At 37.5% G+C, this 72,089-nt stretch overlaps 1 protein-coding gene across 7 annotated transcripts; it reads right to left on the reverse strand.

The window, feature by feature from the left end:
- Nucleotides 1–30,259: 30,259 nt before the first annotated feature.
- LOC133287626 (transcription factor GTE6-like) lies at nt 30,260–51,225 on the reverse strand. Of its 7 annotated transcripts, none has more exons than XM_061485265.1 (9): nt 51,133–51,225; nt 50,615–50,814; nt 48,367–48,582; nt 43,969–44,046; nt 43,386–43,610; nt 43,124–43,222; nt 42,892–42,950; nt 30,874–31,024; nt 30,260–30,700 (listed from the first exon to the last, which is right to left on the reverse strand). In XM_061485265.1, the coding sequence occupies exons 2-9, from the start codon at nt 50,738–50,740 to the stop codon at nt 30,557–30,559; spliced, it is 1,098 nt and encodes a 365-aa protein (XP_061341249.1). In that variant the 5' UTR covers nt 50,741–50,814; nt 51,133–51,225; the 3' UTR covers nt 30,260–30,556. The 7 variants fall into 7 exon arrangements, with proteins under 7 accessions (XP_061341249.1, XP_061341252.1, XP_061341253.1 ...); XM_061485268.1 differs by having other exon boundaries at nt 50,615–50,740; nt 51,133–51,219; XM_061485269.1 differs by having other exon boundaries at nt 50,615–50,712; nt 51,133–51,212.
- Nucleotides 51,226–72,089: the final 20,864 nt, after the last annotated feature.

Here is a 72,089-nt window from a genome sequence, read left to right on the forward strand (position 1 = left end):
AATTGGGATTGCTGAGATTTTCGAAATGCTGGGGAAGAGAATAGAAAAGCTGCTGCCAGCAAAGCAATCTGTTCTTCAAATTGACATGACAAGCACTACTGAGGAGTTAAAAGCTCTAAGGGATGGATTGGACCAACTCTCTTCCTCCTTCAACAACTTCCAGGAACAACAGAAGGAAGAAAGAGAACAGCACCTCAGCACCATCAGAGCAGCCATCAAAGAAGCAAATGCTGCATCTTCTGCCTCAACATTACAGGCTGTCAAGGGTGAGATCAGAAGAGCATCTGACTCCCTGATACTTTCCAACTCCCTGCATAACCTCAGAGCTAAAAAATTGTTGAATAAACTCCTCCTCAAGCATGCTGAAGAACGAAAAGAGACCAAAGAAGCCCTCAAGGCCTTTGGAACGTACTTGGAGGGGAGAATTTATCAGTTGGAGATGAGGATGCTGGATGTAGAAGGGCAGATTGTCCACATTTGCCATGGCAGGACAATGATGAGATCCACCATCAACTACCTCGTTGCCATAATCAGTGATAAACTGAAGGATGCTAAGAAATGGCTCCCTGCAGCTGAAGTAATAAGACTGAGAGATCAGCTCAGGAGAAGACCACTTACGCAAGAGGAAGTTGATGAAGCTAAGGAAGCTGAGAAAGACCCCACTTTGGGCAAGAGACGTCCCCAATGAAAAGGAGAAAACCCTCCTATCTGTTTTAAGTTTTAGTTTATTTTTATGTTTTAGTATTTCCCTTTCTGTTCCCTTGTAAATATTAACTTTTTGCAATGAAAAAAAAAATATTTTTTTTTCAAACTGCTTGGTGCATACATTTCAGTTATAGTATTGTGGCTGTGAAATTTTGAATAGCCAATACCATGAAACACAAAGTCAGTAATTAATCATTCTTATTCTTTCTCTGAATGCTTGAAATAGGAAGAGTGCAAAGAATTTAATCCTCATATTTTTGAGGGATGCTGATCTGTGTGAATTAAAGCTGGTAAGGAACAGTTAAAAGCCAAACACTTACTTATGAGAGCGTTCCTGAGGTGTAACCACAATGAAACTTCTAAACTTGCCTTGATGCTGTGAGTACTGCTGAAGAACAGATGGATTTCACTAACAAGGATCAAACAACTAAACACTTCCATTCCATCTATAGTCACCAACACATCACCAAGTCAACCAGAAGGACAAGGAACAGACCTAAAAATGAACAAAAAGGATAGGAAAAGGAAAACAAAGAAAAAAGGAACAACCATTCAAAAGAATTCAGAAGAAAATACCAGAAAACCTTCCTGCACGGGAAGAAAATGTACAAAAAGAAAAGGTGTTCCCTCAAACAAAAAGTCCAGCTCAAAGGCATCAAAAGTAAACGTTCCTTGTCCCCATACTTATGACCACCAATCTTCCACACCTCCATAAAAACTCCTCTCAAAAGATTCTTGGAAGGGAAGACATCTGCACTTCATAGGAAAACAGCAGAAAAATAAGTTCTAAAGAATCACATCCAAGAATGGACAGAGAAACACCAAGCCCAGAGTGATAGAGAGACAGAAGGTCAGCAACCTTCACTTACCTTGGAACAAATTCTATCTACTTGTCACCTATGCAAAGTAGTTCTTTTTTTGAAAAGATTATGATTGCTCACTGGCTCAAGTTTTTAATGTTAAGCTATTCTTTGAAATTGAGCAGCCTAAAACATTATTTCTGAGTTGTTTGAGGACAACCAACAGTTTAGTTTTGGGGTGTTTGATGGGACGTAAATTCGTTCCCATCTAAGCCCATTTTGAAGGCAAAATACCATCTGTTCCCTCATCTGATGAGCAACTTCAGCATGAAAATCACTTGTTTTGCACATTTGTGACAAAAACACAGTGGGGGAACGAATGACGACGTAATCATTTGAAAACATATTAAAAGGGGAACGGATTAAGAGCATTTATTACACCTACTCCCTTCATTTAATGCTTCTGTTCATTTTGCAGGAAACGTGGAAACAACGTCTTCTAAAAGCAAAGGCGGTGCACCACTTAAGCACCAAGAAACATGAACAGTAGAGAATCGAGAGTTCTCATTGGCTAAGAAGAAAGCAAGGTATGGAGGACTGCAAGAAAACAGCTAATCATCAACAATAACTGACCCATCAAGCAAGTTGCAAACTTCCAAGCACTGTTGCCACCGCCTCATCCCTTCAGTCAAGAAACCAACTCCAAAGGATTTTACGAGACTGTCACTCCCTCTTCTGCCTATAAAAAGGACGTCCCAAACACGAAGACATCATCGAATTCCTTAGGAATAAAATTCCTGAAGAAGAGATCACCTAAATATTAGCTAGTAGTTTAATTTTGTATAGTTGTAGCTGTAGTTAAGTGACAACTCTTCTACCTTGTTCTGTAACATTCACTTGAGACTCCTCATGAGCATCAACCATCTTCTCCATTTTATATTTTGTTGTAATCTTTCTTGTTTCATTTCAATATAAGTGTTTCTTCTTTTCTTTCTACTCGCTATCTCTGAACTGAATCTCGGGTCTATGGGACTTCAGTTTAGAATAATTATGTTTAAAGTATCAACCATGGGCTGAAATATCTGTGGGATGGATAAGCTGTCATACTCTTAAATAATTATTTCCAAAACTCTTGACTGAAGCTTTTTGTATTTCTTTGGCTAAGTAAGCTATATTCATTGTGTATCAATGGAAATTGAACACATACTGAGAAAGGAACTTCCTTAAGGAAGGGATTTCAGACAGCTTAGCCATTGGGGAAAGGTAGTGTTATGGCAAAAACACTATTGGTCACCTTAGGAATAAGGGACCACTTCGTCCAATTTAAGATTTTGTACTAAGTACCTGTTGGAGTCAAGGGAGCCATAGGAATATGGAAACTTGTGAGCCATCTAGTCAATGAGCTGAGGAATCAGAGTTGGAAGATAAGAAACTGGGACAAAGCCAAAAAGTAAGTCTTGAGCAGAGGGAATAACTATTTAAGAATGGAGCAGTGAATCTGTTCCTTCTGTTAAACTATTTTTAAAACCATCCACCTTGTTGTCTCTTGATTATAGTTATTACTGTTTTATTTTTACTTTGTTTAATCTTGTATCTATCAAACTCCAATGATTATTATCACACCTTCTTTTAAACAGGAAGGATCACATATATAACGCAACGAGCAATTGTTTGCCATCAGACTGAACTTACTGTTCTTGAGGAACGTTGTCAAGACAGTAGGGAATTTTTGTACCAGACAGTTCAATCACTAACTTTTCTTTTCATTTCCATTCTTTATAAAATAGTTTAAGACAATATTTAGAGTTCTATCTCCGTGGGAACGATAATCTGGGCATTAATACACCCATTATTACTTGATGCGTGCACTTGCGCACTTGGGTTGGAAGTAAGGGAACAACTCTGTTTTCTGTTGCTAATTTAGAACAGAGGAACGTCCCCTAACAAAATATATATTTTTCCACCATCAGCAAACCACCCAACACTATTCATCAAGAATGGAAAGTTTGAGATGTTTGGAGTTTTGTTAGTGGAAAATATAGCCTAGCTTTCAAGGAAGCCTAATAAGGTATCATCTCTTAATTTTGATGGTTGAAAGTTATTGTGTGAAGTGTTTTATGGTTGGTTAGTGTTTGATAATATCATGATTAAATGATGTTGTTTCATATGTTTTTAATTGGTTTTGAGGTTGTTTATTAAATCTATGTAAAACTATGCATAGAAAAGATTTAATACAAGCATATAGGATTAGTGATTCTTGAAGGAATCAATCGGCCATATAGTGTTAAATAGGGTGCACCATGTGTTTGTAATAATGTCAAAGTGAAATTTAAATCATAGTATGATTGGATTTAAGATTCAAGTGGTAAAAAAATCAATGGAAGATGTTGAGATGCATGAACTTTGTTATGAACCAATTTGGAATTCTATTTTAAAAAATCATATATAAAGCTATACGAATCCAAATGGCGTGTGGTTTGCGCCATATTAAATCCTTATGTGTCTATTATAACATATCAAAATTTTAGGATAATCGGAGTTGAAATGAATTTTTCGTGAATACAATGGCACAGGATGTCAATGGTGTAAAGAATAGTGCATTTCGGCCATGTAAGAAATAATTGTGCAAATTAAGTGTTTAATTCATTGCCTATGTAAAACAATGATCCTTGGGACATTTAATGATGATTGGTTAGTATTAGAACCAAAGAAAATGTATGAAATTCTATTTGGGTCTTGTATATATGTTTTGGTTATATTAGAGTTTTGTATTTAAAATAGTGAGTAATAAGTAATAAATCTTGAAAATAGTGGGAAATTGTCTATGACTTGCTTGGTGGCATAAATTGGTATTAATTATAATTTGATGGTACAAAGGTTGAGGAGCAAGTTTTAGAAGCATTGGATTAAATTTGTGAGATTCAAGTAAGGATTGGATTTGAGCTTCTACAGGTAAGCTATTGGTTTAGGAATTTTCTCTTCATTGTTGTTCGACCATATTCCAGTATGGATGATGGTTCATATGCGTGTATGATTGATAGTGGGATATTTGGTATATGTGCATACACGTGTATTCATGAGCATTCATATAGACAAGTACATTGATGTTGTGGTGTGATGTGCTATAATTCAAGCAGATAAGTATACAAGATGTTCTGTTGTGTTAAGTTATTAAATAGGAAGTACAAATGCTTCCGTAATAATAACAAGGGGGAAGTACAAATTATTTCGTAACATTGTCATGAGGGAGGTACAAATGCTTCCGCATTATTATCAGTGGAAAGTACAAATGCTTCCCTATTGTTAGTGGGAAAGTATAAATGCTTATGTATTAATTCAATGGGATAATTTGATAGGATTGCATGTTGTTTTATATGCTTTATATCTGACCTTTTATGCAGAAAGTGAATTCATGAGTGGAGACTACTCCATAAACCTAGAGTCTTATTGGGTTTCATTTCTCACCTGTCATGGGGCTGTAATTTAAATTACAGGTACATCCGCAGCAGGAGATCCCTCAAAGGGCAAAGGACTAGTGCAGTGAGGATAGAAGACTCAACAGAATGGATACTTAGTTATTTTGAATGTCTCTTTAGATATGTTTTGCTAGTGCATGAAGTATATAATCATGCATATATACAGTTGATAATCATTTTGATAGGATGTGTTTGCCTATGTGTATTTGTATATTATAGAGACATGATCTCTGTATTTATGTTTTTTACATGATAGACGTAATCTGAATGGAACTGAGCCATATTTCAATTTATGTATATAGAATATGGAGTTATCTGTTATCAGGTACAAGGTTAAATAGTGGGATATAAATATATAATCCCTAGTTGTCTAGTTTACAGTCGTTATGTTGTCCGATAGACTATACATGGATTGGTATAAACTATCATATCTATATTGTCATTGGTCATTGAGTATGATCATATGGAATTTAATTTGAAATTCTGTACAGGTATATGATTGTACAGTTCATCGAAACAAGGCATATAATATAGATATAGCAAATTGTATGAGTAAATTAAAAGGAAAAGTTGCATTGTGAAATTACATTGATAAATTACGATAATTTTATTAAGTTTTTCGCTACGATAATCAAGTTCGATGCATACATAGGTTATAACAAACCAAGCAAAACAATCATCTTTAACCAAGAATTAAACCTAATTGTAAAATTAAAGCTTACTTTTAACCGAGTTGACTTTTTAATTAATCAATCTTTGACCTAATTCTTTAAATTATTCTACCCATCATTTAATTAAATTAGACACACTTATATCCCGTAAAATTCATCAAAGAATTAACTAGATTGTCATAACTCAGTTCAGACCTAGTTTGTAAAATTACCAAAATACCCTTGTTACCACAAATTTGGCATTTATGTCTCTAAACACAACTTATGCTCTTTTTGGGTCCTAATTGACCTGTTAGGCATGAATTGCATCCTCACATTCATTATCGTAATAATTTAATGATTCAACTTTTAGAATTCTCTTAATAGTCTTAAAATTCACACACTGTCTCACTTAACTCTCAATTTCACCTGACTTGAGAATTAGGGTTGTTATAGAAATCAATGATTAGGATTTGGTGTCAAATTTTAAAGTTTGACATCGGTGTCAAAGGATCCTTCCCCGATATATATATATATATATATATATCATCTTTTGTTTAAAACATTTTTTGTAGGTTTCAAAGAGGAGTCGTTCTGAGACACTACTTGAACAAACTCTTAAAGGACAAGAGACATTGATGTTACAAGAAAGACAACTGACAGAGCTAATGGGTCACCAAAAGTGACGGTTCCGTAATCCACCTTTCTCTCTATGTTAAAAGCGGAGTAACTTTTCTGTATATGACATGAAAAATGGAAATGACATATCTTGATTGGTGCTTGAGTTGATTATGATTAATTATTAAGTCATGGCTATCTTTACTGTGTTTTAGATTAGGATTACTAACTCTTACTAACTGTTTGTGTTTGTGAGCTGCAATGATCATTTGGAGGAATAGAAACTAAAAAAAGTAGGTTTCGAAGGTTAGAGCTAGGAGTGGGTAGTGAGGATAACGTCTCAGACATTTCAAGTTAGGCCTAAACATTATAAATTTTATGCTTGGAATTTAATAATTATATAAGACATATTTAAGTTAAAACTTAGACTTTGGTTTTACGTTTTAAAGTTTTAATATGTACATTAAATATATTATTGGTACATATAGTATGATAAATTTAACTTGACATTTGTCCTTGTTACTAGTACAGCAGTAATATTTCTCCAAATTGACTTTAGCTTAGTTTTTGTAATAGTTATGTAGTCTTAATAAATAATTAAATGTGATTTTTGTCAATTATGTTATCATAAGAATTTTTAAAATTATTAAAAAATTTGGTGTTACATGAGTTGATTACTAAAAAGGAGCAATTTCTAAAACCCTGTCTTATGTTATGTGTTATGGTACTAGCTCTTTATATTTTATTCATAAGTCGCTCTTGGAATAGACGACAACACATACTCATCAATCGGTTTTGATCATAAAACCGCTCCAACAATTTCATTTTACGAGAGGAATTCGTGCTAACACATAGGCAAATCTGGACAAGGGTAGAATAACAATTTGTGCATGACCTAGACATAGGCTTACATAGATTGCAGACTTTTAATTCATTTGCTTATTGCTTAATTCAAGAGGAATTATTAGGACACTAGGATTCTAATTGGATTAAAGGGTTGAAATCACTAAGACATTAGGGCTCAACTATTTAATAGGGACATAATGAATTGTCTGAGCTAATAAATTAGTTAATTATAAAATACAATTTAGGAATATAAAGGAGGATCGGAGGTGAAGTGCATCCTGGCTGCAGCTTTCTTTTACAAATTTTAATCATTCATATTTTCTTAACATTCTTGATTAATTCTTGCATACTTTTGAATATTATTGTTTTTAAATATCTATTTTTTAAATTACAATCACAAAATATTTTCACAATCAAACTGATTTCTTTTCTTCCAATTCAAAGGGAATAGTTAATTTAATATTTGGTGCATTAATCATCGTGGAAACGATATCTTACTTATCACCTTATTACTTGAAACAATTGCCGATTTCATAACAAGTTTTTGGCACCGTTGCCGGGGATTAATTATGCCAGTATTAATTTTAACTTTCGATCTTTAAGATTTGACTTTTATTTATTCATTTTTTAAAATTTAAATTTATTTTTTAATTTAATTTAATTTTTTTATCACATTTTTTTTATTTAAGTTTTTTTATTTTTTTATAAAAAAAATTATTGTTTTTCTTACTAATTTGATTTCTCTTATTTTTTGCAAGGTAAAGTAGATCGTGATTCTCTACAGTTTGATCCAGAAATAGAGAAAACTGCAAAGAAGAACAAAAAACTCACCAAGCAAAGGAAGCAAGAGGAATCCTCGAGTTCAAAGCCAAAAGCAAAACCCGAGATGGCAGCTCATAATCCACCACCACTATAGGATGAATTAATGGAGTCAATCCTTTCTCCTTTTTTCACGAGGCCAAATTCAAGCATCGTTAGACCACAAATCGATGCCAACAATTATGACATCCATCTGTCACTGATAGGATTGGTGGAGAAAACTCCATTTGGTGGGGAAGATTATGAAAACCCCCATGATTTCATGGACAGATTTCTAAGAATCTGTGACACTACCAAGCACCTCGGGGTATCAGATGATGCAATTAGACTGTGGTTGTTCCCTTTTGCTGTAACAGGGAAAACTCTCAGATGGTTGCATAGACAAGCTCCCAACAGTATCAGAACATGGGACGATCTGAAAGCCAAGTTCTTTACAGAGCACTTTTCCATGAAATACAACAAGTTGGTTAATGAAATTACCAACTTCACTCAACAGCCAAGAGAGACTTTGTGTGCAGCTTGGACCAGATTCCAAGAACTGATCAGAAAGTGTCCCCAGTATGATTTGCCAGATGGAAAGAAAGTCAGGATCTTTTACAATGGGATGACACCAGATTCCAGAATGATTGTGTTGTAAATAGTAATTATATAGTCATTTATTAGGAATTATGTAGTCATTTATTAGTAATTGTGTAGTCATTTATTTGTATTTATTTAGTCCGTTACTTGTATATTGGGCCAAGCCCATTAGGTCAAAATTAGGTCAAGAAGTCTCTATAAATAGAGACCCATATGTACAGATTCAAATACGATTCAATAATATTTCAAATACCCTTTTATTTCAAGTTGGTATCAGAGCTCTCGATCCTGAGGGCTCTGCTTCCGCGCCTATTGTCTTTAGAACAAGAACCTTTTCTTCTTTTTGTCTCTCGCTGCCATCAGCCGCCACCAGATTTTTTTTTTCCGGGGACCTCTTGGACCGAGAAGATCTCTGTTATACTGGATCTCTGTTACTGTTCATCGTCTCCATTATTCTTCATCACAAGACAGCATCTGTTCATCACAATTGGACCCTTTCCCGGTGGTTTTTCAACTCCGAACAGACCCAGAAAGAACCGCGCTCACCGGACGACGTTGCTCCAGAAATTTCAGACCGGACGGCCACCGCACGCGCCTACACGCGCCGACCCTTCAACCGCGAGTGAAGCCCACGCGCAGCCAATCTCACCGGCGCGTGGCGGCACGTGAGATCATTTTTCCGGATCGGACCATCGCGATCTTGATCTTCCCTTCATCCTCTTTCTGGATCTGTGCTCCTCTCTTTGATCGGACATCATTTGGTATTTATTTGTGATTTTTTTGGCTTCTTGGAGCTTTTCTTTGACCATTTTCTGTGCAGCATGGCCTCTTCTCAAAGGATTTCTTTTTCAAAATTTTATGATGGTACCTCTTCTAGACCTAAGAGAGATGATCGATGGTGTTCTTATTGTAAAAGAACAGGTCATATCAAGGATTTATGCTTTCGCCTTTATGGAAAGCAATCTGTCTTAGAAAAGATGGCAAAGTTGCGTGGTCAAGCGCATTTTACTTCCTCTGAAATAACTCCTACTCCTAATAAGACCCAACCTGCATTTCGTCCAGATGAGTTTGAACGGCTCCGAACCATTCTTGATTCTATGAGTAAGCCATCTGATACTAGTGCTTTGACTATGACTGGTATGAGCTCCAAAACTTATTCTTTCCTTTCTTCATGTAATGATTTTAAACATTCTTGGGTTGTTGATTCTGGTGCTACTGATCATATGGCTTGTTGTGCTGACTCCTTTACCTCTTATCATCCTACCATTGGAACTCATACAATAGCCGTAGCTGATGACTCTCATACATCAGTTGCGGGATCTGGTGACATAAACTCACAGCAGTCCTTACATCTTAAGGATGTTCTTCATGTTCCTAAACTCTCCACGAATCTTCTTTCTATTCATAAAATTACAAAAGATTTGAATTGTACTGTAACCTTCTATCCTACCCATTGTGTTTTTCAGGATCTCGCCACGGGGAAGACGATTGGTAATGCTAAAGAGCAAGGTGGGCTGTACTATCTAGTGTCACAATCTCCTGCAAATAAAGTAACAAATCACATCTTGATGTCTCATGGTCAATCAACTGCTGATTCTTTGATTTGGCTTCATCATAAGCGCTTAGGTCATCCTCCATTTAGTTTACTAAAATCTTTATTTCCGTCATTGTTTTTGTCTAAATCTGTTGAGTCTTTTCATTGTGATGTTTGTGAATTTGCTAAGCATCATCGTGTGTCTTTTCCTTCTAGTATTACTAAGAGTGTTGAACCTTTTGATCTTATTCATTCTGATGTTTGGGGTCCCTCTAAAGTCCCTCATGGTTCTGGAAATAGATGGTTTATTTCTTTTATTGATGATTGCACTCGTGTAACTTGGGTGTACTTAATGCGTGAAAAGTCTGAGGTACCACAACTGTTCTTTCAATTTTATAAAATGATTGAGACCCAGTTTGGTAAAAAACTCAAGAGACTAAGAACAGATAATGGTACTGAATATGTTAATCATAGCTTTTCCCAATTTATAAGAAATAACGGTATGATTCATGAACTTACTTGTGTTGACACCCCCCAACAGAATGGGGTTACTGAAAGAAAAAATCGTCACCTTCTTGAAGTGGCTCGTGCATTAATGTTTCAGACACATGTACCCAAATACTACTGGGGAGATGCTATTCTTACTGCAGCATTCTTGATCAACCATTTACCCACTCGGGTACTTGACCATGTAAGTCCTATTCACTCTATGACTTCTTTTTTCCCTTCTATTCCAACTATGATGAGTCTTCCTCCACGAGTGTTTGGGTGTGTTGCTTTTGTTCATGTTCATAAACATCATCGCATTAAGTTGGACCCTAGGGCTATTAAATGTGTTTTTCTTGGTTATGTTCCTGATAAGAAGGGCTACAAGTGCTATCACCCTAGTAGTAGGAAATTTGTTGTTTCTATGGACGTTACATTTCAGGAATCTGAGTCCTTTTTCCAAGGTCCTCATCTTCAGGGGGAGAATCCTTCACCAGAAATCTCATCACCTCCCTTCTTTGAGTTTGAATCATCAGTGTCTACTCCTTTACCTATGTCAGTGTATCCTCCACCTGGTCCTGTTCCTCCTGTGTCTGTTTCTCCTTTGTCTGTTCCTCCTGTGTCTGATCCTCTTGTGAGTAATCCTCCTGTGACTGATTCTCCTGTGATTGATACATCAAGTACACCAGAGATACGAAAGATTATGACACCTGAAAGAAGGAAACAGCCCACATTGTCTCAGCAGCAACCTCAATCGCCTGAACCACTGGTAAGTCCTGAATCTCATATTTCTGATCATGATGTTAATACTTCTGATGACTTACCCATTACTACTGATTCTGATGATTTACCCATTGCTCTTTGAAAAGGAAAAAGAGCTTGTCCCAAGAAATCTTGTCCCTCCTGTCCCTCTTGTACTCAATACCCTATCTCCCAGTTTGTTTCCTCTGCTAATCTTTCTGTGCAGCACAAAAGCTTTGTTTCAGCACTAGACTCTATTGCAATCCCAAAATCAGTACATGAAGCCTTGAAAGATAGGAATTGGGCTCAAGCCATGCAAGAGGAGATGAATGCATTGGAGAAAAATAAAACATGGGAGGTTATTGATAGACCTACTGGAAAGAAAGCAGTAGGGTGCAGATGGGTTTATGCCCTGAAATATAATTCTGATGGAACTCTTGAGAGATACAAAGCTCGATTAGTTGCCAAAGGTTACTCTCAAACCTATGGCATTGATTATGAAGAAACATTTGCTCCAGTTGCAAAGATGAATACGGTGAGAGTTTTATTATCCCTTGCTGCCCATTACAATTGGGATATAAACCAATTTGATGTGAAGAATGCTTTCCTCAATGGTGAGTTAGAAGAAGAATTCTACATGGAAATTCCGCCTGGTTTTGATTTTGTGAAGGGAGAAAATAAAGTTTGTAAATTAAAAAAGGCCTTGTATGGATTGAAGCAGTCACCTCGTGCCTGGTTTGGAAAGTTTACTAAAGTTATGATGACCTTAGGATATAAACAAAGTCAAGGAGATCACACTCTTTTTTCAAGCACTCCCAAAATGGGAAGCTTACTGTGCTCCTTGTATATGTTGATGATATTATTATCACAGGTGATGATTTTGTGGAGAGACAGATTCTGCAAACACGGTTTGCCTCTGAGTTTGAAGTCAAAGACCTTGGGAAACTAAGATATTTCTTAGGGATAGAAGTAGCTCATTCGAGCAAAGGAATCTTTATCAGCCAGAGGAAATATGTTCTTGATCTTCTCAAAGAAGCAGGAAAGCTCGGGTGTAAACCCTCTAATACTCCTATTGAGCAGAATCACAAGATGGGCTATGAAGAGGAGAGTCCTCCAGTTGATAAAGGACAATATCAACGGCTAGTTGGGAAATTGATATATTTGGCCCATACTAGACCAGACTTAGCTTATGCTGTTAGTGTTGTCAGTCAGTTTATGCACGATCCAAAGGAGAAACATATGCAGGCAGTAGAGAGAATTCTTCAGTATCTGAAAGGTACTCCTGGTAAAGGGTAGTTATTCCGACTTGATGGCAATCTATCTTTAGAAGTCTACACAGATGCTGATTATGCTGGATCCGTGACTGACCGTCGTTCTACCACTGGTTATTGCATGTTTCTTTGTGGTAACTTGGTGACATGGAGAAGTAAGAAACAAGATGTGGTCGCCAAATCAAGTGCAGAAGCTGAATTTCGAGCTATGGCTCAAGGCATTTGTGAGTTACTGTGGCTGAAAATTGTACTTGACGATCTAAAAATAAAATGTGAGGGACCTATGAAGCTGCTATGTGATAATAAGTCCGCTATTTGTATAGCTCATAATCCAGTTCAATATGATCGGACTAAACATATTGAGGTCGACCGCCATTTCATCAAAGAGAAACTTGATAGCGGGTTGATTACCACTCCATACATTCCCACTGGGCGCCAATTAGCTGATCTATTGACAAAGGGGCTTCCTTCAAATAGATTTCAAGAACTTGCTAGCAAGCTGGGAATGATAAATATCTATTCCTCAGCTTGAGGGGGAGTGTTGTAAATAGTAATTATATAGTCATTTATTAGGAATTATGTAGTCATTTATTAGTAATTGTGTAGTCATTTATTTGTATTTATTTAGTCTGTTACTTGTATATTGGGCCAAGCCCTTAGGTCAAAATTAGGTCAAGAAGTCTCTATAAATAGAGACCCATATGTACAGATTCAAATACGATTCAATAATATTTCAAATACCCTTTTATTTCAAGTGATTGTAAATGGTGCAGCTGGTGGAACCATAGGGAAGAAGACAACAACTCAAACTTTAGAGCTGATTGACTATATGGCAAAGAACGAGAATGCATCTATGGCAGTTCAACCAAGGAAGGGACTTCTTCAATTGGGGAATAATGATGCTATGTTAGCCGAACATAAGGTTATATCTCAACAACTCGCCAATATGAATGCTAAGTTGGACAAGATGCAAGTTTCTATAGCTCAAGTTAATTCAGTTAATTGTGAGTATTACAAAGGAGAGCATGAGACCAATGAGTTCCCAACACTTGTAGGATCTGAGCCGTTTCAAGTTAATGGAGTCTGGTATGATCCAAGACCATCACAGAACTTCCAGAGGAACCAGAACAATGCTCCAGGGAACAATTTCCAAAGGAGAGTTCAAGGGGGAGGCTTGGATTACAAATCGAACAATTACTTGCAACCTCCACCAATCCCGCAGAGTCATACTTCTGAATTAGAAAAGGCATTAATGCAATTGACCAAGACTACTACTGACTATATACAAAGGATTGATGTCTTCATGCAAGAGACCAGATCTGCTTTCAGGAATCAAGAAGCATCTATAAGGAATCTGGAAACTCAAATTGGGTAAGTTGTCAAGACAAATAGCTGAGAGAAGTCAAGGAACATTCCCCAGTCACACCATAATCAACCCAAGGGAGCACTGTAATGCCATCACTACTAAAAGCGAAGATTTAGAAAAATAAGAAATTGAAGTTCCTACAAGCAAGAATGAGCACACTCAAGAAGACAAAGAAGAGGCAAAGGAGAAACCTGTAGAGACTCCAAAGAAGCAATGAGATTTCTCTCGCTTTGAGAAACCACCATATCCCATAAAGTCAAAGCAGCAAGCACAGAAGCAACAACATGCCAGGTTTTTATATATTTTTAAGAAATTGCAAATTAACATTCCTTTTGCAGAAGCTCTAGAGCAAATGCCTTCGTATGCCAAGTTCCTGAAGGAGATATTATCTAAGAAGCGGAAGCTCACATAGTATGAACCTGTTACGCTAATAGAGGAGTGCAGTGCAATCCTACAGAAAAACTTGCCTCCAAAGTTGAAGGATCCAGGGAGCTTCAGTATTCCATGCATTATGGGCAAGACGACTATAGAAAAAGTCTTATGCGATCTTGGTGCCAGCATAAATGTGATGCCCCTCACCCTGATGAAGAAGCTGGGAATTGATGCAGTAAAGCCAACGATGATGAATGTTCAACTGTCCAACCGCTCAACAAAGCACATGGTATTGTGGAAGATGTGCTCGTCAAGGTAAACAAATTTCTAATTCCTGTTGATTTTGTTATTCTTGACATTGATGAAGATGTTAGTCTGCCTATGATCTTTGGTAGGCCGTTCTTAGCAACCTTAGAAGCGCTAATCGATGTACCTAAGGGTGAAATGATAATGCGTGTGGATGGAGAGCGAGCAATATTCAAGGTACTTACAAATGAAGCTCCATTGCCTGCATCTCAACCTAAAGATCAAGTTAACTACATTGCAGAGAAAAAAGGTAAGGAAGGGAACAAGAAGGAAGTCCATCAGCGGCATGAAGAAAGCAAGCCAAAGGTTAAGATGGAAAAATCCAATAGTAAGGAAAAACATGTGAAAACTAAGTTTAAAGTTCTTGAGAATCCTCTTCCCCATCCACATGCATATGATCATGGAAGGACACAATACTGGACCAAGAAGACTGGGTCATCAATGGTAGTGTGCTTCCAACCACCATAATCACAAGGGGTACGTCAGGCTCATGACGTAAAACAAGCGCTAATTGGGAGGCAACCCAATAAGTTTTTCAATTTTTTTTTAAAAAAATTATTTTATTATTTTATTTTTATTATTTTCTTTTAGTACTGCATGCAGATATATACTTTTATTTGATACTTCTTGTTGATATTCTCCTTTTATCAATATCTTGTTTTGATCTAGGTGTGTGTTCTTAGTTCGCAGAATCTTTTGGTTTAGTATTATTGCCGGGGACAACAATATTTTAAATCTGGGAATTGGTTGCATATTACGCTTGGACTGAGGAATACACACAGAGGAATATATAAGCTCAGCAAGAATTTTCAAATTCAGGGGAGATATCTCAAACCTTTGAAAAAAAAAGAATTTTATTTTATTCTTTTTTTTCTGTTCTACTCTGAATGTTTTCCAAAATAGCATGAGCTGAATTTGATAATAAAAGTGAATAAACTCTAGGAGGCACATGTGACACTGTGAGAATTCATAATGATTTTTTTCTGTCATGACATTGCATTGAATATTATCTAGAGAATATGACTGCTCGTTTGTATGATTTTCTTCTTGAGAATTTTTAGATAAAGCTTTGATGTGGAAATTAGGATTAGATTCTAGCTTGATGCCACAGCCTGGGAGATTTGAGCCTATATAGTAAATTTTTTAGAGGCCTCACTATAGTGGTACTCTAGAACTTGATCTGTTTCTCTGTGATGAATGCATGGATTGAAATGATAAAGGAACTTTTGTTCTTGTTAACCACTTGGCCAAATAGCCCACCTGAAAAGAATTTTTTTTCCATTGCTAGCACCTTTGAGCCTTAGACTACTTTTTTGTTCAATTTTCCATAAATTACTTAGCTTATATTCTTGTTGACTCGCCCTTGAATGAGATTGAAATACTGATCAAAGAAAATTCAAGATGAAGTGCCCCGTTGAAAGTTAAGTGATAAAAAGAAAAATAGTACCTGAAAGGAAAAAGAAATCTGTCTAAGAAGAGGATGTGCAAAGGAAAAGAAAGAAATTGTGAAGGAAAATATATGCTATAATTTATTAGCAAGAAGAAAGAAAAAGGTGATGAAAAAGGAATAAAAATCATGAATTGAAAGGAAAATACATAGTGAAATCATTGTTTGAGAATTGACTGAGCTTTGAATTAAATTAAATATGTTTTAATCTCACACAATAAAATTAGCTACCTTCCAAATATTCCTACCCTTAAACCTGGCCACATTACAACCCTGAAAAGACCTTTTGATCAATTTTTGCATGTTATCTATGTTCCTCATCTTTAGGAATTTGAGAATAAGATCAAGCCTATGGTAGTTCTATTATACTGATGGATTGAGTGATTGTACCCCAAACACTTGAGTGATGAGTGTATTATTTATCTTACTGGGGGGTATTCAAGCAAGATTCTAATTTCCTTTTTGAAACTGAAAATCATTCATGCTTAGCATAGTACTCTCATGAGTTTCTGCTATAAATTTTTGTTTGATGCGATGTTATGATTGAATTTTATGTGTCTCTTCTCACAAGGTTACGTTCCTACTTCATAGTGTTTATTCTAGTTTATTGCTAAGGACAACAATGTCTAAATCTGGGAATTGTTGATGAGTCTCCAATTTACTATGTATTAAGGGTTGATATGAGCATGAAATTGATTTAAAAGTAATTAAAAGTTATGAGAATTATAATTAAATTGTTATTTTATTTTCAATAATATTCTCATAAGATTTTTATATTTTGCAGTAAATTTCAGCTCAATAAATAGATAAATTGGAGAGATCAAGTAGAGTTGCTTTGGATTTCTAAATCATTGAAGATCTTATCAAATATTCCTTTGAATATTTTTAAGGAAAGTTTTCCATTAAATTAAAAAAGGGAAGATTTGAAGAATTAGATCAAAGATATGATAGGAGATTCTAGTGAAGATTCCATTGAAGATATGATAGAAAATTAAAAAGATATGGTTTTCATCCCTATAAAAATGCATCTCTTGGAAACTCAAAAACACAATTCGACAGAGGCAACAATATTCAGAGGATGAGACTCACGCTAGAGATCAGGATTCCAGAGAACTTGAAGAATGAAGACCATTGATCTTAAATTGTTTTTATAATTAATGTAGTTTACTTAGATTTATTCTACCTGTGTTAATTCTTCCATATCCTTGATAGAATTGATCGCTCTATTATAAGATTTTGAGGGTTAGGGCTCACAATAGACATATTGGGGTTTTAATCTGGACAAGGGTAGAATAACAATTTGTGCATGACCTAGACATATGCTTACATAGATAGTAGACTTTTAATTCATTTTCTTAATGCTTAATTCAAGAGGAATTACTAGGACACTAGGATTCTAATTGGATTAAAGGGTTGAAATCACTAAGACATTAGGGGTTCAACTATTTAATAGGGACATAATGAATTGTCTGAGCTAATAAATTAGTTAATTATAAAATACAATTTAGGAATATAAAGGAGGATCGGAGGTGAAGTGCATCTTAGCTGCAGCTTTTTTTTACAAATTTTAATCATTCATATTTTCTTGACATTCTTGATTAATTCTTGCATGCTTTTGAATATTATTGTTTTTAAATTTGTTTTTAAATTACAATCACAAAATATTTTCACAATCAAACTGAATTCTTTTCTTCCAATTCAAGGGAATAAAAGAACGGTATACTTGCCGATTTCGCAACAGCAATTCATTAGATCCCAGATAAAACCCAAATATAGAAACTCATTTTTTTGAAGATAACAAATTAATGTCAAAATGAAACATGAGAGCTCTCATAATAAGCTCCTCCAAATAAATATGCATGATTTACAAGAGAAAAGTAGGAATCTTCTAAAGAGTATCATTTAGAAAAAAAAATAGTTTAGTAAATTTAATAGAAATAAAAATAATGGGCCATAAACTGCCTCTAAAAATTTCTGAAAAGTATAAGCACCTTTTTTGTAGTGTTATGAAATATTCACTCTTTAGGAGTTGGAATTATTCATGAACTTTCAGCACCATTTTGTATTGTTACTAAAGACCCTTACTCTAAAGAGTAATTTTTTTGTCGTTATTTGGGTACAATGGACATTTTATTTTCAAGATACCCCAACAAAAGAGTTTAATGGTTCATAATAACATTACTATATTGCATTTAAAGATTGAGTACTGGAACGTAGAGTACCTCCTACACATAGATAAATGGAGCAAAACTAGTTAAGATGCTAAAGTTTGATTTGTATCTTTATGCAAAGAGATAGGTAGCCTACGAAATGTGGCTTACACTAACCTTGGAACCATTGCAAGGAAAAAACTAAAAGTTGAATATAATCTAATATATTGGAACCAACAGTATACATCTGCAAAGCAAATCAATTTATTAGATAAACAAAATTTAAGCGGAAACAAATCCTATAAAGGATTATGATCGGACCAAGTATAATATGGACTGGCCAAAGTGTACTGGGCCAAATCACACACGGTTGAAGTGAGAAAGTTTTGAGTAATCAGTCTCTTGGGCTGGTGGATGTTGATAAGGGTGATCAGACTTTGATTCTCCTGAGGCGCGATGAGTCTGACTGGGGGGGGTACCTGCAATGACACTCTGACGCTCAAGTCAGTATCAATGTCAGGGGTATGTGTATTCTTACTGAATTAGATGATTGTACGCATGTGCCCTGTGTTTATATAGTAGTTCTGATGCCGCCTTGGGAAAGCGGTATGACCTCTAATTGGCCGTTCAAGGGCTACAGGTTCAACTAGTGCATCAATAGCCTTATCTCTTAATGTCAGGCTACCTTGATAGAGTAGTGGCAAGATGGTGTTGTCCTTTGTTTATTTGCTTAATGGCGCGGTGGAGCTTTATTACTTCCTGAGCTTGCTTCCTTATCTCCGAAGTCATGTTAAAGGGCGGTTATATGTGCGATGGTGTCATCGCGCCATGTTATGCCCGATGTAAAACATCACGCCCCACTCTGGGCTTTGTGGGTTTGGGCATTTGTTTTATATATTTGGGCCTTTGATGGGTCTATCATATTTTATCCAGATCAGTTGCCCCCTAGCTCGCAATTTTGGTGTATGGAAAAGCTGGGAGTTAAATATGTATCTTTCAGGCGCGATAAGTTTTTGTGGCGCGTTCATTTGATGTCGCAATAATCATGTCAGAAAATTATCATTTCTTAGCCGCTTAAAAATGGTTGATTTGATGTTTAACTGTCAGACGCATTTAATGCCACCGTAATTACGTGGGTGCTTAATGACATCTGTGGGCTGTTTCAAAGTTTAAACGTTTTACCTTCGCTCCACATGTTTTCCTTTTTATCGGTTTAACTCAACACGTTTTAACCTTTTGGGTTGCTTGCGGTGCCTTTTCATATTTGTACTGAGCTGCTTAACTTGGAGGGAAATCACTCAAAACACTCACCGTAGTTGTGTTAACCTTTCTTCGTCTGAATTCGATTTATGGTCTTCCCATTTGGTGCCAACACGTCCTAATCTCCTTCCGGTTATCCGCAATATAAATTTCAGGTGTGTTTTCTTCTTCAATTTTTCATCTTTCGCTTTCTGCTTCATTTGTTGTGTTATGCTTGTATTTCGAGTTTGGGGTGTGTCTGATAATCGCAAATTTGTGAATTTTATCAGAATAACTGAATGGTCTGGCTCTTCCAGTCCTCCACCGAGGTCCTTACCTAGGTCGAGGTCTTTAGGAACCGGGGAATCGTGGCTTACTGGCAAGTGTGCTGCCCCTGGAAGAAAATAATTTTGAATGATAACCGTGCGCCTTCCATTCGACGGTTTAAAATATCGAGAACCTAACTATGGGATAACCATAACTTTGATACAACAAAGTTTGTCTTTTTCCCCAAAAATTCCCTTTAAGATGACCAGTCCTGTTTTCATCTCGATCGATTCTTCCTCAAATTCTGGTTGTAGTTATAAGTTTGTTAATACACTAAACTCCAACTCTTCTTTCTCAATTCCATCACGTGATACCTCTCCTTCCATCGCGTGAGATCAACCTAGCCAAAGGAGTCCAAGCCCATTACCTTTAAATGTTATTTACCCGGCGGGGTACCCATATAAGAAAAAAAATTTTGACAATTTTAAATCTGCATTTGCTGTCTCTTCTTCTTCTAACTCATCCACCTCTACTAATTCCTCCTCTTCTGAATCAGATTTCATTTCGCCTAAAATAAAAGAAATTAGGGCTAGGCGTGGTGCTGGTGATCAGAAGAAAAAGCAAAATCTTAATCCTGATGCAAAGAAGAAAAAACTACTGATTGATCTTGAAGCAGCCGGACCGATCAAGCGTAATCTTCACGATGAAGAATCCCTGAGCTGGGTATCAAACATTGTTATGGATACTCCCTCAACATATAGTTCTGCAGAAGAATTGGCACAATTAAAGGTCGTCATCTATGTTACCCCAGAGAAGGCTCACGACGACAAGTGGGAGGTAGATGTCGTCCCCTTAAATGAACGCGTCTGTTCAGCGCGCGCTGAGGGATCTTCTAGGCATTTCATAATGATGTATGCCCACGTCTTTCTGTCATTAGGAGTACGTTTGCCTTTTTCAGCCTTCGTTTGTAGGTTGCTGGTGCGTATCAATGTAGCGCCCTCACAATTAACTCCAAATGCCTGGGGCTTCATAAGGGTGTACGAGATGGTTTGTAAAGCCTATGATCTATTTCAGTAGACATAAGAAAGTAATGGGACCGCATTCAAGCTGGGTCTCTTTCAGAGGGGAAGATAAATTCAAGTTCTGCGCTTTCTATCAAAGGAAGGTTCACAAGTGATCTACAGACTACTTCATGATTTTCCCCGCCAAAGATTCCCAACCGTTTTTCTTGAACAGAGAAGATAATTCCCCTATTTTTCCTTTATACTGGACCCAACAACCGTTAAAAGGTCAAAATTTGAACTATAGTTTTGATGACTTGAGTGATTACGAGCAGCATACAGTGACCACTTTAACCAACATCGCGCGAGAGGCCTTTGATACGGGTTATCTAAGCGCTTTTACTATTTTAAATGAATATATTGATGAGGATATCAGAGCCTTCTTGGGTAAATTTACTTTTATTATTTCAGTTTTATCTAAAGGAATTATTTATAGTTCGTATTTATTTTGACAAAGTCTAACGCCCACTTTTTCATTTTTTTAATTTTCAAATAGTTCAATGTCTGCTACTTTATCAAGATTGCAAGCAATAGCGACAAGGCGAGCTGCTGAAGATGCCATCCCTACTGATCCTAACGTGCCCCCAATCACTGTTTCCCCAGCTGGTGCTGAATCAAGTCAGGGTGCTGCTGCGCGTTTGAAGTCGCCCGGACCCTCTGTAGCTACCCATGTCTCCTCCCCCAAAAAGAAAGAGGTGGGAAACTCACCACGGGGGCAGAAGAGAAAATCCTCAGGGACTGATGAGGGTTTCCCTGAGTTAAGCTATTATGGGGTGGTTGGGGTTTTGATGCGGATTTGTACGTAAAGGGAAAGGAGATAGGTCCCCGAATTAAAGAGCTTCCGATGGACAAATGGCTGACTACATCTGGAAAGCTCAATGTGGCCAACCAGTTTATCATTTCTGTGCCTGGTAAGTTATCACCATATGGCTCTTGTGTGTATAAAACTTAGTTTTATCCTTCTGACATAACATTTTCTATGTGGCAGGAACGGTTGGTTATCTGAAGGAGCGCATTGTGGACCTGAAAGGTGAAAAGGCTATCTTGCGCGCTGAATACGAAGAAAAGATAAAAAAGGCTGAAGATGATGTGGCTAAGTTGGTGGAGGAGTTGAAGGAATTAAACGTGAATAATAAAGAATTAAAGACGGAGAAAGCCAATTTAACCAAGCGCGTCTTGGATCTTGAAGCTGGTGCTGATTCGTGTGAAGAAGAGAAGACTCATTTAAATAATGAGGTCAAGAAGTTTCAAGATTTATTTGAGAAGGTGGCCGAAGGGACCTACTTAAATATTCTGAAGCAAGTGCGTCTTTTCAATCCCACGGTCAAGTTGGATAATGTCCATTATCTTTATTTCGTCAAGGAGGGCCAGCTGATGACCTTGAACGAGAATGATGAAGAAGTACCAGTAGATCTAGTGAGCGCGATGGATACAGAGACTCTGCCCCAAACGATTGCACCCTCCATGTAAGAACCATCTCTACAAGGACCAACCACTGAAGGTGAGGACCGCGCGGTTGAGGATCCTCAGGATATGTCCATCCAGACAATTTTAAATTTTTTGTTTTAATTATTTCAAAATCTGGTTTGTAAATGGGTTGTCCCATTTATTTTTTAAACAACGGCCGACATGTCTAAGATTACTATGTCGCGATCTGTTATGTCATGTTTTAAACATATGAGTTTGTTTTTCTTTCATAAAGATTCTTTATGACTACATATTATGTAGAATGATTGTTGATCTATCCTGGTATATATATCAAAGCATCCATCATCACCAACAACTTTAAAGTTCGTAAAGGAGTACCAAATTAAAAAAATGTATATTTATCATACCTTATCATCATATGACTCTTTCGTCATAAGCAAAAGGGGTTGCTGTCTTGGCAACGTCAGAAAGTTATGACCTTTGAGGGTTGTTACCCTCCTCGTCTTTCTTCTCTTCTTTTATGTAGATCTTCCTTTATAACTTTGCGTCTCTTCAGTCTGTCTGTTTGCGCGCGTTGAAGTAAGTTTTAACCAGTTAAGGCTTTACCTTCCTTTAGCTTGGAGGAAGTTTTAACCAGTTAAGGCTTTACCTTCTCCCATTTTCTTCATCGCACTTTAACTTGGAGGAAGTTTTAACCAGTTAAGGCTTTACCTTCCTTTTTCTTCATACTTGAGTTTTTAACCCTTTGGTGTTACCCTCAAGCTTCTTTAAGACTTGAGTTTTGAACCTTTGTTGGGCTTTACCCTCAAGCTTCTTTAAACCTAAGCTTAAGAGCTTTAGGTGCTTACACCAAGCTTAATGAATTATTTGTAATGCGTGATGAGTGACATGATCATGTATAAACCTGCAAGCTTTATTTGTACGAAATGATGAACAAAAAATACATATTTTGAATTGAAGAAAGGACTCAACTATAAAAAGTTTTAAGTTTATCTGCATTCCATGTTCGTGGAATTATGAGTCCAGATCTCGATGACGTATCTGCCTCTATTAGTCTTGCTTTGGATGCGATATGGCCCTTCCCAATTCACGACCAATATACCTTGTCGCACATTTTTATTGCCAATGTCTGCTCTTCGTAGGACTAATTCTCCTACATTGAAACTTCGTTTAATGAATTTGGAGTTATATCGTGCTGCTATTTGCTGTTTCAATGTTGTTTCCTTGACATGGGCAATCTCACGCATTTCATTGATTGTATCTAAGTTGTGCAATAATGCTTGAGAATTGCCTTCTTCAGTTGCATACATCTTTCTCCAAGATGGCTCTCCAATCTCGACTAGAATCATGGCCTCGCTCCCATAAACCATGCGAAATGGAGTCTCACCAGTAGTTGAATGTGGAGTGGTTCTGTAGCCCCATAATACATAGTCCAACTGCTCCGGCCATTCTCCCTTAGTTGCTTCCAATCTTCTCTCCAACCCTCTTTTTAAGACTCTATTTGCGGCTTCAGCTAAACCGTTTGTTTGTGGATGTTCAACAGATGTATATCTGTGTTTGATGTGCAAATCTTGCAGTACTTGGTTGAATTTTTTGTCCACAAACTGTGTGCCATTGTCAGTTATAATGGTATTAGGGACACTGAATCTACATATGATCTTGTGATAGAAGAATCGGCGAATTTTTTTGGCTGATATTGTGGCAAAAGCCTCAGCCTCGATCCATTTGGTGAAATAGTCAATCGCTACTATTAACCATTTTACTCCCCCTACCGCAATCGGAAACGGTCCTAATATATCCATACCCCATTGGTAGAACGGCCATGGGGATACAAGTGAAGATAACTCCTCAAAAGGAGCATGGCGTAAATCCGCGTGCTCTTGACATTTAATACAATGTCGCACATGTTGTTTAGAGTCTTCTTCCATAGTGGGCCATAAATACCCTGCGCGAAGCAACTTTCTGGATAGTGATTTTCCCCCTATGTGGTGGCCACCAATTCCTTGATGAATCTCAGCGATGACATACTGAGCTTGTTGGGGGTCCAAATATTTTAGCATGGGGGAAAAGAATCCTTTTTTATACAACTGATTATTGATGATGGTATAAAATGAAGACTTGCACGCTAACTTCCTAACTGTGCGCGGTTCTGGAGGCGTTATTCCCTTAGTCAAGTAGTTCCAAATTGGAGTCAACCAAGTTTCGTTATCGTTTGGTTGCATCTCGTCATCATTGATGATGTGTTGCGCATCGTGAGAAGGACGGGCTTTGCGTTTAGTAACGGCCATCACTATGCTCAGATTGGGAACGCTTTGTTGAATGACCGATCTATTATTTCCAGGTCCCTTTGTGCTGGCAAGTTTAGATAAAATATCTGCCCTAGAATTCTTTTCCCTGGGATGTGCTCCATTTTAAAACTTTCAAAGTCAGCTAATAGAAAACGTACTTTATCCAAGTATTTTACCATTAGAGCCTCTTTTTCCTGGTAGGTTCCTTGTACCTGTGCAACCACCAATTGTGAATCACTTTTCAGGATTATTCTTGTCGCTCCCAAGTCTTTTGCCATTGCGAGTCCAGCGAGAACTGCCTCATACTCAGCTTGATTGTTGGAAGCTTTGAATCCAAAATGGATAGAATGCTCCATAGTGACGCCTTGAGGGCTTTCAACAATGACTCCTGCCCCACTTCCTTTAATATTGGAAGAGCCATCAACGAAGCTGATCCAATCCTCATCTGGTCGAGTTTGTTGGGAATGCGTCATTTCAACAAGAAAATCAGCTAACACCTGGGCTTTAATAGTCTGGCGTGGTTCGTAAATGATATCGTCTTCTGATAATTCTATTGACCAGGTAATCATTCGTCCAGCCAGGTCAGGTTGTCGAAGGACCTGTCTAAGGGGCCGATTAGTTCTAACTTTGAAGGTATACCCCTGGAAGTAATGCCGGAAGCGATAGGATGTTAAAATGAGCGCGAAAGCTACTTTTTCGATCTGTTGATAACGCAATTCAGGACCTTGAAGGGCTTTGCTGAAAAAGAAAATTGGTTGTTGTCCCTGGGTGTCTTCGCGCAATAATATCGCGCTGATGTCCTCGTTACTAACCGAGAGGTACAAGACCAAGGCTTCATCCTGTTGGGGTCTCACCAAGACTGGTGGATTAGCCAAATGTTCTTTAATATCAGTAAATTCTGCTTCGCATTCTGGACCCCAATTAAAATCTGTTTGTTTACGCAACAGTTTGAACATGGGTAATGACTTTTGCGCTGATGCTGGAAGGAATCGAGTTAAAGTTGTTATCCTTCCAATCAGCTGTTGCAACTCCTTAATATTTTGAGGGATAATCAAGTCAAGGACAGCTTTGCATTTGTCGGGATTAGCCTCTATGCCTCGATGCGAGAATCCTAAGAATTTTCCAGCAGGAACTCCAAACGCGCACTTGGCTGGATTAAGTCGTAATCTATATTTGTGCAATTGTTGAAACACCTACTCTAAATCTTGAGGATGTTGTGGGGTGGTCATTGTTTTGACAATCATGTCATCTATGTATACTTCTAGCAGCTGGCCAATCTGCTGGCTAAAGACTTTGTTCATCATACGTTGGTATGTCGCACCAGCATTCTTAAGATCGAATGGCATCATATTGTAACAATAAGTAGCCTTTTCGATAATAAAGGCAACGACTTCCTCATTCTGCTTAAACATGGGGATCTGGTTATAACCTGAATACGCATCCATAAAGGAAAGAATTTGATATCCCACGAAATTGTCTACCAATTTTTCAATGGTGGGGAGAGGATAAAAATCCTTTGGGCAATGCTTATTAAGGTCTGTGTAATCAGTACACATTCACCACTTCCCATTAGCTTTTTTGACTAACACAATGTTAGAAAGCCAGGTGGAATAAGTGATTTCTCTAATAATTCATGCATCCACCAGCTTTGTTACTTCGGTATCAACCACCTGTTGTTTTTCGGAGATATTTTGCGCTTCTTTTGCGCAATGGATTTGGCTTTTGGATCAAGGGTAAGATGATGACATATTACATCAGGGTCTATTCCTGGCATATTGGCTGATGTCCAAGCAAAAAGATCTTTATTTTTGAGTGATACTGCCACCAATTCTTTCTTCTCCATCTCTAGGAGGTGACGTGCAATCTTGGTAACATTTTCAGGTTACAGACCAAGTTGGAGATCCTCTAATTCCCCATCAGGCTGGGGCCGTGTTTTACGCATGTCCAAATCAGTCATATTGATTGATGCCTTTCCTTTGCCATCACGCTGAGTTGCAGACTTGGCCCGCAAGCTAGTGTTATAACAGTTACGCGCTGCTTTCTGAACACCTCTAATGCAAACAACAGTACCAGAGGGATATCAGAATTTCATCAAAAGATGAGGCATAGAAATGATTGTCTTTAAAGCGGAAATGGTTGGTCGTCCCAAGATGACATTATATGCAGATGCATATTCAATAACGTAAAAATGTACTTTAATAGTACGAGCCAGAGGCATGACTCCAAAGGTTATCCACATTTCAATGGTACCTTTGGGTTGCATGCATTCTCCAGAGAAACCGATTAAATCCGAACATCCAGGGATTAGATGTTCTTCTGGAATGTTCATCACGCGAAAGGCATCACAGAAAATTATGTCGGCAGAACTGCCGTTATCAATCATAATACGTTTTACCTGGAGATTAGCCATGCAAGCAGAGATCACTAGTCGATCGTCATGGTCAGGAACGATGTCTCCATAGTCGTCGTCATCAAAACTTATGGCTTGACGTTTGACGCGAGATGTAGAGGGCTGTGCATAATCGCAAACTGTCATAACGAATTTCAGATGTTTCTTGCGTTGTGAGCTAGTTGCTCCTCCTCCAGCAGTTCCACCGGCGATGGTGGCTAATACTCCGGCTACATTATTGGGCAGCTGGTATTGTTGCACGTTTTGCTGTCTATTCCACGCTGGAGTTCCTTGACGTCTATCAGTGGGGTCATCGCGCGTGTCCCTGTTATCATTATTTCTGGCGGGGTTATAATCTCTCCTGGGATATGCCCTTTGCCGGTTAGGATTTTGATCGCGATCAGGACTTCTGTCGTGCCTTCTTTGTGCCTTGAACTCTCTACAGTTAGAAATGAATTCTTGGAGTTTGCCTGCTCTGATAAGTGTTTCAATGGTGTTTTTTAAGTCAAAACAATCATCAGTGGCATGCCCTGTGTCATTATGAAACTCGTAGAATTTGGTCTCGTCGCGTTGTCCTCATTTTTTCAATGGTGTAGGTTTATTGATGCGCACGTAACCATTTTGGAAGACTTCCTTCAAGATCCTCCTTCGAGATGTGTTCAAGGGAGTATAATTATCGAACCTCTCCCACTTTCTTTTTTCGCGGAATCTTCTTTGAGATTTCTTTTGGACATCCCTTTCGAAATTGTCCACGTCCGACTTGATACTAGAAGTATCCCGCGATCGTTTATAATATTCAAGATTAATGAATTTTTCTGATCGCGCTCTTAGTTCTTCTATGTTACATGGGTGTTGTTTGACCAACAACATAGAAAACGGACCTTCGAGTAACCCTTCTATGATGAGGTGTAGGAAAACCTGTGGATCTAAGTCTCTTACTTAGAGTGCATCATCAAAGAACCTATTAAGTTAATCACGCAGGGTTTCATGTGCCCCCTGTCGTACAGTCTTCAAGGCATGTGTGGATTTATACTGTGCTTTGGTTGTTGCAAACCGTACAAGGAATTGGTTGTTAGATCCTTCCAACTTTGAACTGAATTAGGTGGTAATGCAGAGTACCACCTAAGTGCTACCTCCTTCAAGGTTGTTGGGAATAACCGACAAGCTATTGGATCAGCAACATCTTGTGCCATCATGTTCGTCTAAAATTGTTCGAGATGTTCTTGCGGGTCTCCCTTTCCATTATACTTCTCAGTTGTAATTTTCACGTCCCTGGGAATGGGGACGTTCATGATACATGGGATGAATGGGTGAAAAACACGTGAAACTGTTCTAGAATTCCCTTGGGAATTTTCGTTGCTTTCTTTTTCTTCTTCTCCTTTCTTGTTATGACTAGAAGGTCTAGGATCTTGCTTTGAATGTTCATGTACTGGTTCACTCTCGCCAGAATTTTCAAATTCTTTTTCGGCTTCTTTTTTCGGTTCTTTTTTCTTTTCTTTTCCTTTTTCTTGATTTTTCTCTCTAGCCTTTTGTGATTTTTTCAATCGAGCTAAATCTCGATTTTGCTGGGCGATTTTTTGTTTTACTAAGTGATGAGTTTCCGCAAGTGTTGAGTTGTGGGTGGGTCATCATGGTGCACGGAGATTGGCGTCACCGACGAGGCTGATTTCTCACGGGAGGCAAGTGTCTCCTTATGTTTCCCTTTGGAGCCGTTATGGGATTTTCTTCTGGTGTCAACCATGTTTTTAGATTGTAAATAGATGGGTTCTAAATGATAAATTCCCATAGACGGCGCCAATGATCGGACCAAATACAACATGGACTGGCCAAAGTGTACTGGGCCAAATCACACACGGTTGAAGTGAGAAAGTTTTGAGTAATCACTCTCCTGGGCTGGTGGATGTTGATAAGGGTGATCTGACTTTGATTCTCCTAAGGCGCAATGAGTCTGACTGGGGGGTACCTGCAATGACACTCCGACGCTCAAGTCAGTATCAATGTCAGGTGTATGTGTATTCTTACTGAATTATATGATTGTACGCATGTGCCATGTGTTTATATAGTAGTTCTGATGCCGCCTTGGGAAAGCGGTATGACCTCTAATTGGTCGTTCAAGGGCTGCAGGTTCAACTAGTGCATCAATAGCCTTATCTCTTAATGTCAGGCTACCTTGATAGAGTAATGGCAAGCTGGTGCTGTCCTTTGTTTATTTGCTTAATGACGCGGTGGAGCTTTATTAGTTCCTGAGCTTGCTTCCTTATCTCTGAAGTCATGTTAAAGGGTGGTTATATGCACGATGGTGCCATCGCGTGATGTAAAACATCGCGCCCCACTCTGGGCTTTGTGAGTTTGGGCCTTTGTTTTATGTATTTGGGCCTTTGATGGGCCTATCATATTTTATCCATATCAGATGATAAAGTTGTATTTCTTAATATGTTATTGGTTCATAAAAATAAATAAACCTATAAAGCAAATTAATTTGCCTTCAGTTGGAGAATGACAAAATTGTTAGAATGGTATGCTGAGCTCAAAACTCTTTGCTATGGATACTTTCATCAAGACAAAATTGTTAGAATGGTATGTTGAGCTCAAAACCCTTTGCAATGTATATTTTCATCAATGGGTCATATAATAAATCATAATAAATCGAATGAATGATCTTTTTCTATTTATATGATCATTACTTGATTTTTTTTAAAACTAATGTAAGACTTCCTAGGCATACTTAAATTTATTTTAACATTCCTCCCTCTAGTGAGTCATAATATCATGCTCCCCTTTAGGGCAAGTTGTGCAAAAGGAGCATATATTCAATGCTATAGGAATAGATACTCTTTTACTAAAAATAGAAGAAAAAAAACACAAATGAGATTAAACATAAAAGGATGGACAAAATAAATAAATTTAGATATTTTTTTTTTTCCAATTTTAGCAATTGATATAGTGAAATTTTAGTATTACAAAAATATTGAAGATATTCTCGAAGCCTCCTTTTCTTTTGTTGGTTCGAAGCCTCTTTTAAGTATTTATTTGATCCAATATTCATAATTATTCTCTTTTGAATCTTCAATTTATTTTATAAGGATCAATCATGCACTGGTCGTTAATTTTTTTCCCCTACTCTTCATACATCGAGTTAGGATCAACCATATTCACAATGCTTCTCAAAATTTGAAAGTGCATCATAAACCATGTATGCGTGGAGAATTGGACATACAACCACCACCTGACCTAAAAAAATACTGGCCACTTTATCTTATTTTATTTTATTTTTCAATTTCCTTTTTCTCTGTTTTTTCCCCCAAAATTTTCAATTCTTTCCTCATGTATTATCTTTAAATACATCAACCAGCAACTCACAATATATTAAGGACAACAAAAAAAATTAGCATAATCTATTTTTACTCTATTATTTAACCATTGGAAATGCAAAGTACATGGTATATATATATATATATATATATATATGCGCGCGCGTGCACGGGGGAAACCAACATAAAAAAAGGGTCAGGGAGAACCAAAGGACAAGAGCAAATGCATTTAAGACTATTGGACTGCATCTCAAGGATTTCTTTGGGAGCAAAAAGGAGCAACTGGAAAAGGCTGTGGTTGGCATAAGAAACTAAAGTGAGCAACACAACTTTTGCCATTTTCCAAGAAAAAAGTACACCAGGGCATCATCCCACATAGGAGACAACCTAAAAGTAGCATATCATCATTACTCTTTGGGCACCTTCTTGGTCTTCTTCGAGGCTATGGCAATAGCATCACATAACTCTCTTTTACGTTTGTTGTTTTTCTTGTCCTGGACTTCTAATGCCTCCTTAACAAAAAATTTTAAGCTCCACAAGGTAGACTCGCTCTGCTTAAGGAACACAATATACTCATTAACATACTCATTATATCAATTTGTGCTAAACAGCAATAATTTAATCCAAGTAAAAACAATTCTATTTCTCTCTTTCTTTCTTTTCATTTACGTTTTTGAAAATGTGAGTCTTGTGATACTTAGAAATGAGATATATATGTAATGACCTGAGCATCCATGTCAAGATCCACCTCTTCAGCATTTGCTTGGAAGTTTGGATTATGTTGGGCAACAATTTCCAATGCTTTGCTAAGATCATCGGGTGACAATCGGGTGAGAGCAGCTCCAAGCTTTCTCTTTTCTTCAGTTGACGTTTTTCTGCAAGCAATTTTCTCAAATTTATCTCTCTAGAAGTGACAAAGTAAAGCTATTTTTAGAGAAGAAAAAAAGTAATTTGAATGCAGATGGGGAAAGGGCAGTGCAGAGGTTACGGAAGGGCAGAACTATTCAACAAATAAGTTAATTGTGTTTAGACATGCTATCAAGTTTCTATAGTTCTGAAAAACACTTCTCTAACGAAGCAGCATATATATATTTGGTCATTCTTAGCAACCCCCTAATTAGGAAAATATATGTTGGAAGAAATAATGATGGGCCCACACAGCCAAGTGGGCCAGCCTCTGTTAGTTAGGCTTTGTAGCTAAAGTTGTTAGAGAAGTTGTTTATAGTTAGTTAGCCTCTAACTGCAGTAGCAGGGTAGGATATAAATAAGTAAAGATCCGTTTACAAACATTTTTTTCAAATTATACTAAGTATGACCGGTCATACACTCTTGGTTAGTATATGACCGGTCATACACTCTTGGTTAGTATATGACCGGTCAGACATAGTGTAATTTGTAAGAGTTTGTAAATATAACCTTCCCCTATAAATAAAGAAGGAGAATGTATATGAAGGTAGTTAGTTGATGAGTTGAGTAGAGAGGACCAGGGTTCTCAATCCCCTGGAGTTGAGAGAAAAAGAGGGAAACCTTTCATTGTAAATGTTCCAACAGACTTCTGGGTTTGATTTGGACCCTAAGGAAGAGGCTATATCAATAAGATTTCATTCTTTCCTTGAACAATCTTGAACCAGTTTCTGTCAGTCATATTATTTGATAAGTGATAAGAGTAACAACATTCAGGTTTAAGGAGAGAAACGAGTGGCAAAATTGGTCAAACCTGAAGATGCTGAAAAACAATGTGGCCAAAGAATGATTTTGATAAATGTCCATTTTAAACCTCCAAAATGATATAGGTGATATATTACGCTGGATCTCCATTTACAAATATATCAAACTGGTCCTCCAAGATATACGAGGCATCAAATTGTCCTTTAAGCAATGTCACATTTTTTTCTATGAAATTGAAAGGGTCTCCAAATTTGAAGAATGGTCAAACTAATGGCATTAATTATCTTGAAGGACCCATGCAATGTTACTGATAATTGGAGGAAAAAAATGATGTCAGATATATCTTTGGATAACCAAAATGAGCGTTTACTCTGATCCTTTATACCACTTTCACAATTTGTCAAAGGCAACATTTTTCTGCTTCTTTTTTGGTACATTTTTTCTGCTTCATCGCTAAAAGCCAGTTTTCCATTTTCATGGACTAAACAGCAATTTTAAATGGAGGGAGGTTATATTTAACACTATTTTTTCTTACCACCAAATCTTAACTGTTGATTTTCGCCAATCTAACGATTATAATTTATTGGGTAACACTTTTTAATTAATTATTAATTCTCAATAAATTATAATCGTTCAATTGGCGAAAATCAACTGTTAAGATTTGATAGTAAGAAGTGATAAGAAAAAATGGTGGTAAGTATAACTTATCCCAAATAGAGGGAGGATATACTTAATAAAGAAGAATGTGAGAGAGAGATAGAGTAAGAGGAGAGAGAATCCATTGAAGTGTTTAAAAGATCTGTAGGATGTTATTAGACTAACTCAGATACAAAGAGAGTGAGCTATATATAGAGATAGATGCTGACTCATATCATGAGTCAGGCCCAATACTAACAGATAAAGGCCCAATACTAACAGCACAACAAACTCTAACAGATTAGTTACAGAGATATATTCAGGTGTGTCCTATACTAATACAGATGCACTAATACAGGTGCAGACAAACAAACGAATCATTTATATATTTATATGCTATATGCTAATATGCCCCCTCAAACTCAGCAGTTTTGGAGTTGAAGAACATCCATAACTCTGAGTTTGTTCCTTAGTTCAGCAAATCTGGGAGCAGATAATGGTTTGGTTAGAGTATCAGCAAGCTGGGCTGATGCAGGTACATGAGAAACAAACAGATCTTTGGAGAGTACTCGTTCTCGAATAAAGAAGATGTCCAATTCCATATGTTTAGTCCTGGAATGTAAATCTGGAAGGGGTCAGGTTGTTATGTAGTTTTCTTAAGAGTATGCAGGGGCATCTCTTGTTATTTTCTTCTGTTATTTTCATTCCTTCAAACATTGATCCATAGCAGCACTATGGAGAACCAGATGTAATGTTCTTTTATTGCTTGTTATTCTGAAAATATCAATACAAAAGAGGAATATTCAGATACTTTTGCATTTCTTTTATTTCAATTGTATCATAGACATACTTGGGACCTAAATTCCAACTTATGTTTATTGTAAGGTTGAAGGAAAGGAAAGCATGCATAACAAAAAATTTTAAGGAATTTATAGTCTGGAACTATGTTGAATAGCTTGGTGTAAGGAACTTGAAACTCCAAAGAAGCTGTTGGCAATATATTAATAAGGTGCACAGCAGAAAGGAAAGCATAGTCCCAATATTGCATTGGCAAAAAGGCAGAAGACAGCATGGTTAGACTAGTCTCTACAATATGTTTATGTTTGCGTTCAACAACCCCATTTTGATGATGGGTGTGTGGACAAGCTACTCTATGGTTGATCCCATGAGAAAGGTGTTGTGTGAAAGATCCGAATTCCCCCCCCCCCCCCCCCCCCAGTCAGTTTGTATGGACTTAATTGGCAATTGAAACTGAATGGTAATGAAGGAGTGAAAATTTTTAAATGTTTGAAGTGCATCAGATTTCTATTTCAGAGGGTATATCCATGTAAAACTCAACAAAAGAAATGTAGTATAGGTATCCCATAATGGATTTTATTGGTGCAAGGCCCCATAAATCACTTTATATCAATTCAAATGGTTTGCTGTAAACAGTAGTGGAAGGTGATGATGGCAAACGGTGAGCTTTACCAATACAACAAGTTAAACAAAAATTATCAACTGATTTATTGTAAAGAACCAATTCAACCCAAAAGCTTAAGCTATTGGGTGAGGTTACATTAATGATTTTATATATCTCAACACGCTCCTTCACACGAGAGCCCACTAGGCTTGAAGGGTGGACAATGCACATGCCCACCTACCTGTGCGAAGAAAGAAATTCCACTAGAAATAAAGTGGGGGGCAGTGAGGATTGAACCCGGTACACCGAGGCTCTGATACCATGTAAAGAACTAATTCAACCCTGTAAAGAACCTTGGAATACACCATCCCAAAAGCTAGCTCAAATGGTGGGAGTGCCCAAGGCCTTATAAACTCCACATTAGTTGCTCATACAACCAATGTGGGACTATATATCTCAACACGCCCCCTCACACAAGAGCCCATTGGGATTTAAGAGTGGATGATGCAACAGGCCCAGCCTACCTGTGCTAAGAAATTCCACAAGAGAAGTGGGGAGCGGCGAGGTTTGAACCCGGGACACGAGACTCTGATACCATGTAAAGAACCTTGGGATACACCACCCAAAAGCTAGCTCAAAGGGTGAGAGTGCCCAAGGCCTTATAAACTCCACATTAGTTGCACATACAACCAATGTGGGACTATATATCTCAACACGCCCCCTCACACAAGAACAAACTTAAATAATATGAAGGTATATTGTATTCAATTATATATTAATCTAATACAAAAAGTTACAATATATGGAGACACTAATGGGCTTAAGTGAGAAGCCGAAAATATTTACAGATAGGAAGTAATCTATTCAAATCTAATCAAATCATATCTAATATTTCTAACACTCCCCCTCAAGCTGGTGCATATATATCATAAGCTCCCAGCTTGTTACATATATGATCTATTCGGGGACCTCTAAGAGCCTTGGTGAAAACATCTGCAAGTTGATCACTAGAATTGACAAATGTTGTCTCGATCTCTCCTGACTGAATCTTCTCTCTAATAAAGTGACAGTCAATTTCTATATGTTTGGTCCTCTCATGAAAGACTGGGTTAGAGGATATATGCAATGCTGCTTGATTGTCACAAATGAGCTTCATGGGCTGCTGTTCACAGAGATGTAGTTCCTTAAGCAATTGTTTTAGCTAGATGAGCTCACAGGTTGCATTTCCTATTGCCCGATATTCCGCCTCTGCACTTGACCTTGCGACCAAGGTTTGTTTCTTACTCTTCCAAGATATCAAGTTTCCTCCAAGGAGAACACAATATCCCAAGGTGGATCGTCTGTCTGAAGGAGAACCTACCCAGTCAGCATCTGAATAGCTAGATACCTTTGCATTTCCTTTATTTGTGTATAATAAACCTCTTCCTGGTGCTCTTTTGATATACCGAAGAATCCTGATAACTGCATCCCAATGGGAGTCACAAGGAGAGTCAAGGAATTGACTTGTCACACTAACTGCAAAAGAGATGTCTGGTCTTGTCACAGTAAGATAGTTCAACTTTCCAACTAATCGGCGATAACGACCAGGGTCTGCCAATGGCTCCCCCTGTCCGGGTAACAGCTTAACATTAGGATCCATAAGTGTATCAATAGGTTTACATCCCAACATACCGGTCTCATCTAGGATATCTAGTGCATACTTCCTCTGACAAATGGAAATACCCTGCCTAGACTGTGCCACTTCGATCCCTAAGAAATATCGAAGTCTGCCAAGATCTTTGGTCTGAAACTGATTGAATAAGTATTTCTTTAACTGATCAATCCCAACTTGATCGCTCCCAGTAATAATGATGTCATCAACATAAACTAGGAGATAGATGCACTGGCCATAAGAGCTATGTCTATAGAAGACAGAATGGTCAGCTTTACTTCTGGTTAAGCCAAAGGATTCAACAGCAGAACTGAAGCGACTAAACCAAGCCCGAGGAGACTGTTTCAGACCATATAAAGATTTACGAAGCTTACACACCATTCCAGAATTCTCCCCCTGAGCAACAAAACCTAGTGGTTGCTCCATATATACTTCCTCCTGCAAGTCACCATGTAAGAAGGCATTCTTGATATCAAGCTGAAGAAGGGGGCCAGTGATGAATGGCAGCAAGTGCAAGAAACAGACGAACAGAGGCCATCTTGGCAACAGGAGAAAAAGTATCCCCATAGTCAAGACCAAAAATCTGAGTATATCCTTTAGCCACTAATTGAGCTTTGAGGCGATCAATAGTGCCATCAGGACCAACTTTCACAGTGAATACCCATCGACAACCGACAATCGACTTCTCAGGAGGAGCACGAACAAGATCCCATGTGCCATTGGAGTGAAGTGCTTGCATTTCATCAATCATCGCCTGACGCCAACCCGGATGAGATAGTGCTTCACCTGTGGTTTTAGGAATAGAAACAGACGAAATACTAGAAACAAAAGTAAAATGTGGTGAAGAAAGTCTCATAACTCAAGAAACTATAAAGTGGATGAGGGTTGCGAGTGGATCGAATACCTTTGCGCAGGGCAATGGGAGTAATCTCTGATGGAGGATCCGGAGAGGAAGAGTCGACCGGAGTAGGCGGTGAGTCAGTAAGGGTCAAATCCGCTGGAGGCACAGGCTGACGACGCTAATCGGTGAGAAAAGGACGGTCCTCAGGGATGGAGGCAAGGGGTAGCTCCTCCGGAATAGAGTCACCTGCAACTGGTAAAGACAAATCAAGACAAGGAACAAGAAGAACATGATCAACTTGTGTTATCTGAGACGAGATAGAATGAAAAGGTTGTTGATCAAGGAAAGTGACATCAGCCGAAACAATATAACACTTGAGATCAGGAGAGTAGCAACGATATCCCTTTTGGAAACGAGTGTATCCAAGGAAAACACACTTGAAAGCTTTGGATGTTAATTTATCTTTTCCTGGAGTAAGATCATGAACAAAGCAGGTACATCCAAATACATGTGGAGGTAGAGGATAGGAAGGTACTCCTGGAAATAAAACACTTTGTGGAACTTCATTATTAAGTACAGAAGAGGGCATGCAATTGATGAGAAAGCAAGAGGTGATTATAGCATCTGCCCAAAAACGGAGTGGAACATTCATATGAATTAGTAGGGTACATGCAGTTTCAACCATATGTCTATTTTTACGTTCGGCCACTCCATTTTGTTATGGAGTGTGTGGACAAGTGGTCTGGTGTAACGTCCCACGTTTCTCCAAAAAATTAGAAAATTCAAGAGACACATATTCTTTTGCATTATCACTGTGCAAGATTTGAATAGAAGCACCAAATTGAGTATTTATTTCAGCACAAAATTTTTGATAAATTGAAAATAATTCAGAACGATTTTTCATTAAATAAACCCAAGTACAACGAGAGAAATCATCAATAAAGGTGACAAAATACTGGAAACCCAAAACAGACATTGTTCGACTCGGACCCCAAATGTCAGAATGAACAATAGAAAAGGGAGCATCAGCTCTTTTATTGACTCTATTAGCAAAGGAGGAGCGAGTGTGCTTTCCTTGCTGGCAAGACTGACAATTTAAAGACTTAAGACTGGATAAAAAAGGAACCATATGCTGGAGCTTGGAGAGGCTTGGATGACCCAGATGACTGTGAATTAGCTCAGGAGACTCTGTGAGAGAACATGCTACTGGAGAAGGTGGTGCAATCAGATAGTATAGACCTCGTGACTCAATGCCCGCTCCAATCGTCTTCCCCGTACCCGGATCCTGCATAGAAAATGATTGTTTAGAGAAGGTAACAGTACATGAAAGAGAATGAATCAACTGGCTAACAGAGATTAAATTAGAAGGAATGCCAGGGATATAATAAACAGAGTTCAAAGTTAAAAGGGGAGTTGGGTTGGCTTCCCCGATTCCACGATCAGATGCCTTAGTTCCATCAGCAAGAGTAACAGAGGGTAAGTTATTTGAATAAGAGAGTGAAGTGAAAAGATCCTTATTACCACAAAGGCGATGAGTAGCACCTGATTCTATAATCTAGGGCCTAAGAGATGATTGAGAAAGGCAAGCAACATGATTACCAGTGTCTTGAGGAGGATGCTGAGAAGAAACCTTCTTGAGAAATGCCTCATAGTCGGCATTTGAAAGAGTTACTGATCCAATAGAAGGTGGTGTAACATCAGTCTGAGCAAAGTTGGCAGTCGGGGGTTTCAAGTCAGGGTACTTCCTGTAGCAGCGTTCTTCAAAATGTCCAAGATTCTGGAAATAATTGCAACAAGGCCTCTGTCCGCGGCCACCCTGTCCACGGCCACGTCCGCGACCGCGTCCACTGTTCCAATTGGAATCATTGGAACGAGAAAAGAATGCGGTGGAATCGGTAGCTGGCACATGTGTGGAAGTTGTTGATTTATCCTTAAGATTCAGACGGCGCTGGAAAGTGTGTGACAGGCTAGGAGTCTCAGCACTGGTTAGAATATTTTCACGAACACTTTCTAACTCCTCGGAAAGACCGGGGAGGGTTACGTCCATAAAGAAGCGCTCCACCTGCTTTTTGTACGCAGAGGCATCTGCAGCATGAGGTAACATGGCTAAGAATTCTTGCATCAAAGAACGAATCTTACCAATATAAGTTTCCATGCGAGACTCTAGAGATTTCCATTATCTGAGACACAATTGAATAAAGCTGTTGAATGTCATTGGTGTAAAGGTTTTTAGCTTCCTCTTATACGTCACAGCAGGTCTCAAAGGAGATGAAAATGTCTATAATTGTCGGATCAATGGACTGCCAAAGGATACTTAGCAGTTGAGCATCAATCTTTTCCCATTCTGCTTGATCTTTTGAAGTATTGGCAGACTTAGTTGTGAGATGTTGACCGTATCCCTGACCAGTAAACCAGATCTTAACTGAGGTAGACCAGGTCTTCTAAGTAGCAGATCCGGTCAGTTTCGTTGTTGTAATGGATGGGGTAGTACTGGAGATGACACCGGTAATGTTTTTGGATGCACTACCTAAGCCCTCCATCACAAAAAATAAACAACGATGACCAGATAACAGCAAGGATTGCAAGAAATCAAAAAATAAATAAACAAGACCAGATAACAGCAAAGGATTGCAAGAAATCACGTAAACAATTAAAAATTATTGTCCAGTACTAGGAACGGAAACACAGAGAGCAAATAATCACTGAACTCCTTTGAACGGACGAGACCCACAACGGATTGAGAGAAGATCTAGGACGAGACCCAGCAAATAATCACTGAACTCCTTTGACGGAAGACCCACAACGGACACGGAACAATTAAACTTTCTGAGCAGATTAATTTAACATCAATTTTTCATGTTCCTTCTCTGGCTTGCAATCTCATTTCCATTACCAAGCTGACTTCTGAGTTGCATTGTTTTGCTAAATTCTTTCCACATATTGTGTTTTTCACGAATAGGACTCGGAAAAGATGATTGGCAGTGCTAGAGAGGATGGTGGACTTTACTACTTCGAGGAGGATGTGACTCATGAAGCTGTTTTTGTGGAAAAAGACCATGTTTCCTTTTGATTCATGTAATGATGTTATGTTGTGGCACCATAAGCTAGGCCATCCCAATTTTACCTATCTTCAAAAGTTGTTACTAAACTTAATTATTAATAAAAGTCTTACTTTGTTTTCTTGTGATATTTGTCAACTTGTCAAGCATACTTGTGTTTATTATCTTTCTAAAGCTCACCACGACTCTTCCCCATTTTCTCTAATTCATAGTGGCATATAGGGTCCAGCCCGTGTAAAGAATATTTCAGATGCTCGATGGTTCATTACCTTCATTGACGACCACTCTCAAGTTTGTTGGGTATACTAAAGGATAAGTCAAATGTTGCATCCATTTTTAAAAAATTCCATGCCATCGTTCAAACCGGATTCCAAGTTGCTATAAAAATTCTTCGTACAGATAATGGCAAAGAGTATTTTAACTCTATTCTTGGAGAATATCTCTCACAACATGGCATCCTTCACCAAAGCTTGTCTCCTGACACACCCCAACAAAACGGAGTTGCAGAAAGAAAAAACCGACATCTCCTTAAAGTTGCTCGGGCTTTTATGTTCATTATGAGTGTTCCTAAATACCTTTGGGGGGAAGCCATTCTCACTGCCTCGTACCTTATCAATCGAATGCCATCCCGGACTCTCAACTTTTAGTCTCCTCTTTCTAGCCTTTTCTGCACCTTCCCTTCCTTCCGAGGCATCTCCTCTCTACCTCCCAAGTTTTTTGGTTGTGTTGTATTTGTCCATATTCCCTCTCATCAACGGTCCAAGCTTGACCCTAAGTATCTCCCGTGTGTCTTCATTGGTTATTCTCCTACTCAACATGGCTATAATTGTTATTCACCCTCTTTTCGTAAGGTCTTTGTCTCTATGGATGTCACATTTTCTGAGACTCAACCTTTCTTTCCCGTGACTTCTCTTCAGGGGGAATCCATAAGAGCAGATGAAGATCAGTCATGGGAGCTACAGAATCCTCACCATTGTGAGCCTCCTCAAAGTGGGGATAAGTTTATAGCAGGCGAAAGCCTCCTCAAAGTGTGAATAACCCAGAGCAGAGCCTCTACACTGCCAGGATTCTAAACCAAGTTCTAGTTCCAGCACCCCGACACTTGAGTGTCATGACGAAAATGATCTACACTTGCCCATTGCTCTCAGAAAAGGTACTCGATCTTATACTACTCATCCAATTTCTAATCATATTTCATATAAAAAGTTGTCCCCGGGGTTTCATGCTTTCAATACTAGGTTGGACAGTTCAAAGATGAGGCTCTCAATGATCCAAAATGAAAGGATGCTGTCTTTGAAGAAATGAATGCTTTAGAAAGAAATAGAACTTGGGAGATAGTGACCCTACCAAAGGGAAAACAGACAATAGAATGCAAATGGGTGTTTGCAAAAAATTTCAACAGATACATGGCAAGATTGGTTGCGAAGTGGTTCACCCAAACTCATGGAATAGACTATCATGAGACTTTTGCTCTAGTTGCTAAGGTCAATACCATCTGAGTTCTCTTATCACTTGTTGCTAACCTAGATTGGTTTCTGCAACAGTTAAATGTGAAAAATGTGTTCCTAAATGGTGATTTACATGAAGAGATTTACATGGATCCCCCCTAGCTTTAAAAAGAGAGATGGATCAGTGTGTAAACTAAAAAAGTCTCTCTATGGGTTGAAACATTCTCCTACATAATAGTTTGAAAAATTCACACAAGTTGTCAAAGGAAGAAGAGGCTTCATTCAAGCACAGACTGATTATACTCTCTTCCACAAACACTCTAAGAATGGTAAAATTGCTATTCTTATTGTGTACGTAGATGATATCGTTCTTACAGGTGATGATAGTGAGGAATTAAACTTCTTGAAGAAGTATCTAGCAGCTCAGTTTGATCTGAAGGATCTTGGAACTCTCAAATATTTCCTTGGTATGGAAGTCACTAGGAGCAAAGCAGGCATCACTCTCACACAAAAGAAATATGTTCTAGATCTTTTGTTTGAAACAAGAATGTTAGGGTGTAAGCCTGCTGAGACACCTATGGAACCTAATACCAAATTAGGTATTGAAGATGGGAACGAGGTGGATAAAGAGCAATATCATAGATTGGTTGGCAAACTAATTTACTTATCCCACACGCGACCTGAGTATAATTAGTCAATTCATGCACTCACCCAAGGAGAAACATCTAACTGCAGTCTTTAGGGTACTTAGACACCTCAAGAACACTCCAGGCAGAGGATTATGTTTTAGAAAAGGGTATAATAGGACAATTGAAATCTACACTGATGCAGATTGGATAGGTTCATCAGTGGACAGGAGATCTGCTTCAGGCTATTGCACCTATGTGTGGGAAAATCTGGTTACTTGGATAAGCAAAAAGCAAACAGTGGTTGCAACAAGTAGTGCTAAAGTAGAATTTCGAGCTTTAGCTCATAGAGTTTGTGAAGGAATCTGGTTGAGAAGACTTCTTGAAGAGTTGAAAATATCATATTCCCTACCAATAAAACTATATTGTGACAACAAGAAAGCTGTCAGCATTGCTCAAAATCTTGTACACCATGATCGAACAAAGCACGTGGAAGTTGATCGCCACTTTATCAAAGAAAAATTAGACAATGGAAGTGAGTGTATGATGTATGTTCCTACCAAAGAGCAAACTATAGATATCCTCAATAAGGGCCTACAGCCTTTGAAGACTTGATTGACAAGTTGGGAAAGATCAACATTTAACTCCCAACTTGAGGGGGAGCGTGGGAAATTAGGATTAAAATATTTCCATTTTTATTTTCTATTAATTAGTGGATACGTTTTTATTTTCTATTAATTAGTGGATAGGACTAATGACTCATTGTTGAGTCATCTTTATCTATTTTTTCTCATTCTCTCTTGTATAAATCTCCCTATCAGTGTAAATCATTTGTATCAATTCAGAAAAAAAACAATTATTTTATATTTCAATAAGGGCATAAGTACCTTTTAAGAATGAACTACCAAAAGAAATCCAAATTGTACACTTAAATATAGAGTCAAACATATGACAAAATTAATATATGGTATCTGGTTCGATAAGTACATAAACTAAAGTTGGTAACTTTGTATATTTTGCTTTTTAACATTAACAAATCAGCACTTATTTGAGACTAGGTTTTCAATGTTCACAACTGAAAAAGAATGAATTAACCACAAAAATTATCTAAGTCATGACAATATGGAGAAAAACAACGGAGGCTTTTTTTATGGATAATAAAAATGGATAAATCCTGATACGCTCGGTGACTTTGTAAGGATAAGGGTGAAAACATCTCCCGACCCAATATTAATAATAATAGAAAGAATTATAAGAACTAGGATGAAGAGCTGGATATCATGAAATGTGTTACCCAGAACTATCACACAGAGCGTGCATACAATTTCATAAATAAGAACATACAAAAATTTAGGCCAAAATATATCACATAGGTTATATTTTGGGAAACACGTAATGTAACAGAGCTAACCTGCATCTTTTAACAACCATCTCTCGTAGCTCTTCTAAATGCACATCAACTTCAAACAGCTGAAAATATACAAAGTACAATTTATTAAGCAGTTTCATATGCTTAAACATTCTCATTTTAGACGTATCTTTTATTAGTTTATATGCTCGAAAAAGCGTATAGATTATTTGATAAAATTACTCATGGCCCCATATTATACCACTCAATAAGGTTTTAAACCTCTTTTGAATACCTCATTTGTTAAATCTCTAGCCATTTTAGCATGAGCTGCTTCTTGAGCAAGCTGCATGGCCAACTCTGCTTCAGCTTCTTCCTCTTCTCGTCTTGTTTCCTACAATTTAATAAACCCCAGACAATGAAAGTATCAAGACATGTAATTAGAAAAAATCTTAGGAGTCTCCAAAATGAAAATAGGACCATAACATTGCTCAATTAGTAATCAAATTCCATCATACAAATTGGTCTCAGAAAACAATTCGTTGGAATTAAGTTACCTCTTCAGTAACTTTAGGCAGAAGTTGCAACCATTTCTCCTCAAACTTTGCCAGCAAAGTTTTTGCCATCACATGAACATCACTTCTTTCATCATTATATTTCATAGCATTCTTGAAAACCAACCTCACATCAGCACATATTTCCCGAACATGCTTATATCCAGTACCATCTTTAGCCTCCATTTGATTCTTAATGGTACTGAAATCCATGGGCTTGTCAATGACCTAACACGCACCAAATACAACATATCAATAAAAGGCATTTAAAGAGATATGGAAAATCAGATTCCTGAAACAGACGGCGCTGAATGAAAGATTCAATCAGTTAAGTGTTTAAAAAGCCACAACCAAAAATATGTGTCATGTATTTCAAAAAAGCCTCACTTTCTTTGAATAGTAAGATATATTCATTAAAGAAAAGGGAAAGAGTTTCATAACAGTGTAACACGACAAAATATAAGAAAACCTCAAAACAAAGAATATAATCAAGCTCTAAAGTCTCTCTGAAAATGAAATACCCCAATAAAGGCAACACTAATGGAAATCTAACATTGGGAAACTTGAAGGCATATATGAACCATACCTCAAAATAGTCATGTAAACCAAGACCCTCTACATCCACAGGTTGCATAAAAGGCCAAGCCCACTTGTGTTGTGTAATCTGATGGAACAAGACCAATAATCAGAGAACTAATTCAAAAAGAGACAAAGACTTGCTCTACCTGAGCCTTATGGTACTCAAAACACTTTCACCCAATTGCATGGGCTCAACCGCAACAAAAATTACATAAATTAAAAACGAAAAAAAAAAGGTCCCCAGAAGAATAAGGAAAGAAAAGCAATATGATGTACCCAACCGACTTAGCCTAATGACATGAAAACCTGGATCTAGGAGAACGAAGTAGGAAGACAAGGAAGCAGAACACGTGCAGTTGGCACAGGATTAGTTAGGCGGTTGAAGGATAGTTGGAGTCTATAAAGTAGTTAGTGGCTTAAATAGGAAGGAAAAGGCTAATAGGGAGTCAGTTCCCAATTTGTTCATTCTTAGAATTGAGCAGTTGCTCTGTGGAGAAGAGGAAACCCTTGGGAGGATATTTCTGTCCTCTCCTATGTGCGTTTTAATCATTCACTAGAGTTATTTTCTTCTTCTCTACTCTTTCTTGCATCTGCTGGTTCTTGCAGGAATGTTAACACAATCACACCACATGACATTACCAGCTGAAATATACTAATATTTTGTGTAGATTGTTCTGGGAATAGAAATCTTCATAAATAGAGGCATGCCACACATGAAAGTTGGTTTTTAACAAATAATTAAAAATTAGAGGCACCATAAAATTCATTTCTCCATTTTATTGGAAAAGATCTAGAACCTGGTCAACAAGCCATTGAAGGCATGTGTATATTTGCATATTCAGCATGCAATTCCAAATGAAAGAGAAATTTCCCAATCCAACTACGGAAAGCTTGATAAGTTAAATTGCAAAAAAAAAAAAAAATAGACTGAAAGTTGGTCAAATAAAAAAACAAACAAAAACAAAGAACAAAACACAAAACACAAAAAAAAAAAAAAAAAAATAGAAGCCTAGATACAAACATTCGAGTATTCCCAATCAAAACTAATTGGAATCCAACCTAAATGTTTATAATCAGAAATCCTACCTAGGGCAGGTACTCCCCATGCTCCATTCACTTTTTACATCATCTTCAATTTTATTATTTTTGAAAGTTGAAACCCCATTTCACAGTTCCAAAGTAGGCATTTGCAACCATCCATATATGTTTTAAATAATGAATGTGCACCTATGCTCCATTCAATATATAATCACATTATTTTGGGAATATGATAGGACACCTCTAAGGGTGTATACACTAGAAGGTGTCACAGAGGATCAGGATCAGGATCAGCTGAGGTGGCAGGGAATATTCTAGATGGAAGGAATTGAGTTAGAGGGAAAGGGAGGCACTGTTGTGAGCGCTGGGTGCTAACTTGGCTGAATTGGGTTAAGTGTTTATAAGGAGGGTGAGGCATGGGGGATGAGGTAGACTGGAAAATTGGGACTATTTTGGGCTGGGAAACCAGAGTGGAAGAGATCTCCGGAGCCTCTCGAATTGCTCCAGAAACATTTTATCTTTCAGTTTCTTTCTTCTTCCATTACTGTCAAATTGTCTCTGTTATTGTACTTTTCCTTTACTAATATATCATAGAAAATCCAGTTCTCTATGCCATTTTGGTGTTTGTTTGTGCTAAACTCCAATATATGATCTAGTTCTCATCAACTGGTATCAGAGCACTCCGATACTAGGGGTGCTTTGAATGGTTCTTATATGCAACATGGAAAATCGCTTCGAGATGATAGAAGGGATGATGAGGAGGAGTGAGGAGCTGACAGAAGAACACTTCCGCAGAATAGAACAAAAATTGAATGGGATCGTGCAGCTCTTGCTACAGGATCAGAGAAGCAGGGTAAGATCTAGTCGTGAATGTCATCATCGGCAGGGTCGCTCTTACAGAAGGAGTTCTGAATAGACGGAATCAGAAGAGAGTTTTGACGAAGACATTCATCACGTTGATTGGCCAACTCCTAAGCTGGAGTTTCCTCCATGCAATGGTATGGATGTTGCAGAAAGCTATCATACAGAGATGTTGTAGAAAAACCCACCTACGTTGACAGAGATGATGAAGGAGACGACTCTCCTTGAAAAGAGAAATGGGGCTCGGGTCAATGATGGGTTTGGGGTTGGATCCAGCAGAAGATAGGCTGGGTTTGGTAGCTCTATGCAGCCCAACTGAAGCTCTTATTCATCTGCAAGTGCTAAACATGTGACTACCTTAAATCGGGGAGGCCAGGCTAGCGAATCACAAGCGTCCATCTCTACGCCAGCTGGTGACACGAGTACGACCTCTAATACACGTGTCAATGCTAGTTCCACACAATCTAACGTTGTTTAAGGCGTTGGTAGCAGCAGAGTTAAGAATGAAGGGCGACGAATGACACAAAATGAGCTACAAGATCGAATGCGAAGGGGGATGTGTTTCAAATGTAAAGAGAAATGGAACCCTAATCATCATTGTAATGTTACCCAAGCTGAGCTTTTGAATTTGAGGATCGGTGAAACCCCGAATTATAGAGTTGAGGTAGGAGATGGTGACAAGGTTCAAAGTCACGTTGTGTGCAAACAAATCGAACTTCAAATTCAGGGGTTGGTGACTGAACAAGATTTATTCATCTTTGAATTGGCAGGTGCTGAAGTCATATTGGGATTGGATTGGCTAAGGAGATTGGGGGGAATAAAGGTTGATTTCAACCAGCTGACGTTGAAGGTTAATGTTAATGGTCATGAAGTGGCATTACGGGAAGATTCACAACACTCTACAATTAAGGCTATTTCTAATGATTGTCAAGGATATTTAGTGGACCTTCAATGGACAGAAAGTGCGCCATATGGGTTAGTAAATAATTGGAAGGAGCTCGAAGACCTGTTTTTGGAATTCGATAAAAAAATTCTTGTGAACGTGTTAGGACCCATTTGCAAGGTATTGGTTGTATGGGCAACTAATGCGGGATTTATAAGATCTTGGGCACTCCCACCATTTGAGCTAGCTTTTAGGGTGGTGCATCCCAAGGTTCTTATCATATGGTATCAGAGCCTTCCACTATGTCTCCCGGTTGCAATCGAGCAGCGCGGGTGGTGACGCCGACATTGCAGTGTTCGCCCGGGGCTAATAAAAGACTAACGCAAAGCCAGCCCGCGTGGGCGCCGGGGCTGCTGAGCATGGTGGAATGTTAGGACCCATTTGTAAGGTATAGAACTTGAAGTCCCACATTGGTTGTATGGGCAACTAATTTGGGATTCATAAGGCCTTGAGCACTTCCACCATTTGAGCTAGTTTTTGGGATGGTGCATCCCAAGATTCTTATAGAACGATGGAACTGCTGCAATATGAGGATAGGATCCAGGTGGAGCTCATCATGCACTGCATATTAGTTGGCCCTTGCATTTCGAGCAATGGGATCCAAGCATAAGGCTCTTGAAAGATGAACCTCACCTTGAGTAGGGGTGAGTATTTATAGGACACCTCTAAGGGTGTATACTAGAAGGTGTCACAGAGGATCCGGATTAGCTGAGGTGGCAGGGAATATTCTAGATGGAAAGAATTCAGTTAGAGGTAAGGGGAGGCACATGCTGTGAGCGCTGGATGCTAACGTGGCTGAATTGGTTGGTTAAGTGGTTATAAGGAGGGTGAGGCATGAGGGATGAGGTAGACTGGGAAATTGGGACCATTTTGGGCTGGGAAACCAAAGTGAGAGAGACCTCTGGAGCCTCTCGAATTACTCCAGAAACATTTTACCTTTCAGTTTCTTTCTTCTTCCATTACTGTCAAATTGTCTCTATTATTGTACTTTTCATTTACTGATATATCATAGAAAATCCAGTTCTCTGAGCCATTTTGGTGTTTGGTTGCGCTAAACTCTATTTGATCCAGTTCTTATCAGAATATCATCACAAAAGAAATTCCCCCTTCACAATAGTATTTTTGCCATATTTGCATGACCTACACAACATAGTAAATTGTTGTATGCAAAAAAAGGCCATTGATAGATCAGAAAAAAGAAGACAAGCACAAAAAAGGAACCAAACCTATGTTTTTGAAGAAAAGAAAAAATAATAGAAGTTAAAACATTAAAAAATATAACTATAGAAATTCCAAATTGAAACATGATGCAGAAGAAATTCCAAATTACATGACAATGGGTGGAAAGAACAAGGTACTTAATAACAGGGCAAAGGTCTCAAAATAAACAAAAACCACAAAAACTCCTCGTATTCACAATCTCATAACTCAAATTGGATCATAACTCAAAGGAAAACAAAAGTTTTCTAAGGAAATAGAAAATAAACACATAGGTGCGCACAGCTGACATGTTCCACCACGGCACATCAACACAAACTTCAACAGTAAAAGAAGAATAGTTGCCTGGCGTAATATTGTGCCAAACTGGCGCATAATATCTTGCATTCGCTTTGTAGCAGCTGCTTCTCTACGTGATGCATCCTGTTGTTGCTTCTTAATACTAGGAACAAGTTTCTCCTTATCTTTATCCTTTGTAGCTGAGTTACCTTTAGACATGCTTGTTTGCTTTTTATTCACGGTCAAGTAAAAATTTTCTATATCATGCACTTTATGCTCAAGCTGCAAGAAAAAACCATAACACAGAAAACTTCTATAAGCATAAAATTAAGCAAGAGCAATCATAAACAGACAAAAGGCAGCACCTTTGACTGACCAAACAGATTAAAATCTTCGTAAAAGCCTCTTGAAAGCTAAGAACACAGGAAATATTTCATTCTTCAAATATTAAAATCTCCATTAAACATTTATTATAGGATTTACCAAAATCTATATTTTAGCTTTTCAAACATAACTTCACAGAACCATTATTGAGGTAGAAGAGTTTTTAATAGCAGAAAGGTCAGTGAACGATATAAAATTTAAATGCTAATTTTGTGTGATTCACTCTAACCAATATCAATTAATTGCATAACCAAAATCACAAATATAGCATCTAGGACAATGATTACAAATGACTCATGTTTCAACTAATAGATTGAAATTAAAACTATGGTAGAGCTAAAAGATTGTGTAAAGAGCAAGAGAAGTTCTTATCTTTTTGTTCGCAAACTGTGGCTTAGGTTTAAGTGGTTCTCATCAAATCAATATTATTTTACTGGGAACAAATATATTGTTAAGTGCACAGGTATATGCACAAGAGGTTCTGTGCTGACTACCAAGAAATTTTCATGTCCTTGAATGCAAACATTCATCAAGGAAATGAAAATTATTCTATTTTCTCTAACAATACCATTTTCCCTGGTCCTCAGTTTCTTCTCTACATTCAAGACTGAATTTCCCACAACACTAGACGATTATATCTTCTATCTATCTATGTGCACACATAGACACACACAACTGTATGATAAAGGTAGAAACAACATTGTATTTTAAGAATCATTGCACAACCTATGTGATGCAACACATAAAGCAATGAATCTAATTAAATGATAGCTATAATTTCATGTTTTTTCTTGCCTGATACAGGTCATTTTTTATGCTTTATTCTAAAGATCGTGCATATCATGTATCCCTGACAAGAAAAGCTTGCGTTCTTTAAATCCAATCATTAACAAAAATATGCAATAATGCATTTTTTGACTTGTGTGTGATGATAATTTTGTGCCTAAAATAGGAAAAAAGAGATGAAACATTAAATTAATGAGAAAAAGGTGACAAATTTAACATGGTTCAGCTTTTAGCCTATGTCCAAAGGCAAAGACAGCAAATAATCCTACTTATTGAACACATGGCAAAACCCAGACCCCAAAGAATACCTCCCATTATAGTTTAACAGCCAGTATATGTTTACTCTTATAGTCTCTATAAACTCTAAACTCTTTATATAAGTAATTTTACCTAAGAGGCTTAAACATTTAAAGAGTTAGAGCAATGGTGGACCTCATGCAGCTCCATTACTTGGTGTCTAATCACAAATCACAACCCTATTGAAAACTGCATTTTGCAATGAACAAACAAGTCCTATACTAAAGCTTTTCTGTGTGTTGAAATTAAATGTCTACGAATCACGCATCCGATACATACTATTCAACAGTTCTACTAATAAGTGAGGCTAGCACAAAGCAGTAGTTAGACCAACATTTTCAATCTCTAAAGATTATACATTTGGCAAAAAGTAGTTAGTTGTGGTTTGTGGCAAATGGCATGAACTTAAAAAATGCAAGAGAACAATTACTTGTTGGACTATTACAGAGGCAGCAGCATACCTTATTATGTAACCATACATACCAAAAACACAAAATGCTTCCTTCTCAAGTGCAAGACATAGACAATAGCATTTTCAGGTACCATTTACAGAGAAGCAAAACCTATCATTAAAAACAAAATTCAAGTCTTTTCTGATTGCTAAATGCTAACTACCTATATACAAGCCACCAAAGTTACATAATATCCATTAGTTGTCACTTGTCACATACACGTGAGTGGATTCTAATTTTGGAGGGGAAAAAAATGTAAAAGCACAATGGAGGATTATGAAGATTAAAATATAACCTCACAAATATAAATCAAACAACCTGTTTAAAACTAACAGATAACTAGGCATATGATACACTAGTTGTGAAATGAAATGATCCTCATTAATAGTACTTGCCTTATCAACCTTTGAAACTATCTCGTCAACACGATGCTTGAAACCCTCTATTTGAATTGAACCGCCATTAGGGATTCCTATTGCAACATTACCCGGCTCTGAAATCGATGCATCAAATGTTTCCATCTGATACGATAACACCAGATGCAATACAAATGTGTTGCTTTTTAGCAAGTGATAGATTTTTTTTTAGCAGCACACTTGGTGAGAGAGAGAGAGAGTGCAGACAACAAAAGTACTAGTAAGTACAGTTCCAGAAAGAAAAAAATAAAATAAAAAATCTACCACTGGAAACAGCAAGGAAGTGAATGAAACAGACCAAATTGAAAGCAACAGAATCATTTTATTCTACTTTATGCATAAAAAATAAAAATTAAGATATGCTTCTTCGTCTCACCTCAGTCACTGATGTGATTTCAAAATTCAATAACAACAAAGAGCCACTTGCTATGTGTGTGCGAGAATCAAGAAGGGGAAGGAACAAAGAGAGAGAGAGAGACAGAGAGAGAGATTAGTACCAGAAGGGAAGCAGAGTTAAAAGAGAAAGCAAGATGCTCCTGCAGACACAAGGGAAGCAGAGTTAAAATTGGAATTGCACAGTGCTTGTTTTCGGGCCTACGGCGTCGTTGCTTGCAGGATTAGCAAAATTTATTAAAGAAAGAAAAAAAGATGAAGGGATCAATTATGACAAACTATTATGTTTATTAATTTACTTTAATACATTATCAGTGTAAAAAATTTAATTACATATTAATACATACTTAAATATTAATATTAATATTATATAAAAAGTTTTAACTTTTAGATTTGATGACCAGACAATCTAAAAAATTAGATGTTTTACTGACAATCCATAGGGTACGTTTGAATTCTATTTCTAAAAATAGTTTTTTAACTTTGAAAATAAAAAGATAAAAAAATTGTTTGATAATATTTGTTTTGTAAAAATAGTTATAAGAATAAGTGTTATTAAACCCGACCCGGACATCGACCCGGTCGGGATACTAGATTACTGGGTTATTGGTCGGACTTGTTGGGTCATTGGTCGGTTGACTCGAATATATAAATATATATGAGGCAGGATCATTTGACACCGGTGTCAAAGAAAAAGTTTGACACCTCATCTGGGAACCATTAGATTAAAAAAAATCAATGGTGTCACATGTTTACAAATCAGAATCGTTGAGTTTTTTTAATCTAACGGTTCTCATATGAGGTGTCAAACTTTTTCTTTGACACCGGTGTCAAAGGATCCTATATATATATAATATATATCATATATATATATATATATATATATATATATATATATATATATATATATATATATATCTAAAATGAGTTAAACAAGATTCATTAAATAAACTCAAAAATTACTCAATCACACTTTTACAATTTCATGAAGCACAAATAAATGAAAATACATGCTATTACTATATCAATTTAAATTGCAACTAAGAATTTCTATAAGTATAACTCTCAATAACATTTAAAAGGTCAGATGTTGTGAACTCATTTTTTTCTGATTAATCTACATTGAAATGATATATGTCACATTCTCTCAATTTATTATTCTGCAAATTGTTTTAGTATTGGAAGCTGAAATTTGAGGTCATTGTAAAAGAGTATACTACTAGCAAATAAAGTTACAAAAAAAATTAAAATGATTTCTACATTTTTTAAACAATTTTGGTTTTTTTTATTTTATAAAAATTCATGACCCGACTGGGTCACCGAGTTTGACAAGGTCCGGTGCATGACCGGTTTGATGCTTTACTCGACCAGATCCGATGACCAGTTCGCCAAGTTTTGGGTCGGGTTTATAACACTGATCAAAATTATATCTATTTTTTATTTTTTTATAATTAAATTTAGAGAATATGTTCTAATTATTTTTATTTTATTTTTAGACTTTTAATTTTCAATAAAAAATATAAAATACTCATATCATTAATTATTTTATAAAACAGTTTCAAGAACCAAAAAATAAAATAAAACATAATCAAACAGACCTTATGTTTCTAAGTTTATTCTTTAATAACAGTATTTTAATTTCATATGTGTAGCATCTTTAGAATATTTAATATTTTTTAAAAATAAGACTGCTACAAAATTGTCATAATAAATTTTCAGCAACGTATCAATTCTTTCAATCAATCCAAGCCTTGAGATATAATTATGTAACTATTTAGCCAAAACCATGACTTTAAAGTATGTCACAAATTCAATTTCCACAGTGGATATAACATGAGACTGAATTTGTCTCCATTGAGAATTGAAGCTAGAGACAATGAGAGTTTTTCGTTATGGATTTCTCTAAAACTTAATGAAAACAAATTGATGCATATACATATAATGAAATTGAAGCATTTGAAATATGAAGCACTTAATGTATAAATATGTGTATATACTTCTATTCTCATGCAAACACAATGTTATCAGCCATAAAGCGTGAACGCAGACACATCAACACAATATATTTAAGAGCTTTCTTCATGTAAGTGGTTTCAATTAGATAAATAATCATGTTCATTCAATACAATTAGATGCAAAATGAATTGATAGTTCTTAAAAATTGAGACCCATCTAAGTGTTTATGTGCTCCTTAATTCCTCTTTTAGCTGTTAAATATTTGTTTTATTCTAAGTTTGTTCCCCGGAGCAATTATTTGACAAATTGGGCTAGAGCAATCGTTGAGTGATGGATTAGAGTAGTACTCAGAGCATTTTAGCTTGATTTTATTTTCATGAGTTTTATGGGTTAATTTGCTCTTTGCAGGAAACCTAAGGCCCAACTAAAGAAGACCCAATTCAACAATGCAGAAAGCTTGGAAGAAAAGAAAGAAGAAAGAGACAAAAATGGGACAATAAAGCATAAAGTAGCATCTTTGCAGCGTCCTTTGAGCACAAAACGACCAACCAGAAGCCGCCACGTCAGCAATGACAAAGAGAATGTGTGCAACCCCTCAACAATACGAATTCCTGCGAATTTGCTGCAAAAGGAAGGGGACCACTACTATAAATACGGCTGACCTGGCAGGGAAAAATTCTCTGATTAGAGAAGATTTGAGGAAGGTAGAGCCTTTGGCGGACGAGATTAATCTAGAAGGAAGCACCTATGAAAAAGGAAGGGAACCTTTAGTGCGAGCATCATCTTCGTCTCCTACCTTCAGACACACCATTATGGTTCTTAGCTTATTTTTTTCTCTGTAATTATGGTGAGATACTCTTAAGCATGCTCCTACCTTCAGACACACCATTAAGTTTTATCATGCTCCTAAGCATGAACTGAGTTACTCTTGTAGGTTATGGTGAGATAGAAGTAGCCCTCTTTATCTTAGGTTGATCTTATGATGTAAATTGCTCTTCTTTAATAAATTATGAGTTGTTTCTTGGTTTATTCGATTTGTTGTTGTGAAACCTTTTTGTCTGCTAACGACATTGAAGGTTCATCCCTGATTGTAACCTCTTTCAAAGTAGTGTGGAGCAACAACAAAAATCTTAGGTTGTTTACTCTGAGATAGAGGAGCACCCAGAAGGAGGAATACAGCTATGAGTAAATTGTTTTGATTAGCAATCCCTTCAGCCTATCTTTGGGAAAAGATGGCATCATAATCTCCTTTAAGTTTCAATGCAAAGAACTCTTTAAGTGGTTGGTGTAAAAGGCATTTTGCTCCAAACTGCTTTAGTGTTATTCTGGAGACAGAGCAATCTGTCTCTATACCCAGGATGTTCACTGCAAGCATAAGTTATTCTTAAAAGTGGATGAAATATTAGGGTCGACTAAGAGGGTGAAAATATCGAACCATAACCTACGTCTTTCATTTTATCATTGAATCAACATTAATTCTCTCCCAACGCTTTACAAAAATTATAAAGAATTCAAAGTTCATTTACCATCTTCTTCTTGCTCTCTGTTTTCGTTACTAGTCTTGTTGTCACTGATTTTCAACTGTTACATTAATTTTCTTTACTTACTATTCGTAGATCTGTGCTTCTCGTATAATTTGATTTTTTCAATGCAAGTTCGATTAAGTTAAAAAGGAAACTCAGTGCTTAGTTTATTTAGATTTATTGACCTGTTCAATTAGCTGGTGGCAAGTGCTTGTTGGTGAACTTTAACATAGAACAATTTGGCTCCTTGATAAGAGTGCTTCGTGTTTCCTGTTTATTTTCTTTAATTATCTTAATTACATTTCTTTTAAATGCAACTTTTACAATTGTTCCTTGACGATGATAATAAGTGCTTGTTGGTGAACTTTAACTTAGAACAATTTGGCTCCTTGATATGAGTGCTACACGTTTCCTGTTTTTTTTCTTTTATTTTCTTAATTACATTTCTTTTAAACGCAACTTTTACAATTGTTCCTTGATGACGATAATCTGGGACTCATTACCAACCCTATAATACTTGATGTGTACGCTTGCGCAGTTTGGGTAGAATTTCTCTTCATATGATTAATTGCTCCTCAGATAAAATAGTTGCTCCTCATATATTTTGCTCACATACTTCCCTGAGCACATACAGGCCCAACAAATGTTATCATCGAAAATTGCATCTTTTCAAATGTCTCTTGATCTTGTTTATACTGACGTGTATTCTATGTTAGAAAAATCTCTAGGTGGTGAGTATATTACTACATCACATTCATCGACGATCACACTAGAAGAGTGTGGGTGACTTTGCTTAATACGAAAGATTAGGTACTTCAAGCATTCAAGGAGTTCCATGTAAGGGTTAAAAAGGAGATTGGCAGAAAGTTGAAGGTCATCCGAGCTGACAACGGTAGAGAATATCGATGTCCATTTGAGATGTACTGCAGGGCAATAGGTATAAAGCTGGAGAAGACACCTACAAAGACACCTCAGCTGAATGGTGAAGTAGAAAGAATGAACCGGACAATTGAAGAATAAGTTCTAAGTATGCTATCACATGCCAAGCTTCCCAAGGCGTTCTGGGGAGAAGCCTTCAAGACTGCAGTCGACCTGATCAATCTATCACCCTTAAGTCCTTTGGAAAGAGACATCCCAGAAAAAGTCTGGACGGGCAGAAAAGCAAAGTAAGAACATCTGAAGGTATTTGGATGTCGGTCATTTGAGCATATTCCTAAGGATGAACGAGCAAAGCTGGATGCCATGACCAAAGAGTGTGTTTATCTCGGCTCACCAAAGGATGAGTTTGGATATCGTCTTTGGGATCCCGTCAATAGGAAGGTTGTGAGAAGTCGAGATGTAGTGCTCTTGGAGAGTCATACTATAGAGGACATACAGAAGCCCAAGGTTCGAACTGTTGTTCGTCATGAAGACCCAGTCTTCCCTGTCCGAGCTGAAACATGGGGATAATTCAATCAGCAGAACACTGAAGAGGGTGGACAATAGGAAGAACCACCACTGGTTGAAGGTGATCTAGTACCAGAACATCTCCAAGACTAAGATAAAACAGAATTGGGTTCTTATTGGACAAGTGGCCTCAAACTCAAGAGGGGGTGAATTGTGTTTTAAAAATATTTTCGCAAAATGCTTTAGTTTCTTTCTTGAAAATGAATTTCTTGAGTTTATATGATTTGACACAAGTAAAGTTTGAAGAATAGAAATTACTACACGCAAATAATATGCAAAGTATGAATTTAAATATGCTTAAGTATTCTAACAATGCTTATGTAAAGAGATAGGGAGTTAGAGAGATTGCAAACAAGATATATCCTGGTTCGGTCACCACCACCGTGACCTACGCCCAGATTGAAGCCACTTGATCAACTTTCCACTAATGGTCAAGCTGCAAGGGTGCTTGACAAACCACTACAACCTTCAAGAATTTTAGTTCTTGAAACCCTTACACTTCCACTCACTTTCTTAGACTATGAGCAATCTTTTCACTAGAGTCTCACTACCCTCAACTCTAATAAACAGAAGGAGAGTGTTTAGAAATGGGTTTGTACTCTTAAAGTACAGATTATACAAGTTGAAGCTTATGGGTATTGATCAATGACACAAGAATGAAGCTCAAAGGAGTTTTATGATCAATATAAGTAAGAACAAGTAATGAATGTGTTTGATTCAATGAGAATAATCAATAATGATTGTAAAATCAATGGAACAATAATTCTTAGTGTTCTGAATCGCAAGAAATGAGTTTATAAAAGTGTTGGCACGAATCTAGCTGTTTATAGCCGTTGGAATGCTTACTGCCCAGTAAGTATTCAAATACTTTTCGTGAAGTATTCGAATACTTCATCAAGTATTCGAATACTTTTCTTAAGGTATTCGAATACTTTATTCATAGTATAAGTATTCGAATATAGTCAAGAAAGTATTTGAATACTTTCTTGACAGAACTTAAGTATTGCAGTTTTTTGAGTTGTAAAGCATCCTAACTTGCCTCTAATCACTTTTGATGTAATTCCTTGACTTGTTGAAATTGTTTTGAGGTTACGAAGTATGTCAAGGTTCTTTTTCATAAATTATTTAAAGCTTTCGAGTGATTAGTGTCATGGATAATGCATGCATGGAGTTAAATGTCCGTTGAGCTCATTTATGCATCATTAATCAATTACCTTTACATTTAGGTCTAAGCCCCCCAAGGATATGCTGCAATCTTGATCTTTGATCTTGATCATTTGTGTTAAATGATTTGCTCTGGTTGTCTTGTTGAATTGTTTCTTGGACTTTTTGATTATTGTAAGTTGTATTATCTGTGAAGTCGCTTCTAAGCTTGTTTGTTATCATCAAAACTCTTGTATAATTGAACTCTTCATTTTGAGTGCATTGGTTTGACAGTTCTATGGTGCAACCACTAACTTGGAAATATGGCCAAGTTCGACGCCCTTCCACCAGATATCCTGCAGATGAGTACACAGTCATTGCAGAAGAAGGATAGCCTCAAAGTTATGAAGAGGCACTGACCAGTGCTGAAAAAGAAGAGTGGAAGAAAGCCATGCAAAACGAGATAAAATCTTGTATGAGAATCACATCTTTGATGTGGTCGAGCTACCAGAAGGCAGACGGGCTTTGAAGAACAAATGGGTATATAAACTCAAGGTGGAGAAGAACAACCCAAAGCCGAGGTATAAAGCTTGAATTATGGTGAAAGGTTGCAATCAGAAGAAAGGCATAGATCTCGAGGAGATATTCTCACCAGTGGTGAAGATGGCGTCGATCCGAACTATTTTAGGCATAGCGGCCACTTAAGACTTGGAGTTCGAACAACTGGACGTGAAGACAACCTTTCTTCATGGAGACTTGGAAGAAGAAATTTACATGGAGCAGCACAAAGGTTTTAAAGTTCTAGGTAAAGAACATCTGACATGCCAACTTAAAAAGAGCTTGTACGGCCTAAAGCAAGCACCCCGACAATGGTAAAGAAAGTTCGAGTCCTTCATGACTCAACACGACTTCAAGAAGACTCAAGCAGATTACAGTGCTTTTATCGAGAGGTATGATAACTACTTCATCATTCTCTTGCTCTACATAGATGACATGCCAATAGTGGGGAAAGACACAAGGAAGATTAATGCCCTCAAGAAAGCCTTTAGCAAGTCATTACCTATGAAGGATCTTGGCCCAACAAGACAGATTCTCAGGATGAAGATTGTCTGGGATTGTTCAAAAAAGCTGCTATGGCTACCTCATGAGAAGTACATAAAGAAAATCCTAAAGAGGTTCGACATTGATCAATAGACGGTCAGTACTCCTCGAAGCAAGGTCCAACCAGTTATGAAGAAAGAGACGAGATATCAAAGGTCCTATATCAGTCAGATATAGGTAGTCTTATGTATGCCATAATATGCACGAGGACCGACCTTGCTCATGCAGTCGGGGTTGTAAGCAGGTTTCTGTCGAACCCGGGTAGGGAGCATTAGGACGTCGTCAAGTGGATATTCGGATATCTCAAAGGCACGGTTAATATATGTTTATGCTTTGGGAGAGGAAAACCCTAGTTAGAGGCTTACTCAGATGTCGACCTGGGTGGAGATGATGACTCAAGAAAATCAACCACAGGTTACCTGACTACCCTTGCAGGGAGAGCTATTTCTTGGCAGTCAAAACTTCATAAATGTGTCACCTTATCCACTATTGAGGCCGATTACATTGCTGCAACTGAGGCATGCAAGGAGCTAATGTGGATGAAGAGTTTTCTATAGGAGCTTGGCCATAGTCAGGAGAAGTATATGCTAAAGTGTGATAACCAGAGTGCTATACACTTAGCGAAGAACTCAACATTCCATGCACGACCAAAGATCATAGATGTGTAGTACCATTGGATCTGAGATGTGATAGAAGAGAAGTTTTTGCAGCTCGACAAAGTCCATACCGACTTGAACTGGTCCGACATAATCACCAAGACAATTCCAATATGGAAGTTTGAAGATTGCTGTGATGATGTCAGGTTGACTACCCTAGCCCCTTATCCCAGATGAAGGGGAGCTCAGATATCCTCCCTAATGGGCACGGAGGGGGAGATTTGTTGGGTCCGTGACCTATGATGAATCGGCCCAAATTAATGGATGTCTTAATCTATTGTTTATAAGAGAAGCTTAGATGTTGAGTAGTCACAAAGAGCAAAAAAGAAGAAGAAGAATATAACACCTTGTAGTTTTAAAACATATAATTATAGTTAAAATAAGGACTAAAGGGTAGGATTAGTGAAAATCCTGAGTTTTGGGTCAAAATATGTAAAAAGGGTAAAACAGTAATTTGACAAACACGTAACCCCAAACAGTGAAATATTAGTAGAAGGTCTCAAATGGGAAAATATCCCTAGAAATGGATTCAGAACGAAAAATTGAGTTGTTAGGCAAGTTTCTGGAAATTTGATGAATAAGTTGAGTAAACACCATTTTTAGTCCCTGGAAATATCTACGAAGTCCTTTTCAGTCCCTGACAATAAAAAAGGACCAAACTGGTCCCTGAAAGTACAAGAAAAGGGCCACTCTACATATTTGGGAGTTGACATAAGGACTAACATGACCCTTTTTTTGTAATTTCAGGGACCAATTTGGTCCTTTTTTATTGCTAGGGACTAAAAAGGACTTCGTAGATATTGACAAGGACTAAAAAGGGTGTTTACTCTAATATTTTTACCGGGTAAAAATGCAGCGGTACAGTTGCACCGAAAAATATGTCGAGTGAAATTTGAGCTCTAAGTTTGAATATGAGTTGAAAAAGGTACATAGGACCAATGAATATGATTATTGATGAAATTTGATGGATTTTAGGGTTTTTGGAAAAACGCGCCAACGATACACATATCAGGCTAAAACAGTGATTTCACCGAATTATCAGAAAACTCCGGATTTATCTGTTCAATGGTAATTAAAGGACTTTGGTGAATGTTAAATTTTTGGATTTATGGATAGTTCATGAATTAATTGGAGATTAGGGTGTTAAATGATGAGTTTAAGTGATTTTTTGTCATTTAGTACACCTTGGCAACCCTTGTGCTTGATTCCTATTGGTTGGTCACTTAAGGGCATAATGTGTGGACGATTTTGAGTCATATTCTCCCTCTCTTATCAGTCAAAACCATGGGTGCCTTTCTCATCCATGGTTTTGACTAGGGTTTGTTTTCACCTAATCTTTCCTCCTTAGTTTTGAGTGAGTTAGAGTGGGTTTTAGAAAAAATCTCCAACACGAATGTTGTTCCCCTTGGTTTTGTGAACACTTCTCCTCTTGAGTTTTTTTCTTGAAAAACATTGTGGAGTGAGTTATCTCCCTTAGAAAGCCACGAGTTTCATGGATTTTGGAGGTGTAAAAGTTGTTGAAAAACTTGATTTCTTGCTTGGGATTCCCTCTTGGGTTCCTTGTGAACACATTTGTGGTAAGTGTTCCCAATTCCATTGAGTTTTGTTGATGATTTGAAAATGGGTATGAAATTTGAATGTGTTGGTGAGTTTGGGTAGTTGTAGACCTCAAAATGACTTTGTGCATTAGATAAATGTTGCTTAGAATGCTGAATTAGAGTGATTGAACTCATAAAAATTATTGTGAAAAAATTTAGTAACTTGGTGAATTTTTGGATGGATGAGCATGATTTTGTGAAATTGAGTTGTTGGATAATTGTGAAATTGAGTTGTCGATTAGTTGTAGTAGTTAATTATATGATGTGTGGTGCATTGGATGTGTGAAAAATGAATTGAGATTTCTTGGTATTTGGACTTATGCAATTCGGCCATTTAAGCGAATTTAGGGAAAGATGAAGCAAAAATTGTGTAGTTGAATGTGTGAAGATTTGGATCAAGTATAAATGGGTTGTGTGAGTGTGTAATGCATGTGAATTGAAAGCAAGATCATTGGTGTACCTAAGTGCATGCATTCGGCCAAATTAGGAAATATAGGATGTGATTGTGCCATTGGACATTTGACATGATGAATGGAGTTGTTGAACAATTGTATGAACTAGTGTAGGCCTAGAAATAAACCTTGAAAGAACACAAGAAAGGTCCCTTGCCACTTGGTTGTCCACAATTCGGCCATATAGGGTATTTTAGTGGAAAATTGTGCTAAGTTATAATTGATGCAATTCTGGGATGATTGTGGTGTTGTGGTTGGCTAAGAAAGCCGTAGGAATTATGAGATAAAATTAACAACTTGAATAGGGTGATTTGGCCTTAATGGTCGAATTGTAACATGCTTGGGGGGTGAGTACATTGCTTTGAATTTTGACTTGTTTGACAAATAGATTGATGATCCTATATTGTAATCATTGTAGGTTGCCTCCCCTAGACGTAATCTTTGAAGAGTAAAGCTTGGAGTAACTTGCGTTTGAAGCTATCTAGCTCGGGAGCTTCAAAAAGGTAATCTCTTGATACTGGGGTTAATCCCCGTGTGTGCTCCACCATGCTCGTTGGGATAGTAGTTGGAAGTTGTTTGTGCAGTAGTGTAATTATAACATATTCATGCATTTATGAATGTTGGGTGCATAGAGTTGTACCGTATCTCTGGCTAATAAATAGTTGTCGTATGGCGTTAGGGACTTCCACTGGAAAGGCCTCCATATGGAGTTCCAGTTGGCCTTGGACCGTGGAGATGTTATCCGTTGAGGAGCACTCTAGGAATATCTCGGGAGTTATGGTTAGGGGCGCCTTGAATGATGTTCCGGGAACATATTCTTGAATGAGAGCTCGTATACTTTATGCAGAGGCGAATAGGCCAGATGGTGCATGGTTTCGGCTCTAACCATTCTTGCTCCATCAAATGTCTTTCTTTTCTATCTCATTGTCTCTCCAAACCTCTTTCTATATCCCTCTCTCTCCTTGTTATCTCCCTATCTCTATAAATACCTCTCTATATCCCTATCTTTCTCTATCTCTGTTGTTATAGTTCATTATTGTATTTTATATCTGAGTGAGCCATTGGGCAGAGTAATCCTCCAAAACCTTTGGATTACTGAGATATATTTGTCTATCTCACCCCGCGTTACGGGGTTATGTTTTAGGTGGTTTTAGCGGGGCTGGAGCACTGGACAAGAGGCTCACGGGTTGATCATATAGAGTGCATGGAGTTAGATGGTTATTTTACATTTTGGGCCATATTTGATATAGGCTAGACTTAGAGCATGAACATTGTATATTGCATGTGTGTCATATACCATGCCTTTATTTGTTCATGCTACATTTTGGCTAAGTCTAGTGTTGTATAATTATCGTTGTATCTTGAGGCATTTTAATTATAGTTATATTTTATAGTTGGAGAATTGTAATTTAATGATTTATGGACTTTGTGTAATTAATGAAGCATGTATGTGATGGAAGGACAATAGGCCTATTTTAGGTTATGATTTTATTAAGAATGTATGAAATGGAATTATGTGATTGTAATGAGATTTAAGTTTTAATGAAGTTAAGCAATGGATTGTAAAGTAAAGATAATGATGTAAATTGTTATAGGTTGTAAGAGCACCAAGACATTGTTGACCCTTGTGTGCCACCCTTGTCAATTACGTACCACTTGATGCTTATAACACACTTTTGATAAAGTGAGATATGTTAAATAAATAAAGGAGATGCCGTCAAAATTTATAATAAATGAGCAGTTTTTAGGCTAACTTTAGGAGAACATATCTCTCTCCACAGAGGTCCAATAGGGACATGCCATACATTATTTTGAAGCTTGCGATGTCAGCTATGTTGTGTCAAATTTGGTACTATTTAAAGTTGTGTACCATCTTGTAGGTTCGATTAAGTTAGGAATGTCTAAAGAGGTCCAATGCAGGGGCTGTTTGGGTTTGTGTCTTTCATAAATTGTTTCTTCCTTAATTCTTACTCAAATTAGGCTCATGATACATCAAATTGAAGCTTAAGGTGTCTAGTATTATCTATAAAAATTTGAGAGCAATTGGTTGAGCAAATTGTCCAGAATCGGAGAAATGGTGAGGGAGGTTTGGTGCTTTATTTTGGGTTGGCTGGCAGTTTTGCTTGTCCAACTTGAAATGGTTATAACCGGAGCTATATAACTCCAAATGAGGCGGGTAATACCTTATTGGAAAGGTAATTGAGTCTAGTTTAATATACTAAAAGATAAGAATTTAATAATATCTATGTTGTGCATAGTAACCAGAAAACAGAAGTATGTTCAGTTATAGAAAAATTGTAAAAGTGAGATTTATGCTAAGTAGATTTATGGGAACCCCTGAATAACTTATAATGAGTAATATATGATAGTTAGGCATGTATTTTTATTAATTGCGCATTTAGAATTTAGTTATGATTACAGCTTATGCCATTACATTTTATTGTTGTTTGAAATGTTTACGTAATGAAAAGGAAAAAATTTACTCGCATTTTCAAATGAATTGTTGTGATTATAATTGTGCTTAATATCATAATCAATGTTAACAAAATCGGTACGTAACGGGCTGTTATAAAGAATAAGAGAGAGAAACGTGCAGAAGAAAAGCGCAAGTCAGAGATGAAGATTCTTTGAGGAAGAAACCCAGCGTCATCGTTGAAGAAGAAGAATACCTTATAGAGTAGTGTGAACACTTAATTTTTCCCCAAATATTCAAAAATAACAAAAAAAATCTAAACCGTGAACCCTTATTTTTTAAAAAGAAAAAATAAGATTGAAAAAAAAGTTGAAAAAAAGAGATAGTATATTTCTTTTATAATTTGCAATCAACTAATATATTAAAAAAAAGAATTAGATGATAAAGTTTTCATAGGTCAACGTACTCATGCAAAGTCCAAGACATTGAAACAGGGTTAAGGAAAATAGAAAGGAAAGGAACTAGTAGATAATGACAACTCACAAGCCAAACATATCTTTGTTAAGTGGACAGCCCCAAGCAGCCTTGCATCATCGAAATTTTACAAAAAAATGGAGTGATGAAGAAAAAAGAAAGTTATTTGAGAAAGAAATACAAAAATGATGTGTCTTGTGAACTCTGCCCAAGGGAAATCAGTAAAGAGCAGAACATAAAGTACCAAGATTTCATCTTCTAAGTTGACACATGAAATCAAAAGGAGAGGAGGACAACGACATGTCTTAGAGTCAAAGTTCTTTTTTGTTGGGCAAGAGATCAGGTAATCGATTATAAAGACAAAATTCTTTAATGCTAAAGATACAAATAGAAACAAGAAAAATGAGAAAAGAGAAAAAAGCTTATAAGGATTATCACCAAAATGGAGAGTCAAATTGGAATCTCTGCTCAAAGGAAAGGACACAACATTACGCAGGCTACACTACTTCAGGCCTCTATTGGATTATAAAAAAGACGCTAAAATCATCAGAGGTGGGACTTGTGGGGAAGCAGCATTGAAGGAGACACCTAAAAAGAAACATACAAAAATATGAGAAAGAGAATAAAGGGGAAGGACGGGAGGAGATTTTGGCTGAGCTCTATTTGAACACCAATCCCTGAACCCATAACTTGCATTCACCAAATCTCCAAAACCCATACCTTGTTATCTTCATATAACCACATGACTAGAAGAGATGTAGGATAAGAAGTGAAAAGCATCAGAGAAGCAAGGATGTTTGCTCTATGAATTTCAGCGTGAATACCAACCTCATCACCTATATCCACCCCCTATTTTCGTTGACCAACATCTACCAGCTACTGTCTGCAGTCTGCCTACATGATAACCTCCATCGTCTACTGTTTCATCCAGTGCCGCAAGCTACCACCAAAAATTGTTTGTTACTTCCTTTCATCGCTCAAAACTAATAGACCATTTTGTCATCACCATTGTAAGGGTCTTCACGCTCTTCACGCTCCTGAGGACTGGTATGTTGTGATTTATTACTGCTTAAGCACCTCTTGATTTATTCGGAAGTCTCAGAATATAGGAAGGGATGAATGTTATGATTGTGGACTCTGAGCATGTACCCGCAGTTTGATTTAAATGTTAAAAAAAACAACAAGTTGAACTGCATTAATATTATCTTATAACCTCTTGATTTCAACCGTATGTAACATGAGTACATGTTTTATTTTTATCTTTTCTACTTGTTGCATTTTGATGTGGAGACCATATGTTGACTTGGGTGTATGAGTTTTGTCTTGTGCTTCCTGTTGTCTTTGTGACATGAGAAAGTGTGCAAAGACATGATTAAAATAATATAGTTAGACAATATCACATGCAAAAAACCCCTTGTTGATGGAGCACGCCTCCGGAAGTAGTTAAGTTCATTTAGTAGGAAATATGTACAGGTAGTGTGCCATCCATTTCTCGGCTCCCATGAAAGTAATATTTTAATATTTTATAGATTAGCAAAACTTCAGCTTTTTGTCTATGTAGATACATTTTCACGATACAATGTTTCTGATAGTTCGAAATGTCCTTGAAGGCCGATGCATGCAAGAGGGAAAAACAAAATTTTTCTTTGCGGAATATACACGCACATCAAGATCATGCTTTAGGAAAGCATGATGTTACCTTGTTCGTGAAATCACCAGATGATCAAGGCAGGTTGAAGGGTTCAGACCCTCTAATGTTGATCCACACCACCCACTCGTCTAGGTGCAAGAACTCCTTCTTGTGAAGCCACCGGATGATCACCACAAAGAGGCTTGCTAGGCGCTCTATGTGTGAAGATGGAGGCTAGGTGAAAGTGTTTGAAAGAGTGAAGCTCTCAATGTGAAATCTTCACAAGTGGCGCTGGAGAAAGGAGAGAATAGGCTAGGCTTTTCAGAAAAACCCTTGGAGGAACAACTGATCACTTAGGCGCATAAGAGGAGAGTATTTAAAATAAAATACCAATCAGATTTTTCTCCCAAAAATCTGATCATTAGGCGCCAGATTGGAGAGAGAAGTGGAGCTGTTTAATTTCAAAAATTGCTAACAGGCTCCTGGAATATTCTCTTGAGAATTGGTTCAAAACCTATTCAAAATTCTGATCAGAAATCTTCATAAGATCAGCTATATGGTGCGCCCCATATAGCCCAAAAAGATGACCAGATACATCTGAGTAGTTGCATTCAAATTTGAATCAACTCACTCAGATTTTCTCCCAACTGACTGAATCTTCTGGAGCTGATTTTGATGAGCAAATCTTGCTCACCAACAGCCCAAATCAGCGCCATATATAGCCTTGGATTATGTCCAAAAGATTCTCTCATGATACTAGTGATTTGTTCCAACAAGATCTCATCTTATCCTTTTGTTATGAAACAACCTTTCATAGGCAATTCAAATTCGAATTCAAATATTTGAATTCAAACATTCAAATATCCAAATTCAAATGTTCAAACATTCAAATTCAAAATTCAAATTCAAAGTTCAAAATTCAAAATTCAAAATTCAAAATTCAAATTCAAATTCAAAATTCAAATTTCAAAATTCAAAATTCAAAATTCAAATTTCAAATTCAAAATTCGAATTTCGAAATTCAAATTCAAAATTCAAAATTTCAAAATTCAAATTTCGAATTCCAAAATTTAAAATTTAAATATTTGATAATTAATTTAGCTAATTAGTAATGTCTTGGACTATCCAAGCCCATTACAATGATCCATGCGCCCTCCACCCCTTTAGGTGGAGTTCCAAACAACTTCTTGGGCTAATAACTATTATTAGGCCCAATATCTTTAATGCTAGAGCATCTAGACAATTAGGTGTTTGTGTGTGACCCATTAGGTCCAACTTAGCCACTGACATAAATGGGCTTGGGCCCAATAAGCCCACAACCCATCTAATGACAACACAGAGCACTAGCAATGCTTTGTTGCCCCAGAACTAGTTAGATTAATGATTTGATCATCCTATTAAACATATTTGGTTGCCGTATGTTTGTCCCTTCGTCTCGGTTACCTTCCCATAAAACCTAGGGTAAGGAAACGCATCAACCCTTGCGGTTTAGGGTTAGCTATATATGAAATAAGGAGTCTTCAATTTACTGACTCTAAAGGCGGATCATCTTATGATCTCTTTTACTATGCATAGATTCCCGAGTCACTGTAAACGTCATCCTGATTTCTCCGGTTTAAGGATAACTTAATCTCTCACAGAGATTTGACAAATTCCTTCAGCTTATCACCCTAGCCCTGTGCCCTATCAGGACAAGCCCAAGAGCATACCTAGGAGTCTCCATGTTTCAGGCAGACGAGGTATACAGTCAAAGCATGCCTTATAGAACACAGTCTAAGTGATAACTTTTGGTCTAAGGAAAGAGATACCCAAATATTAAGAGACTACTCTAATGATACTATCTGTGAGATTTACTCATAGAGTCTCTTTGTGGGTCCGTTCAGTGCGAGCTATACCCTTATAGGTCCACCCACAACTTTAGCTAAGACATCTCCATATCTGTAGCACATGAGGTCTATACCTTGTATCCATATACAAGTAGATAAGTCGTTCTAGTCTTACCCGAGATTACTGACCTCATTCTCAATATCTTTAGACTAGGAACATAAAATTAGGAATAAACATCCGATATTCTTGAATCCTCATGATTGTGATCTCATCACAGATACTCAAGAGATACCTATTTTATTCCACGGGGTTTATCAAGTTATTCATAATATATTAACATTAATATCGAGACAGAATTATGAGACAAGATAAAGAGTGCTTTTATTTATTTGCAACAATATTAAAAAGGTCTACATCTCTGTCCTTATTTAATCATAAGATTGTCTCTAGGACACCCAAATACTAACAAGCTCCCACTTGGCCTAGAGCCAATCAGACCTAAGTCGTATACCCAAAGCCTCATAATGACTATCATGTTTTCTCTGAGAAACAGCCTTTGTCAGAGAATCGGCCAGGTAATCATCTGTGGGAACATAATCCATCTTTACATCCATTATATCAATGATTTCCCTAATCAGGTGATATCTGCGGAGCACGTGCTTAGATCTTTGATGAGACCTAGGTTCCTTTGACTGCGCAATGACTCTAGTGTTGTCGCACAACAACTGTATGGACTCATCCACGCTTGGAACCACCCTAAGTTCAGATATGAACTTCTTGATCCACACGGCCTCCTTAGCCGCTTCTGAAGCAGCTATGTATTCAGCTTCTGTCGTTGAATCTGCCGTTGTCTCCTGCTTGGAACTCTTCCAAGATACTGCCCCACCATTTAAGGTGAATATGAACCCTGACTGTGACTTGCAGTCATCTTTGTCACTCTGAAAGCTGGCATCAGTGAACCCTTTCACTGTAAGCTCATTAACCCCACCATAGACCAAAAACGCATCTTTAGTTCTTCTCAAGTATTTAAGGATGGTCTTCACTGCCGTCCAGTGACCCTCTCCAGGTCAGACTGGTATCTGCTCGTAATGCTTAAAGCATATGAGACATCTGGTCTCGTACATATTATGGCATACATGATGGACCCAATAGCCGAAGCGTATGGAATTCCACTCATGCGATCCTTCTCAGGCTGTGACTTAGGACACATAGCCTTTGAAAGATGTATCCCATGACTGACAGGTAGAAAATCCCTTTTCGACCCTTCCATGCTAAACCTTTTTAGCATCTTGACAATATACGTGGATTGAGATAAACCCAGCAGCCTGTTTGATCTATCTCTATAGATCTTTATACCAAGTATAAAGGCCGCCTCTCCCAAATCCTTCATGGTGAAGCTTTCTGAAAGCCATTCTTTCGTTGTTTGTAATGTGGAGATGTCATTTCCTATAAGCAATATGTCATCTACATAAAGCACTAGGAAGACAACATTACTCCCACTAACCTTCCTATAAACACAAGGTTCATCCTCGTTCTTGATGAAACCGTTACTCCTAACGACCTCATCAAAACGAATATTCCAACTCCTTGATGCATGCTTTAGCCCATATATCGACCTTTGAAGTTTGCATACCATATGCTCCTGATCTTTGATTACAAAGCCTTCAGGTTGTGTCATGTACACTTCCTCCTTCAAGAACCCATTCAAGAAGGCGGTCTTGACATCCATTTGCCAAATTTCATAGTCGTGATATGCCGCTATTGCAAGCATGATTCTAATAGATTTGATCATGGCAACAGGTGAGAAAGTCTCATCATAGTCAACTCCTTGTCTTTGACGATACCCTTTCGCAACCAACCTAGCTTTGTAGGTTTGAACGTTGCCATCTGCATCAGTCTTTCTTTTAAAGACCCATTTGTTACCAATAGGAACTATTCCTTGCAGTTTTGGAACCAAGGTCCATACCTTGTTTTGATACATCGAATCCATTGCAGATTCCATGGCTTCAAGCCATCTAGAAGAGTCAACATCCTTGACTGCCTTTTCGTAGTTACTTGGTTCATCATCCTCGACGGTTTGCTGATTCTCAATCACAAATCCATACCTCTCAGGTGGATGGATGACCCTCGTAGACCTACAGAGTTGTGTGTTTACTTCTCCATCGGAGAACGTCGCCTGCTGAGCAGACTTGAGTTCCTCAATCTGTTCACGTGGTTCTTGAACTTCTTCAAGATCAATCTTACTCCCACTGGCTCCTTGAGAGATCAAATCCTTCTTAAGGAACTCAGCATTCTTGGATACAAACACTTTGTGTTCATCCATAGAGTAAAAGTAGTATCCTTTAGTACCTTTAGGATACCCCACAAAAAGACATTTAGTACTCTTAGCACTAAGCTTGTCTGATGCCAATGTCTTGACATAAGCAGGCGATCCCCAAACCCTGAGATAACTTAGGTTGGGTCTCTTACCATTCCATATCTCATATGGTGTGGTCTGAACAAATTTAGACGGTACCCTATTTAGAAGGTATGCCGCTGTGTCTAAGGCATATCCCCAAAACGATTTTGGAAGTTGAGTCTCACTCATCATAAACCTTACCATGTCTAACAAGGTCCTGTTTCTCCTTTCGAAGACACCATTTTGGTGTGGTGTGTAAGGAGCAGTAAACTGTGAGAGAATTCCATTCTCTCTCAGATAATCCTGAAATTCATGGCTCAAATATTCACCACCATGATCTGATTGTAATGTCTTAATTATCTTGCCACGCTGTTTCTCTACTTCACTCCTAAACTCTTTGAACTTTTCAAAAGCTTAGGATTTATATCTCATAAGGTACACATACTCAAATCTTGATTTGTCATCCGTAAAGGTAATGAAATAGGAGTATCCTCCTCTAGCCTCAATAGACATTGGGCCACATACATCAGAGTGAATGAGTTCTAATAACTTACTAGCCCTATGACTCTCAAGCCCTTTGGGCGTGTGACGAGTCATTTTCCCAGCTAGACAAGATTCACATTGTCCATAGGATTCCAAATCCAAGGAATCTAGGTATCCATTTGCATGCATCCTAGACAATCTTGTTTCATTTATGCATCCTAGGTCGTTTCACATCTATTTTGAGCACTTCAGTTCCCATTTCCAGAACATATATTTATTAAGGTAGCAGTATCATAAACAATATCATTCATAATGATAGAAAATGTACCATTCTTAATACTGAAAATAAAACCATCTTGTTCCAAACAAGAAATTGAAATAATGTTTCTAGAAATACTTGGAACATAAAGACATTTATTCAAATGCAAAATAAGGCCCGTTGGCAAAATGAGGTCGGCTTCTCCAATAGAATGAACAGCAACTCTTGCTCCATTTCCAACGCGGAGGTCCACCTCGTTCCTCTCCAATCTCCTGGGGCTCCTAAGTGCCTGCAACATATTGCAGATGTGAGTACCACAACGGGTATCCAATACCCATGAAGTAGGATTAGCATATGAATAATTTATCTCAATCATGAAAATACCTGAGGTAGAAGCATCACCATGCTTCTTGTCCTTCACACTCTTCAGGTAGTCTGGACAGTTCCTCTTCCAATGGCCTTTCTTACCACAATGGAAGCACTCAGCATTGCCTTTGTCCTTGGATGCTTTCTTACCATTCTTGTTGCCCTTCTTCTTCTTGGATTTTCCTTTGGGCTTAAGGGAGTCACCTTTAGCAGGCCCCTTACCCTTACCCTTGGGCTTGCTAGGCCCACCAATCAGAAGAGCTTGTGTCTTATCCTTCTTGATAGACACTTCAGCAGTTGTTAACATACTTAACAACTCAGGCAAGCTCACTTGCATCCCATGCATGTGGTAATTCATGATGAATTGACTAAAGGAAGGTGGAAGTGAGGTGAGCACTAAGTCATTACTTAGTTCGGCATCCATGATAAAGCCTAGATTTCCTAGCTTCTCAATCAGACCGATCATCTTAAGAACATGACTGCCAACAGGCATGCTCTCAGACATCCTGCAAGAGAACAATTCTCTTGAGGCCTCATACCTCTCATGCCTGCCTTTAATGTCATACAACTCCTTGAGATGTAAGACAATAGAGGGAGCATCCATATGCTCATGCTGCTTTTGCAGTTCAGGCGACATGGATGCCAACATGATGCAGACAACCAACACATTATCATCCATGTGCTGTTTGTGGGCCTCGAAATCAAATTCCGCGAACCCATCTTCCCCTTCCCTAGGAGCTACGGGTAATTCAGCATCTAGGACGTAAGCAATCTTTTCGGCTCTTAGAACAATTCTTAGGTTCCGATACCAGTCCATAAAATTTGGACCGGTCAGCTTGTTCGTATCAAGTATGGAGCGCAGTGACAGTGTATTAGTCATACTAATTAACTGAAAAATGTAAAGATAAAATTAATTAATATTTGGTCATGTAAAAACAAATTATTAAAGACTTTAAATAATTTTGCCCCTCCCACTATTTTATCTAAGTCAATGACCCTTCCTTTTGACTTAGGGTTATTCTACTTTTAGAATTTACCTTAGTGGGATTAAGAATGCGATTATTTATTTTAACCCCCGTCTGAGACCGCAAGATTAATTTAAATAATGGATTGATCTTTATCAATGGTATCTTATACCCTTTCTTAACATTAGGTTGACAACTCCTTGTCACTTAGTGGTGCATCTCATGCAACCAACCTAGCACTATTACCCTAAGCACATAAGCCCGGCTGAGCCTGCAGCTCATGTCTCAGTTAAGCACTAACCAGCACCCCAAGTGTCTTATACTTCTAATACTAATCTTACTCAATGAAACAGTGGGTCCCAACTGGGTTG

The sequence above is a fragment of the Gastrolobium bilobum genome, unplaced genomic scaffold (genome assembly GCF_033153095.1).
Source record: "Gastrolobium bilobum isolate Gb01-03AN ecotype WA unplaced genomic scaffold, APGP_CSIRO_Gbil_v1 utg75586, whole genome shotgun sequence".
Lineage (NCBI taxonomy): Eukaryota > Viridiplantae > Streptophyta > Magnoliopsida > Fabales > Fabaceae > Gastrolobium > Gastrolobium bilobum.

What these genes read in the sequence shown, in the direction of transcription:
- LOC133287626 (XM_061485265.1), bottom strand. Translation starts at nt 50,740, where the DNA reads ATGGAAACATTTGATGCATCGATTTCAGAGCCGGGTAATGTTGCAATA. An exon ending in GTTTACATGACTATTTTGAG is followed by an intron (nt 43,611 to 43,968) that starts GTATGGTTCATA and finishes GGTGCGTGTTAG; the next exon opens with GTCATTGACAAGCCCATGGA. An exon ending in TGCCTAAAGTTACTGAAGAG is followed by an intron (nt 43,223 to 43,385) that starts GTAACTTAATTC and finishes ATTAAATTGTAG; the next exon opens with GAAACAAGACGAGAAGAGGA.